The sequence below is a fragment of the Glycine max genome, chromosome 15 (assembly GCF_000004515.6).
Source record: "Glycine max cultivar Williams 82 chromosome 15, Glycine_max_v4.0, whole genome shotgun sequence".
NCBI lineage: Eukaryota > Viridiplantae > Streptophyta > Magnoliopsida > Fabales > Fabaceae > Glycine > Glycine max.
The window spans coordinates 44,286,190-44,358,278 of NC_038251.2; the positions used below are offsets into that span (position 1 = coordinate 44,286,190).

General features: G+C 35.2%; 5 protein-coding genes and 1 pseudogene across 10 annotated transcripts; 4 read left to right on the forward strand and 2 right to left on the reverse strand.

The window, feature by feature from the left end:
* Positions 1-3,181: 3,181 nt before the first annotated feature.
* LOC102664680 (protein argonaute 4B-like) lies at positions 3,182-17,044 on the forward strand (annotated as a pseudogene).
* Positions 5,645-8,057, reverse strand: LOC102659983 (uncharacterized). Its single transcript, XM_006598527.1, has 4 exons — positions 6,512-8,057; positions 6,304-6,343; positions 5,937-6,168; positions 5,645-5,857 (listed from the first exon to the last, which is right to left on the reverse strand). The coding sequence occupies exons 1-4, from the start codon at positions 8,055-8,057 to the stop codon at positions 5,645-5,647; spliced, it is 2,031 nt and encodes a 676-aa protein (XP_006598590.1).
* On the forward strand, positions 17,045-18,533 carry LOC121172682 (protein argonaute 4B). Of its 5 annotated transcripts, XM_041009669.1 has the most exons (5): positions 17,045-17,625; positions 17,695-17,768; positions 17,935-18,029; positions 18,120-18,151; positions 18,255-18,533. In XM_041009669.1, exons 2-5 carry the CDS (start codon positions 17,697-17,699, stop codon positions 18,356-18,358), a joined length of 303 nt encoding a protein of 100 aa, XP_040865603.1. In that variant the 5' UTR covers positions 17,045-17,625; positions 17,695-17,696; the 3' UTR covers positions 18,359-18,533. The 5 variants fall into 5 exon arrangements, with proteins under 5 accessions (XP_040865603.1, XP_040865602.1, XP_040865601.1 ...); XM_041009668.1 differs by having other exon boundaries at positions 17,045-17,768; XM_041009667.1 differs by lacking the exon at positions 17,935-18,029.
* An 11,793-nt stretch (positions 18,534-30,326) lies between these two features.
* LOC121173557 (secreted RxLR effector protein 161-like) lies at positions 30,327-30,995 on the reverse strand. The gene has a single exon (XM_041009620.1). It carries the CDS (start codon positions 30,993-30,995, stop codon positions 30,327-30,329), a length of 669 nt encoding a protein of 222 aa, XP_040865554.1.
* Positions 30,996-51,625: 20,630 nt separating this feature from the next.
* Positions 51,626-60,511, forward strand: CYP57 (peptidyl-prolyl cis-trans isomerase CYP57). Its single transcript, XM_006598528.3, has 8 exons — positions 51,626-51,655; positions 51,979-52,115; positions 52,610-52,633; positions 53,765-53,852; positions 58,538-58,630; positions 59,004-59,036; positions 59,148-59,204; positions 60,401-60,511. Exons 1-8 carry the CDS (start codon positions 51,626-51,628, stop codon positions 60,509-60,511), a joined length of 573 nt encoding a protein of 190 aa, XP_006598591.2.
* A 1,853-nt stretch (positions 60,512-62,364) lies between these two features.
* On the forward strand, positions 62,365-65,550 carry LOC100499925 (uncharacterized). Of its 2 annotated transcripts, none has more exons than XM_041009412.1 (2): positions 62,365-62,773; positions 65,128-65,456. In XM_041009412.1, exons 1-2 carry the CDS (start codon positions 62,377-62,379, stop codon positions 65,289-65,291), a joined length of 561 nt encoding a protein of 186 aa, XP_040865346.1. In that variant the 5' UTR covers positions 62,365-62,376; the 3' UTR covers positions 65,292-65,456. The 2 variants fall into 2 exon arrangements, with proteins under 2 accessions (XP_040865346.1, NP_001238080.1); NM_001251151.2 differs by having other exon boundaries at positions 62,512-62,802; positions 65,128-65,550.
* Positions 65,551-72,089: the final 6,539 nt, after the last annotated feature.

Genomic DNA, 72,089 nt, shown 5'->3' on the forward strand with positions numbered 1-72,089 from the left:
CACTAGGCATAAAAGATTTCTCAAAGAATATCACCCTGTCGTCAATTGAAAGAAGCTTTTAATGGAATATAGGAGTCTAGATTTGCCATGATACCCTTATCTAGAAACAAAGTTTATGAGTGGGTGGAGAACATATGTACTATCTTTGGAAAGACCCAAAAGAAGGATGCAAATGAAAAAAAATAACATATGAAAGAAGAGGTCAATATTCTTTAATCTTCCATATTAGTTCGTCCTAGATTTAGACATTGTATTGATGTGATGCATGTGGAAAAAAATTTCTATGATAGTTTAATCATCATGATTATTAATATTAAAGGCAAGACAAAAAATGGTTTGAATACTCGTCAAGATTTGGTTGACATGTGTATATGTAAGCAGTTGCATCTGATAACAACAAATAGTCAATGTACATATTTGCCTTCAGCATGTCATATATTGTAAAAAAAAAGTTTATATCAGTGTTTGCAGAACGTGAAAATGTCACAAGGATACTCTTCAAATATTAGGAGTCTTGTATCAGTGAAGGATCTTAAATTAGTTGGCTTGAAGTCTGGTGATTGCTACGTCTTAATGCAACAACTGTTGGTCATGGCAATACAAGGTATCCTGCCTAATAAAGTTGGGGTTGCCATAACCCGTCTGTGATTTTTCTTCAATGCTACATGTAGCAAAGTCATTAACCCTTACAAGTTTGATGACTTGAAAAATGAGGTTGCTAATATCCTTTGTCAACTGGAGATGTATTTTCCTCCTTCATTTTTTCACATCATGGTTCATTTAATGAGGGAGATTAGACTGTGTAGGCCTGCTTATTTAAGGTGGATGTACTCAATCAAGGGATTAGCATATTTAAATATTTGTGAGACATTAAATCAAAATTTTAATTTGATCACAGGGTTGATTTGATTCAAATCAATGTTTAACATACTTGATTAAATGAAAATTTTTATTTTTATAAAGAATACTTAAACATTTTAGAATCATTAGATTTGTTTTGATAATTTGCAACCGCCATTGATAAAATGCTTAAAATTTTTAGAATCATTAGATTTTTGTCATTAATTTAACAACAATTGATTTGATTCAATGCAATTTTTATTAAAAAAAAATATGTTTAAAACATTTTAGAACCATTAGATTTATTTTATTAATTTGTCAATAATCATTGGTTAAAATGCTTGAAATTAAATATTTAGTTTAGTATTTGTGATTTGAATAAATTTAAATTTAAAAAATTATTAAATTATATGAAAATTTACATGAACATTGCACGGGTTTTAATATGCTTAAAATTGATTACAATATATATAAGCAAACGATTAGAAAATATATTACTTCATTAGGTATCATAAGGGTTTTCTTTTGGTACAACCAGTTTTGTTTGGTACAGATATTATAAGTAAACATATAATTAAATTTTGAATAAATTTAAAATATATTAATATGCCTTTAATTTGTGTTTACTTTTAAAGGAATAATTTATATATGTAAACCCTATGTAAAAAGTAAAATGGTGGTATATTAAAAACCGTTTAATTATATAACGGATTGAGAAAATGATAAAGTTTTCATAATAACCACAATTGAAAGGCAGAGTTTCATATTAAAAACCACAATTAAAAAACATTTTGTTAAGTTAGAAGGTGAAGAATAACATTTAATGTTTAAATTAATCAATAACATATAATATTGATTTAAATTTTGTAATTCTTTTCTCAAAACATTTTAAATTTTATTGAAAATATGAACTAACCTCATTATTATTATCATAATTAAAAATGAAAAATAAAAAATAAAAAATATGACGCAGATGAATCTTTATCCTCTCTTTTATATATGGTATAGTCTTTCATGAGGTTTAGAGTCAAATGGCCGTAGGTGTATGTCTTCATTCTTTATCTTTTCATTTGTTGACTATTTTTTTTTATGTTGGCTTAAATTTTCTCTTCCTCATTTTGCTATCATGTTTGAGATAACAAAACCTTATTATAGATGATAAAACAGGTTCACTTTAAGTGTGTTTCATAATTATTTTCACCTTACATACAACATTAATTAAATTTAAAATATAAATAATATACAAATAAGACAACAATAACAATAGTAATAATAATCACCTTTATTATTATTTATGATACATAATGAATATTTATTATTCTTTAAGCTTTATATAAATTTATAACAGACACCAATAATGTCTTAAAATTGACTGTTATGAAAAATATATTATTATTATTATTATTATTATTATTATTATTATTATTATTATTATTATTATTATTATTATTATTATTATTATTATTACAACGTTACATTCTATTAGCAGGATAGGATAAAATTTTAGATGCTCTATGGTGGGAGGATTATGCAAATGGCCTTAGAATTTATTGATCAAAATCCAAATACACATGTAGTGCTGATCTTGCAATTAGAAAAAATGAAATTATTCAATAGTAATTCTTTGTAATAGATTTTATTAAAATATACTATTTGCTCATTTATTTATTATACATATATAATGTATAATACATTTTAAAATTATAATAAAATGTTTAATTAATATATTTTGAGGGCGAGCCTTGGTGCAACGATAAAGTTGTGTTTTGGTGACTTGTTGGTGATGGGTTCGAATCCGGAAACAGCCGGATTCCACCAGTACATGAATTGTGGTTTAGGTACTGTATATTCCTTTTTACAACTAACTTATTAATAATATTGTTTCCATACATTAAATAAAATTTAGTATTTATGTTGCTATTTTACTCTTAATTTGACAGTTATTTAAAATCAAATTAAGGTGAAATCTGTCTCAACGCCTTTGAACCAAATTTGATTTGATTAATAAATCAATTTTAAATAATAATATATTAATTATAATACTTAAATTAAAGTTATCAAAATTTTAAAATATATTTTTAGAAAAAAATATATCAAATTTAAAAAAACTTATATTTAATACCCAGTATTAAACTAATTCGTTATAAATCACGTTATTATTGCAAACAAAAAAGGAAAAATAAAATAATTCAATTAATGCTGTAAATTCATCATTCAATAATCATTTCACTCAAATTTCTCTTTATATCTTAACTAATTTTACCTCTCTTTCCTTTCATTTTCAAATCAATCTAAAATTTCTTTTTTCTCCAACTTTCCAATTTTCATTCCTACCATTTTTCTTTTAAAATTTTCCCTATATTAAAGAAAAAGAATACAAAAATGTAAAAATAAAAAATACCTTCTCACGTTGCTTCGGTCCTTTCTTCTCCCACCGTCCCAGGATTGAACTCAACTCAGGAAACTCGGAATCGTGGAATGAACGATGGAGGTTGCGATTACGAGAGGTTAGGGCATTTTGATTTTTGATTGTCTACTCTTCTTTTGATTCTGTTTTGTGAATTTTATGCTCTTTTCTTTTTTCTTTTCGTACATTCTGTGTGTGATTGAACATTTTGATTCTTCCCCTTTGATTCTCGGAAAAGTAATGGATTCCAAATGTTTTTGGAAAAAAGTCCGTTCTGTGTCTTGTCGCGTCCAAAATGCCGTTTCGTTGGGTCCGTAACAAGCGATTTTTGCCACTCCGCAATGCCGGTAACGTCGCGGTCCGATATCGAGATGTTGCAGACGATATTGCCGTTACTGACCGATAACTTTTTCAAAACCTTGAACCATTTTGTTGTTGGTTTTTTTTTTTTTTGGTGGTTTAGGTTTTCACGGATTATTATAATTTATATATTTTTTTCTCTCTTTTGCTGATTCATTGCCTAAAATCTATGAATCCTAGATATTTGATAGGACACGGATACAATACGTCTAAGATATTTTTGTAAAAAACAAAAAAACAAAACAAAAACTTATATATGGATGCAAAATAAAATGCAATTAGTGCTGGTGTTAAAATGCGATTATGCAAATGATCTTGAGTGTTGTTAAAACACTGCAGATATGCAGACTCTGTTTTTAGTCTGCAGATTGGGCCAGGGGTCTTGTGGAAAATCTTGTTTTATAAAAGGTTGGATACCCCTTGCACCCAATTTAATACATACAGTTTTCTTCTTTGCTTATAAAAGTAAAAATATTGGTAAAGAAAGAGTTGTTGAGTGGCAAAATAAATTTATTCAACAAAAGCATGGTTTGAGTAAAGCTGTTTTAAAGCATGGTTGGGGCATTTTTATTTTAAAATATTATCAAATACAAAAAAAATTCAGAAAAATGGGTCAAACAAATTATTTTTATGTAGCTGTATCTAAGCTTTGTCCAGCCATTCTAAGCCATATTTTAGCCATATCTAAGCCATGTCCTACAGTTTTTTTTTTTAAATATAAAAAACATTTGGATACTTTTTGGATATGTATCAGAGCATGTCGGAGGAGTATCGGTTTTCTGACACACGACACCGATGCTTTCTCATTTTGAAGTATCCGGCTTCATAGCCTAAATTGTGAATTTATGTCTTTATGAAAGGATGTAGGTTGGATACAATTCCTTAGGTGTTTTTAGTGCTATTCTCCATTCAGAATTGCAACAGAATTGCAATTTCACATCGGGAACCTCAGCCAACTTTTAATGTAAACATTTATTATGAGGAATATCGAGGTGAAACTCCATTTTTAATTGGAGAAAAAGTACCAAAATGTAACAGTGATACACAAGCAACAAGAAAAGGACAAGAAAAATAAATGGAAACAGGAGTTGTATTCATTAAAATTCCATTCCGAAGTACAATGCCAGTAATTGTAGAAAGGAATCACAGAGAAAGAAAGTAACTGGAACCCCAAAGAAGAATGAAATGATATCACATAATAACTGCCCCCCTCTCTGGCATGTTTTGGCTTCTTAAACTACTTTTGGGACCACACAAAATCAGCCAACCTGGAGTTAGTTATTCTGACCCTCATGCTACGCCTCTCTCCTTTCTCATTTGCCACATGTCTTTTTGCTTTGGTCCCACCTTTTCCTTCTTCATTTCCCTCTAAGGTTGCACTTGTTACATTACCTTCCCCTTTAAAAGAAACCTTGTCCTCAAGGTTGAAGTCAGGAAAAGTAAGTTTAATTGTTGAAGTATCTTCCCATGTAGCTTGATCATCTTCAAGACCTTCCCACTTAATTAGTTGTTGCTGCACTTGTTGGTGGTTCCTGAGAATGACCTTTGATTGTAAGACCATTTCTGGTTGTAAAACAGGTTGCATTTCGGAGTTTGTGATAGGTAATGACAAATAAGGTTGAGCATGATCTCCTTTACATAGTTTCAACTAAGAGCAATGAAAAACTGGATGGATTCTAGCAGATGGAGGTAAGAGAAGTTTGTAGCCTACTCCACCAATTTTCTCAATCACAGGAAATGGTCCAAAGTACCTTAGTGTGAGCAATGTTGTTAATGGCGGATGGCGGTTCATGGCGGAAAGTAAAAAATTCGCCATAAAAATATGGCAGATGGCGTAACGGAAAATAGCGGACAAAAAAAAACATAAATATAAATTCATTGAAATTGAAAAAAACAAAGGATTGCATTCAAATAAACTAAAAAAGTTTCATGAGTTCATACAATAATCAAGTACCAACACCAAATAAACTCATTAAAGAGTTCAAAATAAGAAAATGATAAAAACATAATGCAAAGTGCAAAGTGAAGGTTGAGGCTCTAATCATCTTCTCCAATCCCAACATAATCATCTTCGTTGTTATCATATGGTAATGGAGCATCTCCCTCTCCCTCTTCCCCATTAGACGCCTCAAAATTGACCATGATTTCTTCTTCTTCAGATTCAACATTAATATTCTCCTCAACATCTAGATCCTCATCATTTTCTTGGACTGCATTTTGCTTCCTTGATGAAAATCCAACAACCATTGCCTGTTTTTTTAGAAGTTTGGGCAGCAGCAACACTTGTTTTTTGCTTTTTCCCCCTAGTATACATCCTACACTCTCCAACCCCCGAAGCCTGATACACAGTTGCCCAATTTAGAGCATCATCATCTTCAAATATCAAATCATTTCCAGCATCATTATCATCATCTTGATCCATCTCTCCCACGAGCCATTCATTGCATACATCAATATCATTAAGAGAAATTGGATCAATTTCATCTCTTGCATTATATCTTTGCTTCAATTGTTGGTTGTATTTGACAAACACCAAATCATGCAACCTCTTGTGCTGAAGCCTATTTCTTTTTTTGGAATGAATCTACAACATAACAAATAAATGTTGATTTCAATCTCAAATATACTCCAAATAAAACTTGATCATCTAAATTAAATAAAATTAAAAAGTATAGTTCGAGTTTTGTCACAATTACTTGCTCAAACACACTCCAATTTCTTTCACATCCCGAAGCACTGCAAGTCACTCAAAATTTTAATAGCTAGCTTCTGCAAATTTGGAGTTTGTGACCCAAACATTCACCACCAATATGCTGCAATACCAATTACCAACCAAGAGCATAACTTAGAATTCTGAATTATAACACTAATACATAAAAAAATAGTATGATAAAAGTTTCTTACTAGGAGAATGGGTTTTCCTTTGAGCCATTGCAAAGTCGAAACCAAAGTGGTCAACACCAATCTTGTAAAGATGCAACTCGGTTAGAATTTTCTGTTGCACATCAAATTGTGGAATCAACTTCTTAATGCACTCAAACAAACCATTGGTGACCTCAAAATCAAACTCCAAGTCAGTGTTGTCATAAAAGAACTCTGGATTTAAGAAGTGGACAGCTGCATGCAATGGCCTATGAAGCTGACAATTCCATCTTTTATCAATGATTGCAAACACATCTTTGTACTTGCTTTCATTGTTGTTGAAAGACTTGATAATTGTTTCTTTTGCCTTGTCCATTGCTTCATAAATATAGCCCATGGCTGGTTTCCTTTCACCACCATCCACAAGACGAAGCACTTTCACAAGTGGAGCCATGACTTTAAGAGTGTAAACCACACTATTCCAAAAAGAAGGCATGAGCACTACCTTTGCAGCTTCTTTTCCCTTAGGCTCCTTAGATAGCTTGTTCAAGGTCCATTCATCAGAAGTAAACATCTTTCTAATATTGGTTTTCTCTTTGTGAAGCCTTTCCAAGGTTAGATAAGAAGTGACAAATCTAGTAATAGCATGTCTCACCAATTCCCTCTTGTTTGTAAAATTTCTCAACAAACTTAAGGTACTAGAATGGGCATAGATAAACCCAACTAGATTAATTGCCCTTCTAATTGTCTTCCTTATCAAGGGAAGCTTCCCAATATCTTTAAGCATCAAATCAATACAATGAGCTGCACAAGGAGTCCAATAAATATGTTTCCTTTTCTCCTCCAACAACTTACCCGCTAAAACATAGTTGCTCCCATTATCGGTTGCAACTTGAACAACATTCTCTTCTCCAACTTCCTCCACAATGGCATCAAGCAACTCAAAAAGCTTTTCACCTGTCTTTACAAAATCAGAGCCATTAACAGACTTCAAAAACATGGTACCAGCTTGAGAGTTAATCAAAAAATTAATGATGCATCTTTGTTTTCGATCAGTCCATGCATCGGACATAATAGTACAACCATACTTGACCCATTGCTCCCTATGGCCTTTCATCAAATTTTCAGTATATTCAACTTCCTTCTTCAAGAGTGGAACTCTGATGTCATGATAGCTAGGAATGGGCAAATGTGGCCCATATTGACCAATAGCTGCAACCATGTTCTCAAAGCTTTTCAATTTAATGAGGTTGAATGACAAACCTGCTTGGTACCAAAAGCGAGCAATATGTTGATGCACCTTCAATACTTCATTATTATCCATTGACTCTCTTATGTTCATTTGCCTTAGCATCTCCATTTTTCTCCGATTGATTGCATTTTTTGGATTCTTACAAAATTTGTCCATTGGTCCTTTTTTAGTCCCACACTTTGTCTTTGCACTTGCAGCAGCATTACAAGAGTCCGCAAACTCATCTTCTTCACTTCCATCACATTCAATTGGTTCACCAAATTCAAAATCTCTTATATTTGCCATATTACCACTGTCAGAAGTACTGTAAGTGGTCCCACTTTTTTTGATAGCCATATATTCCTTCAACTCTTCGACTACATTTGGGGGAGTTTTCTTGCAAGCTGCAACGTTGCCCGACTTCCCAATCAGGTGTTGTTTGGCTCGAGTTATTCCTCCCTTTGTGATTTTTTCCACAGAAATTACAAATAATGGTGTTTGTATCTCCTTCCACTAGTGAATGACAATATTTCCAGCCTGGGTCTGCCTTATTTTTCCTCGTTGCACTTGCAGTAGCAGCATCGGATGATGGTTCTGGTTCAGCCATTTAAAAGAGGACTGAACAGAAAAAAAAATGTGGTGTCAAATAGAAAAAAAAAAAATGGGACTGTTAAAAGTAAAAAAAGGGTGTCAAATAGCAAAAGGAAAAAAAAAGTTGTAGACAGAAAATAGGGGTGTCAAACAGCAAAAAGCCAAAAACAAAATTAAAAAAAATCAGGTTGACCCGTTCTCGCGAGACCTTCGTCTTCGTATAAGGGGTGTCACGACTGCGGCAAGGTGCGGGAGGGACGCGGCTGGGTGCAGGGGAGGGTCGCGGTTGGGTTCGCTTTTAGTTGGAAGGCTGTTCTGAATCACAGCTGCGTGGGAGGGTCGCTTTTAGTTGAATGAATAACCGGGTAGGGTTGGGTCGGGTCAGCCCAACTCCTACCGCGGACAAAAAGCAAAATGAATCCGCCATTTCCGCCACCCCGCCATAACCGCCATGACCGCCATGGCGCCGCCATCCCAAACCCGCCACGCCACCGCTATTCGGTGGCGTTTTTTCGAAAATCCGCCACGAAAATCCGCCATGGCGTCGCCATGGTCGCCATTTAACAACACTGAGTGTGAGTTTCTGATTTTTTCTCAAGGACACTGAATGCTGCTTATATTGTTGAAGTTTCACTAATACCATGTCACCAATTGCCAACTGAAAAGGCTTTCTTCTTGCATCAGCATATTTCTTCATGTGTTTTTGTGCTTTCTGTAAATTCACCTTCAATCTACTAATTGCAGCATCTCTTTGCATTAGCTGTTCTTGAACACTAGGAGGGTCTTGATTGTTGAATGTGTACTTGATTAAAGGAGGTGGTTCACAACCATAAACTTCTTTGAAAGGAGTTATGCCAGTGCTGTGATGAAAGGAAGAATTGTACCAAAATTCTGCCCACGGCAACAGTTTATACCACTACTTAGGATTCTCAAAGGTAAAACACCTTAAAGACATCTCAATGCATTTGTTCAAAGCCTCAGACTGCCCATCTGTTTGTGGATGGTATGCAGTGCTTAATTTCAAAGTAGTGCCACTCAACTTAAACAAGTGTTGCCAAAAATGACTAGTAAACACCTTATCTCGATCAGAGACAATTGTCCTTGGAAATCCATGCAGCTTTATTATAGTTTTCATGAACAACTCAACAACTTGTTTGCTATTAAAGTCAGACTTCAAACTAGCCAAATGAGCATACTTGGAAAGTCTATCAATGACTACCATAATGACCGTATGTCCATTGGAAGAAGGAAGGCCAGTGATGAAATCCATAGCTACATCTTCCCAGATTTGGTCTAGAATTGGTAGTGTTTTAAGCAAGCCTGATGGTAACGCTGTATCATGTTTAGCCTGTTGACAAATGAGACAACTCTGGACAAACTCCTTGATGTCTTGCTGCATACCATGCCAATAAAACTGAGAAGCAATTCTCTAGAATGTTCTGGTAAATCTGGAGTGTCCTCCCAACAATGTACTGTGAAACTCATACAAAATTTTCTTTACCACTTCATGACCTCATGGTAACACCAGACGACCTTTCCAATACAACAAGTTATCAAAAATTTAATAACTCGAATTTAGAGGCTTGTTCTGCAAACAAAGGTGCATAATTAGACTCAATTGTTTGTCCTGTGCGAGGGCTTCCCTCAATTCTGGAATCAGCTGTAACTTAGGTTGAGATATAGCCATCATAAAAGATCTAGAAAGAGAATCAGCAACTACATTCTCTTTTCCTGACTTATACTCAATGGTGAAATCATAACCAATCAACTTATGCAACCAGTTTTGCTGCTCAGGTGTGTGAACAACTTGATCAGTGAGTGACTTAAGGCTTTTCTGATCTGTCTTGATGACAAATTTGTGACCAAGCAGATAATGCCTGAATTTTGCTATTGCTTCAGTAATAGCAAAGAATTCCCTTGCATAAGCTGATTGTTTTTGCATTCTAACATTCAGCTTTTTTGAAAAGTAAGCAATGGGGTGTTGCATTTGACTCAGTACAACACCTACACCTATTCCAGATGCATCTGTTTCCAAGGTAAAAGGCTTTGAAAAGTCTGGTAGGGCTAAAACTGGTGCTTGTGTGATAACATTTTTGAACTTGTTGAAAGCTTCATCTGCATCTACTCCCCACAGGAATTTATCTTTCTTAAGCAAATTAGTCAAAGGTGCTGTAATGACTGCATAAGATTTGATAAATTTTATGTAATATCTAGTGAGCCCGAGAAAGCATCTTAATTTTTTAATGTTAACAGGTGTTGGCCAATCCAAAACTGCATGTACTTTGTCTTTATCCGTTGACACACCTTAGCCTGAAACAGTATGTCCCAGGTAATCCACTTTTGGCAACCCGAATGAACATTTGGATAGTTTGGCATATAAGTGGTGCTTCTGCAGCAATTGAAGGACTAGTTCCAAATGTAAAAGATGCTCTTTCCAGGTAGAACTGTATACTAATATATCATCAAAGAAAACTAGGACAAATTTTCTAAGGAAGTCTTTGAAAACATCATTCATGAGGCTTTGGAAGGTAGTAGGGGCGTTGGTAAGTCCAAATGGCATGACTAACCATTCATAGTGCCCTTGATGAGTTCTAAAAGCAGTTTTGTGTCTATCCTCAGCAGCCACGAGAATTTGGTGATAACCTGATCTCAGGTCAAGTTTGGAAAAATAATTAGAGCCATATAACTCATCAATGAGTTCATCAACAGTTGAGATTGGGAAGCTGTCCTTAATTGTTATTGCATTCAAGGCTCTATAATCGGTACAAAACTGCCATGTTCCATCATTTTTCTTTACCAAAATGATGGGTGAAGAAAATGGACTAGTGCTAGGTGTGATGATGCCTGCAGTAAGCATTTTTTGTACCATAGTTTCAATCTGCTGTTTTTGACTGTGGGGATATCTATAAGGTCTCACCTTCACTGGTTTGGCATCCTTTACCAATGGAATGGCATGATTTTGAGTTCTTGAAGGAGGTAATTCAGTAGGCACAACAAAGATACTTCTATAATTATGCAACAACATCACCAAATCTGGTTCCATATCTTTAGGTAATTCGAGCCATTTATCTTGAGGCACATCTTGTTGCTTATACTGCAAGGTAAAAACTGCAGCTATAGCATGTGTATGATTCATTCTCTTCAGTTGGTTAAATTGAGCAGAGCCCGGTAATTTAGGGAGATCACCACGTAATGTGACAAACTGATTATCCTTGTAGAACTTCAAGGTAAGCTGGCTATAATCAGAAACATGAGGATCCAATGTAGCAAGCCATGTGGCTCCAAGTACCAAATCAACACCAGCAATTGGTAGGAGGTAAACAAGTAATTTGAGAGAATGACCTTGAACCATGACTTCTAGTTGCTTCACCAAACCTTCAGCAACTAATGAGTTTCCATTTCCCACAAGGACTTGGAAATTGGAAGTAGGTTCAATTGGAAGCTTTAGACAATTAGCAATCCTAGGTTGCAAAAAGTTGTCTGAACTACCACTATCAAGTAATATCTGAACCACCATGCCACTAATTGTACCACTAAACTTCATAGTTCCTAGGCCCGAGGAACCTTTAAGGGCATTATAAGATAGGTTTCAAATTTCCCATGGCTTCCTCAATTCTAGGAGGTGGGTCCGGTTGCACTTCAACATTTTCATCCTCATCGATTTGCAACAGTAAGTATTGCCGACTAGGACACCTATGAGAAGAAGTGAACTTCTCATCACATGTATAGCATAGCCCTTTCTCCCTTTGAATCTGCATTTCAGCTGGTGACATTCTTCTAACATTTCCTGGTTTTGGAAATTTGGAATTGTAATTCATGTTGGGGCATGGAAGTAAGAGTGGTAGGCTTGTGGATTTGATTGACTGAGAAGAAGGTAGGCTTGTGTTTATGTTTGTGTTTGGGGTTGTGTTTTGGTTACAATTTTGGTAGGGACTTTGAAATGGCTTGTGCTTGGGTAAGTATTTCTCCTCAAATAGCTTGGCCAGAGATACACATCGTAGTAGTGTAGTTGGTGATTGGGCTATTACATCACGTTGAATATCAAATTTAAGTCCTCCCACAAAGCAATCAGTCAAAGCTTCACTAGTAACACCCTGTACGCGGTTTGCAAGGGCAATGAACTGAGTGTAATAATCGTGAACAGATCCTATTTGTGACAATTTGAATAACTGAGATCTAGTAAATTCATATGGAGATGGACCAAATTCCAGTTCTAAAGCACGAGTAAAATCAATCCATGACTGAAATGGAGTAGATTGATTAGTCATTTGGAACCAGGGAACTATCTCTTTTTCCATGTGAATTGCAGCAATGGTAAGACGTTGAGTATCCGGAGTGTTGTAGTCAAAAAATTGCTCAGCCTTGAAAATCCACTGAAGAACTTCAGATCCGTCGAAACGAGGAAAGTCAAGTTTCACATTGCGCACCTGAAACGGTGGAGGAGATGGTGAACCTCCAATGGAGTTGTTTCCCGCTATGTTCATGTGCAGATTCGCACCAGAGTTGTTGTTCGATTTGAGCAATGTGTCCATCGCAGCCTCTAGAGTTTCGAATCGAGCTTTGTTCTCTTGCCTATCGGCTTCTAACATCTCAAGCAGCTTGGACATGTTCACAGAAAGCTCCTTAAGACGTGTATTATCTGCCATGTTCGAAGAATGAAAGCACCAAGTGTAACAGTGATACCACAAGCAACAAGAAAAGGACAAGAAAAAGAAATGGAAACAGGAGTTGTATTCATTAAAATTCCATTCCAAAGTACAATGCCAGTAATTGTAGAAAGGAATCACAGAGAAAGTAACTGGAACCCCAAAGAAGAAGGAAATGATATCACATAATAACTGCCCCCCTCTCTGTCACGTTTTGGCTTCTTAAACTACTTTTGGGACCACACAAAATCAGCCAACCTGGAGTTAGTTATTCTGGCCCTACGCCTCTCTCCTTCCTCATTTGCCACGTGTCTTCTTGCTTTGGTCCCACCTTTTCCTTCTTCATTTCCCTCTAAGGCTGCACTTGTTACACAAAAGTGCCTAAGGAACTGCATCTAAGTTTTTTTTTCCTGAAAGGATTTTAGTGCATAGGTTTGATTAAATTAAAACTATTTGTATATTAGTACTTATAGTTATATGCTCTATACATGCATTATCTTTATCTTTAAATAATATCTCATTTTGTTTTTAATATGGTTATGTTTAGCTAGCTCAAGCCTTTTTTGGTGGAACTTGTGTTTTGGTAATCTTCATCTTCCTTATTTAGTTTAATAATTCAGAATAAACACTTTGTCTTTGTTTCTGTGTGGACTGCTATATCTTGGTATCATGTCAAAATGGTCACGTAATATTCACTGCAAATGCTGTGTATCCCTTTTACACATTTGGTTCATGTTGATATGGATTACGACACGCTTCTTTGGATGTTTTTAATGCAAATTTATAAAGCAAGTACTGTCAGTGGCTACTATTGACTCCATTATTTTTTGTCACATAATTTGGTAGAACAATAACTATTACTTATCAATCAATAATTTAAGATTGAAAATAAAACCACACCGACTGTGTTCATCACATATGAGCGGCCAAAACAAATTTGATTTTTGTTTCTTTTCTTTAATTACAGACCCATGGTGCTTCGTGGAAACATTCTTCTTTTCTGCCCCAGCTTAATGTGATAATGGAAATATGACACTATCCTTTAGAGAAAAACTGCATCTAATTAAGCTACTACTCACAGGACAGATAATGGTGTGAATTTGGCTTGATTTTCACCAATGGGTTGATTTACAGAACTTTCACGTGGTATTTGTTTCATATGGGTCAAACTAGCATTTGACTTGCCTTTAGGTGAAAAGTTGTAAGCATTTTTCTGATAATTGGTACAACTGGAACACTTCACTGTAGAATCATTGGAAATCCTAACTTGTAGCAGAGTATATCTGTACTTTGAATTTAAGTATGGTTTGTTCTTTTTGTGATTCATGTTTTACGGTGTCATTTGTAGCTAAGAGGAATGATGGAGGAAATTCCTGGGAATGAAGAAGCTGCTGAGCCTCCAGCATCATCTCAATCACCTGCTGATGTGCCACATAATATGGAAACAGAACGAATGACTGCTACAAAGTATTCTATTATCAGTAGGAATGGGGTTGGGACCACAGGAAAACACTTACCTTTACTTGTGAATCTCTTCGAAGTTGTTGTAAATGTTCCAGACACAGTATTTTTCCAGTATAGTGTATGTTGACCATTTCTGTCTCTGCAATTTCACTTATATCTTATCTTGGACTTTAGCTTATTGAAGGATTTCCAGGTTTCTATTAACTTTGAAGATAAACGAGCTGTTGAAAGCAAGGGCATTGGGAGAAAAGTGATTGATAAGCTTTATCAAACATACTCTTCTGAACTTGGTTGCAAAAGGTTTGTATACGATGGAGGGAAAACTTTGTACACAGTGGGTCCTCTGCCGCTAAATAAGTATGAGCTCAAAGTGTTGCTGGAGAAATCATTTACAAAACGGTATGTCTTGTGTATGACTGTCTTATTTGCATCATGTTTTATTTTTCCCTTAAATCTCACTGTTCCAACTCTAGCAGCAGTGCCGACTGCGAGAGTCCTGGTGCTAACGGAAGCCTTCATGAGGAAACTAAAAGAACCCCGTTATATTTTTCCCTTACACTATTTATTTTTTCTAGATGTGTCAACAACTGTTATCATAAAACCTGGACCTGTAATAGAATCCCATTATATTGACTGGGAAAAGGTGACAAACTTGTACATATGGTTCATGAATCTGCATTAATAATTGCCCGTGTTTTTTTTCCAATTTTTGGTAATCTGTAGGCCAAAAAAATGCTTAAAAATTTAAGGGTGCAATCTACTCATCATAACCAGGAATTTAAAATTTCTGGGTTGAGTGAGAAACCATGTATTCAGCAACTGTAAGTGCTTGTTTTTTTATAAGTCAAGTGTCTATTATATTTATATTTACTAGAAACAAAAAAAAGGAAACAAAATCTTAGGGGTCTCTTGACACAAAAAACTATTGAGTCTGATTTCTTCCTCAGTTTTAATATGAAGGTTAAAAATGATGACGACAATAGTGAAGGGCAGACAGTGGATATTACTGTTTATGAATATTTTGCCAAACGCTGTGGCATAGAGCTGACCTCATCTGCTTATCTTCCATGTCTTGATGTTGGGAAACCAAAATGGCCCATCTATCTTCCCTTGGAGGTTTGTTGATATTTTGATCTTGGCTAAACCTTGTGGTTCATATTTTGTATCAATTTTATTATTTTGCTTCAACAGTTTAGCCATTTGAACCAATTATGTCTGATTATTATTTTCTTCCCTTTTCTTTACTTTTGGTGGAATAGCTATGTTCACTTGTTTCCCTCCAACGGTATACAAAGGTTTTATCTCCGATGCAAAGAGCGTCTTTAGTTGAAAAATCATGCCAAAAGCCTCAAGATAGAATCAAAATTCTGAAAAGTGTAAGTTTATAATTATTGATATATTGTTCAATTTTATCATTTATATGTTAAACTCATTAAAATATATAGGCTGTAGGAAATTGCTACAACGATGATCCTGTTCTTTCTTCATGTGGCATTTTTATTGAGAAACAATTGAGTCTGATTGAAGGTTGTGTTCTTGAGACACCAAAGGTATGCATTGATCGATTATATATTTCACATTTTTGTGTGCACAGGATATATAGTTGAGGAGAGATAAAAGAGAAAATGGTGTAAAGGAGGTGGTTAGTCAAGTGTCTGTTAGTGAGGGAGGAACCACATTGACTAGATTTTCAACCAAGTCCCAATTCTATTTCACCAAATGACTAGATTTTATTTCTTTTTTATTTTATTTGATTAATCCATTTCAAATGTACTTAAATATCTATGCAGAACATTGAACGGCCATATACTTTGATAGAGGAGGAACCACAGTTGAGAAAATCTAACCCTGTTGCAAGGGTTGAAAGAATGTTTGACCTGCTTGCATCAAAACTGAATAGAGAACCAAAGTTGATTCTGTGTCTTGCCAGAGAGGAAACATTGTGATATATATGGTATATCATTAGGCAAATGTTTCTACGGTGTCTTTAACATTAAATATTATTTGTTCACCTTATGCTCATTCATCAACTTTAGGGCCTTGGAAAAAGAAGTGTTTGAGTGAAATTGGGGTTGTCACACAGTGCATTGCCCCTGTCAAGATCACTGATCAATACCTTACTAATGTACTTCTTAAAATCAATTCTAAGGTAACTGAGTACTTTATAACTGTGATATTTGTACAAATATAACTATTTTTGACTCGATAGCATCATGTATAGTTTAAATAATTTTTTATGCCTGCAATAGCTTGGAGGAATAAATTCTCTGTTGACAATAGAGCATTCTGGGCATCTTCCCCTGATTAAGGATACCCCAACAATGATTTTGGGGATGGATGTCTCTCACAATTTGCCTGGTCGATTAGATAGTCCATCAATAGCATTGATCAATTTTAAGGGCATTTGAGCTGGTATCGGGTTTGAAAATCAATTTTGCTAAGAGTAGTTTTGGAGCATTTGGGGTTTCTGATCAGTGGAAGCATGATGTGGCCAAGTATTAGAATTGCAGCTGTTTGACTCTTTTGTGTATCTCGGCATACCTATAGGGACTAATCCGAGGCGACGACAGATGTGGGATACCATTATCTACAAATGTGAGAGGAAATTGGCAAAATGGAAACAATGACATATATCATGGGGGGGGGGGGGGGGGGAGGGTGGGAGAGTGACACTCATACAGGCTGTGCTAACATCAATTCCAATTTATCTTTTCTCTTTTTTCAGGGTGCCAAAATCAGTGGTGGACAAATTCTTAAGGCTGCAGCGAAGTTTCCTATGGGGAGGTGGACCAGACCACAAAAAGATTGCGTGGATTAAATGGAAATCAGTATGCTTACCAAAAGAAAAGGGAGGCTTGGGCATATAGGATATTGACACATTCAACCTTGCACTACTTGAAAAATGGAAGTGGCAATTAATGCAAGAAAAAGGATAGCAGTGGATCAGAGTTTTGGAATCCAAATACGGTGGATGGAGGAACCTTGATGAACCAGGAAACACAGGAAAGCAATTTGTTTGGTGGAGGGATCTAAAACAAGCTTTTAATCAATCACAACAAGGAATGGTCATTCAAAATAACATGAGATGGAAGGTGGGAGGTGGTGATAAAATTAGATTCTGGAAAGACAAGTGGATTCACCAAGAGGAAACACTAGCAGAAAGGTATCCCTGGCTGTTTCTCATATCATCACAGCAGAAAATGTTCCAGAAAATGTTCCTCCTGGTATACTTATCTTATTCACTTGCATACGGTATCACCCAGGATCGTTGTAATATAAGTTTTCCTCTTCAGGGATGGTTGTGGACACAACAATCACACATCCAAGAAATTATGATTTTTACATGTGTGCTCATGCAGGGATGCTTTTAAGTTTATCTATCTAGTTTCCCCACCCTGTTTTCTTCATTTATATCCATTTTACAAGCATTTTAGTTGCATGTGGTAATGGTGAAGTATTTGTCGACCAATTAAATTGCTGATGTTTCAACTTTCTCACGTGCTTTTTTTTTCTGTTTCCTCACCAAATAATAGGGAACATCCAGGCCTGTACATTATCATGTGCTACTTGATGAGATTGGTTTCTCGGCAGATGGCTTGCAAAATTTTATCCATTCACTGTCCTATGTGTATGCATTCTACCTTTTTGTTTTTACAAAGTTTCACCTACCCCTGAATTGACCTGATTAGTAGCCTATGCCTGTGTATTCTTATTTCAGGAACCAAAGGAGCACAATTGCAACCTCAGTTGGTAATTTAATCTACTCTGATAAATAACTGTCAGAATTGTCTTTTTGTGAGAAAAATAGTTAATTTATGTTTTATAATAATTTCCTCTCATTTTTTTTCTTCAGTGGCACCCATATGTTATGCTCACCATGCTTCAGAGGGAAACATTCCCATCCCTGAGCTTCCAATGTTGCATAGGAATGTCAGGAGTTCCATGTTCTTCTGTTGAGGTGTGTAGATGACAGGTGCTAGTAAATACATTTAGATTGATCAAAAAGTGTAAATGTACATTTAGTATACCTTTAAACATATGAAGCCCAAATTTTGTTTGATGGGGAGGTGGAATCGTGGGCTTGTGTACAGTCTACATACTAGTGATATGATTTGTCATTTTGAGACATCAATCATGGTAATTGAGTCGCATTGGCTTGCATATATTGCTACTAAGAAATAGTTCTCCCCCTCCCCCTCGTTTTTTTAGAAAAATGCTTGGTTAGACATTTGGGGAGCTTATAAGCTCCTTTGAATAACTATAAGTTTGGCGCACCAAGGTTTTGGATAGAGTCATCAAAATGGGTCTAAACCCTACGGGCCAACCTGACTCACCATGAGTTTGGACCAGGACAGAAAAAGCAAGCAAATTTCACAATTGGTTCAAAAATTGAACTTGACTCACCTCAATCTTGGTTCATCCAGATCGAATTAATCCACCAACCTACCTAAATAATTACACAAGTCTAAACTAAAATAAAGTTAATTTAGTAGACATGATAATGTCTTCTTGTAGGTGTGGATTGTGGATAGTGGAAGATTTAATTTAACTAATATTTTTTTAATTCATTCAAATTTATTTTTCTAACAAATGTAATTTTTAAAATTTTAGGTAGGTTAATGGACCAACTTGTTTAATCCACAACTTGTGGTGGGTTGGGTTAGACATTTTTTTTTTTCCAGACTAAACCTTAAGTTAGCGAGTTGTGGGTTGGTCCATTTATAGGATGAGTTAAGGTGGGTCAGATCCAACGGATAGGATTAATCCAGTTCTAGTTTTAAGGAAGCATATAAAGTTATTTTGATCAAAGTTTGTTTGGTACAAAGTCTATTTCCCTTAAGTTACTTCAAGTAGTTTATATTAATATTTTAGTAACTTATGAAAAATAACTTAGCTTATAAGCTATTAACTTTTTTTTTCTTCTCAATTTTATTTGCCATTTTGTTTTATCCTTTTATTCATTTTAAAAAACCTCTTATCTAATTTTATCAATTATTGATTAAAAAAATTAAAAATGATTTGCTTTGTATCTATGTTTTGTAATCATGTGAGACATATAGATATTCAAGTTTTAAGATAAATAGAAAAATAAATGTTTAAGGAATTATAAAAAAAAATTCTTTATTTTTGTTTTAAAATATTATAATTAACTGTTTTTAAATGTTTATAAATAATTTTAAACAATATAATTCTAATAAATTTTATTTTATTTAATTATTTTTTTCCAAAAGAAATGTAAAAAATTTATCAGAAAAAAAATTCAAATGTTAAAAATATTAAGTGTGCTGCTAATTTTATCAAACATTATTAAATTAGTTAACCAATAACCTTTCGACTAGTTTTAAACTTTTACCTTATAAGATATAAGTTTTTAGTTAATTTTACAAAACATAGCCTAAGGTTTTTTTCTTAAACAACTTCAAATAACTTATAAAAATAAGTTTGTTTGTAAATTTTTTTTTCTTTTTTATTTTTATCTTCATTAATTTGCCTTGATATATTTTTACCTTTTTGAATATATTAACTAACTTAATAATTAATCTTATCAAATAATTTTATCACAATAAATTAACTTATAAATTTTCTAATGACTTATAAGTTAGTTTGATCAAACACATCCCGATAGTTACTAAAATGAGACATGAATTGGAGTCTAACGAATGAAACTTATTTTTTTTTCACTTTCTTAATTAAATATTTATTTTTCTCTCGGATATACAATCACATAGTAATCTAGTATACACACTCTGAGTTGGACACTTTCTAATAATATTATCTATTCTATATAAAAAAACTAAGTCCCTCTTGGACTCCCGCCAACTCCCTTATCTTTTCGCTCCCTCACCTTCTTTTTATTTTATTTTATAAAACCTTACACAATTTTTTCTTTTTCTTTCACCCAACTCTTTTTCTCTTTCCTCTCCCACTTTTTTTTTTATAATTATACAGATTTATATACTTAAACTTGATACATATAAATTTATTTCATAATTTATAATAGCTTATACAATCATAAAAATAAAAAATCATTGTGATTTTATCAGCATGACATTTCATTATTTTAAAATATTTTATATAATATGCTCCGGATTATATAAAAATATGTTATTATATATTAAATGAATGATAAATTGTATAATTACTTATTGCTTATTAGTTTCCATGATTTAATTTTATTATTGTATAATTTCTTTCCTTCACTATTTTTTTGTTGATTTAGTGTATGCATCTAACTTTATAAACACAAATATTAATGGCAATTTTTTAAAATAAATATACAATAAATATATTTTATTACAAAATAATTTTAAATTACTTCATCAATAATATTAAAAATTAAATATTTTTTAAAATTTTAATGATAGAGACCACATGCTTGTTTCAAAGATTTTTTACAAAAAGGTGTAATACCCTAAAGTAGGTTTTTTTAACAAGAACATCACTAAAAAGTTTTTCTATGTTTGTGTTAATTACTATAATCTTATGTGTTTATATATTAAAAGTATCATAAGTGACTTAGATAATACTTATTTGTAATCATTTTTTATTAGGGAATCCTTCATGAATTTGAAGGAGAGTTTGACATAGCTTACCAGATTTTGAGCAAATTAGTATAAACATAGTGTTTTCACTCTATCATTTGCTATACTTGTTTTCTCTTTAAGTTTCTATTCACAAGCTTTGTTAAAACTATTTTGATGTTGGACGATCTTCTTCAAAAGGCTTTCTTTGATGGAGACTATGTTTAATTTTTATTTTTGTCTTCATGTAGAAGACACCAACCTGGTAACCATAACCCGTGCCTCCACAATGTCAACCCAATTTGCTTTTCAGGAGTAGGAGGTGCCAACCCAATTTGCTTCTTCTACAACTCCTACATGTAGGATAATAGTGAATTCAAATGAAGAACTACTATTACCTTATGGTCATGAGAAGTGCTTATGACACTTGCATAACTGTTGTGAAGTCTTTTTATAAGGGACCAATCCAATGCTTACTTAATATCTCATATTCATGACTTTTGTGATATGTATGCAGTCTACTCATATAATAGCCTTAATGCATTATTGTCATCCAAGTTAACAATAATACTTGATTATAGATATTTTTTGAAGAACATTTCATTATTCAATGTCTCACAATCAAGTCCTGCTTGATTTGCCATCAAATGAACTGCCTATTCCAAGAAATTATCATGTTATACAATTAATGACATGATAATTGACATGTCTCATGTATATATAAAATATAAATCAAAGTCACAATACAAATATAATTTGAAATGAATTTGTCAGTTGGGTTATCTCCAACACCAACTCCAGTTGAAACTCAAATTTTAAGGTTGGCAACCTTATCAAATGTATTAAAAAGAGTCTATATTAATGTTAGTTAATCAAATGACAAACAATTAGCTTTTTTTTAGTGATATCTTCATTATTTTTCAAATTTAAATTAAAAAACAAAAATAAATGCAAAACAAAAAGTAAATAGTTGGTAAAAGCAATGTTTCTCACTAGTTTAGATTTGTTTATGCATGCTTCTCACTTAGTAAAGCCTCTTTCTCATTAAAAACTCAATCTATTGAAAGTTGGCTTATTGCATCTTACACCAAATTTGGGTTTCAGAATGAACTTTCCAAAATGCAATGAAAGGTACATGATGCAATAGTAGGAGTGTAGGAAGTAAATGCCTAAAAATTGAACCCTTCAAAAAGTGCCAGATTTTATATATAAGTTTTTCTTTTTGCACCCTATTTTTTCTAACTACACTCTCCTGCCTTTTTGTCAAATTTTATTTCAGTGCCCTGTATACACATGTTTAGTTCTACATTCTAGAAATTAGATTTTGAAATTTACAAACTTTTGAAAATTAATTAAAAAAATGCCACAACAGTCCTGAAAATATAAAATTTGACTTTCAAAATTTAGGTTGTGTTTACTTGTATTTTTATTTCCTATTATAATTTTTTGTTTCACTTGTAAATTATTAATCTGTCACCTTGTTTTCAATTTATTTCTTGTTTTCAAATATTTATATAGGAAGCATGTTGGAAACAAGGTGACAATTTTTAAATTAAAAAGTGAAAACATAAAATAAAAACACAAGTAAGCACCCCCTTAGATTTCAAAAGTCATTTTTATACATTTTAAAAAATACATTTTTGGAATGTAGTCAAGAAGATGAACTACAATAATAAATGGATCAGCATTCATTTGAGAATGCTAAGAGCTAGAACACAAACTTGTTGGACCTAAAGATGAATGAAGCGTTGGACCCTTAATAATGTTTTGATGATAACAAAGAGGATTAAATTTTGAAAAGAAACTAATGTTTGTTACTTGTGCGAAATTCGAATGTTTTTGGACTCTTAAGCATCCACACAACATATAATATAACTTTGTGATTACTTAGATATATTTTTGTTTATGTATGAAAGCATCCAATGTTTGTTAACAAAGTCGTTCAATGTTTTTCTAGATAAGCGTCATGAAGTGTCCATTCACTCTTTTTTAAACGCGTCCATCCTTTTTGACCTTTTGAAGAAAAAGGATTATTTGAGAAAACTAAATACGCCAATGGGTTTGTATGAAACTATTTATCAGGTACGAATTATTTTAGCCATGTACGATGCCTTCTATTTGTTCGTTTGCCTACTTGTTGGAGGCACCACATTTAGGGGTGGGTATATGAACCGCTTGTTTTCCAATCTACCAAGTTCATATTTTAGATAGGCCGAATAAGCCCAATCCTTCAACTAAATGGGCTTTATTTTTAGGTTCATATCCAGTCTCTCAAAGTCCGCGAGTAACAAACTGGTCTGCAAGCACGCATTGTAATATGAAAAAAAATTAAAAAACACAAATTCTATCAAATTAGAATAATCTTTTTAGTTTCTTTAAGCTAAATTCTATATCAAACTAAAATATACAAGTTACCAAGTACTAAAATTTGTAACTAAAAATCTAAATATGCCAAGATTTATAACATCAAAATTCAAAACTTCTAAATTAAATATCAAGGTCTTAACATAGCATTACTGGCACATCTTAACAAAAGCATAAAGTCTTAATGTTATATCAGTAGTCCAAAATACAAATACACATGAAATGCAAATATAAAAGTTTCAATGTCTTAACAATTTAAAAGACCAAATACACACAATCAAATATGAAAGTGCTAGTGTCTTAAAAACAAATATAAAACATAGTTAAGTTCAAATATAATCAGGCAAATTGCCCTAATGGGGCTCCTTTTAGAAAGTATTTCCCACAATGAGTTTGTTTCAAAACAATTTACAACATGAGTTTGTTAGTTTACGTAAAATACATGCAAACCGCCAGTGTTACTGGCGAGAAGCCCCTGTGTGCAACACGTGGCGAAAACGTTACTGTCACAGGTGGAATAGCCAGTGGTCTCGCTGCTTGTGCTGACGATATAGCCGTGCACTGGATGTAGCCAGTTTGACTAGCGATTTTCGTGCAGGGTACATGCCTAGCTTGTAGAGCAGCAGCGTTACGCGACAAGTTTTTTTTCAGAGTAAAGGGTTGTCGCCATTATGACTGGCAAGAAGCGCAGTGCAGAGGGTCTCGCCATTACAACTGGCGAGAAGCTTTCCCTATAAAAGCCATTGGAATGCATTTTTGAAAAGCCTGGCAGGAAATGAAAATTTAGAGAAACTTAGCAAAAAAATTGTTGATTATTAACAGCTTATAAGCTGGTACCTATTCAAATAAAGTGAAACGACATATTTATTACTTTTTGTTATAAAAAAAATCAAAACTCCACAATTATCAACTCCAACGTTTGCAATTTCACTGGCAGGAAGTGAGCATGAATTATTCTTTGAAACGAAAAAGCTGCAAAACATTGAGATGGGAATATTCGTTACCTGTTTGTTGCAAATTGGTGGATGAATGAGTGTTGTCTCTCTTGCCATCTTTTTCCATCTCTTCTCTTTCTCTTACGATTTTTCAAAAGAAAGAGAACTGAACCCGTACAGGTAAGTAGTATTTGTTTTTCTACCGAAGATCTTAGGACCTTTAAAGCCCAATACTATTGGGCCTACAAATAATGCTTTTATATATGTATTCGTTAATTGTCCATCAAAATTTGCAGATGTGAGTTTTTAATTGGGTTAGATATTTCACTTTTAATTAATATTTTTATTTTATACTTAATTTTAGTATAATAGTTAGACCAAAAATAAAAAAATTATAATAATTTTTGATTGTTTAAAATTATGAAAACATGCAATGGGGTGATGTCACAGTTGGCTAGTTATCCTGAGTTTGAGCCTCTCTCACCCTAATGTTTTTATAAGAGATATTTTTCCCCGGTAATCAGGAGAGTCTCTTTGATCTCCTGCATCAAATTCATAGTTTCTGGACTTTATTTACTTATTTTGGCTCTTGACAAAAAAACCCATACTGTACAAATTTTGATTCTTTCGAAAACAGCTAGGAATGGAATAAAATTGACTATTCCAAATCTCAATCACCTTTCTCTACTCGCAAATAAGGTTAGCACGCGATTCTGATTCTCTTTTTCTTTCTCTTCTCTCGGATCCTAAATCATGTCGTGTTTTCCCCTGTTTTACTCGGTATCTGCTGAATGCTAGTATCTTGCTTTAGTTGCGTATGTTTTTTCATTTTTTTGCGTCCCTGTAAAAGCCATTAATGGCGAGACCCTCTGCACCGCGTAGGAAATGATTTTCGCATTTTGGGAAAGCTTCTCGCCCGTCGTAATGCTGACAACCCTGTACTCTGAAAAAAGTCTGTCACGTAAAGTTGCTGCTCTGCAAGCTAGGTCTATACCCTGCACGAAAATCGCCAATCAAACTGGCTACATCAAGTGCATGGCTATATCACCAGTACAAGTAGCGAGACCACTAGCTATTCTGCTAGTGGCAGTGACGTTTTCGTCACGTGTTGCCCGCAGGGACCTCTCGCCAGTAACACTGGCAGTTTACATGTATTTTACATAAAATAACAGACCCATGTTGTAAATTATTTTAAAACATACTCATTGTGGGAAATACTTTCTAAAAGGAGCCCCATTAGAGCAATTTGCCACTATAATCAAGATAAAGGCAAGTTTTATGGTAAAACAATACTATATGATGCTAAATGTTGGGCCTTAAAAGGCCAACATGAGAGAAAAGTGGGAGTTGTAGGAATGAGGTTGTTAAGATGGATGTGTGGTCATGTAAGACAAGATATAATACATAATGATGTTATATGAGAGAAGAATGGTGTAGCACCCATTGCAAAAAGATGACAAAAAATTAGTTAAGGTGGTTTGGGCATGTACAAAAAAGGCCAAAAGAGACATCATTTAGAAAAGTGGATGACATGATTTTTAGCTTAGGGAAAATGGAAAGAGGAAAACCGAAAAGGACAATGGAAGAACTCATCAAGGGAGACTTGAGACTTAACAATATTTCTAGAACCTTAATTTTCAACCGTACCGAATGACGTTATATGATCTATGTAGTCAATCTCACCTAGTGAGGTAAGGTTTTGTTGTTGTTGTATAGTGACTTTCCCCGTAATAGCATATGTAATGACATTTTTAAATTAATGAAAAGAATCATTTCCATTATTGACAAGATCATTTGTTAGAGAAAATAAATTACATTAAAACTTATTGCATGTTTTTCTATTTTAAATGAAATATTTTGGATTATGTTATAATAAGTAATAATGATTAGTGGTAAAGAATCAACCGTATAATAAATTTCACTTAACAACATTTTTAATTAATTCCAAATATTCTACTTGTTCTATCTTTTATATTGAATCATAAAGCATAATATTTCGATAACTTTCCAAACATAAAAATAATATGCATGCTTTCTATCATTTTGATTTAATCCATTTAAAAAAACTCAATTTGATTTAATATTCAGATATTATTCTAGTATAATGATTCTTTTTGTTGTTTTAGTTGGCAATAATCGGCCTTGAATTGAAGGAAACATTCATTCAAAAAGGTATAGGTGGGACTCAATAATTAATATAGCATTTGTTTAAATATTTAATTTTTTAAAACAATTAAATTACTTAGAGTAGGCTTTTCTTTTGTTAGAGTTGACTTGACTAACCCTAAATATTCTTATATGGATGAAACGAATCATGGTGACACCTCCCACAAGCAGAGATACAAACAATAAGAGGTGTCACCTTGACTAACACCTCATAAATTCTATGTAACCAAAATCACCCAAAACCAACAAATATTTTTAGAAAAGCTCCATCGGTTGCATTTTTTAATTTTCTAAAAAAACCCATTTTTGTAAAAAAAATCTTTCTATCATAAATTCTCTTACAAAAAGATCATACATATGGTATCTTTCATCTATTGGACAATGCAATGAGTTTTCCTATGAGAAAAACCTTAATACACTCTTTTCAAAATAGATTTAAGTTATTCAGATGATTATATTTACTGTCTTTTTGAATGTTGTGTTGCATTTAATGTGAAATAGGAATAACTCTAATAGTAACTTTGGTTTTGATACAAGCTAAACAAGAAAAGTAAGTTAACTTGTCAAAACTAGTATCAAAGTAGTTAAATAAAAGAAGATAGAATGAGCCTAACTTGCATCAAGAAAGAGAGAAAAAAACATTTTGGTATAAATTGATACTGCCACCATTGGTGTTTGACTCTCTCCCCTCAACTTTTGGTGATTTGATATCCCATACATTTAATGCACATCAAAAGAGTAAGAAGCCTATTTCTCAAGGACATCTTATCAAAGTTCCATTAGAAGAATACTCAAGAGCCACGAAGAACAAAGTTACAAATGCTGAAAATATTCTAGCATGCTCTTTGTTACTGGATGATCTCTAAAATGCCATGAGCTGTCATATCCTTTGTATTCACAAAGTTATTTGTATTCAATGGTTAACTTGTAAACATTCACTTTGTGAGCAATCTTTCGAAGACATAGCTTCATAAAAGCCTATAAAGGCTTAGTGAAATAAATAATATTTGGGTAGTTATCTTGGGTTAAGATAATGTTGTTGTAAAACCTAAAGAGGTTTAGAGAATACTTGGTTGGTGTTATAAGTAGTTTGCTTAATTAGTGAAAATCCTTCAACTAGAAGAGATTAAACGTAGCTCTTGTTATAGAGTGAACCCGGATCTATCCTTGAATATTTTATCTCCCTATCATTTTTATTTCTCACACTTAACATTTGTAGACAATCTGTTTTTGAAAGTGCTTTGAACAAAAGAAAACCTTTTTGTATGCGAAAAAGTTTTAAAATACACAACACATAATTAAAGCCCCCATTCTTGTGCATTCTCTTTTTTATTTTAAGACTACAAATTGGGCCATAATGAAGATCAAAGTTAGTATCTAATGGTTGCTGATCTTCCATAGCAATCTAGCTTGAGTCAAAATTAATTTGAAGAAACTCTTATCATTTTAATGTTGAAGACTTTATTTTAATTCATCAAACTTAGATCAGTAAGAGATGCTACATGGCACCATACATCTTTTTAATGATGAAGAGTTTATTTTAATATATTTCAAAGGTCTTATATTTAATTTGTTTTGGAAAGTACTTGCGAAATTTTAATTTTTTTTGTATTTACTAATATAGCACAATCACATTATATATAACATTGTCTCATCATGCAATAAGAAAAGTAATTAAATAGTATTGTGCATTAAGACAATCTCATTAGCAATCTAACTAATAAATCTCCAAGTGTGCCCCCACAAGGAAATAAATCTAATAGTATATAAAACTTATTTCCTAGCTAGTCATACCTAAAAATAGAAAAAGGAATGACTAGAAATTAGATCTCGATAAGTCCACCACCAATATGTCCCAAACCAAAAGGCCACCTCTCACCATCTTGTATGGTAAGATCTACATTTAGGGCGAAACCAGACATGAATATTAGGTGGGGAGGGGTAACATACTCAAAGCTAGAAATATCTTAGAAGTCTCATAAACAATATAAAAATAAGAGGAGAAAAAATATTTACTAAGAATTGAATAGAAAAAGAAAATATTTGTTTGTTAGTGAGTCTCAAATTTTAATTGTCAAATCCGTTCATAATTGAGCTTATTTCATTTGCAGATGTTAATAAATAGGGTCCCTCTATAATATGTGAAATCGAGAATTAGTCACTCAAAAAGTTTTGTCTTATTTCAATTCTTCTGTTCATCCAATATGTTAATTCTGTTAGTAAATTCCGTATGTTTATCTAGTATTTTAACATGCACCAACACCATTTTTTTAAATTGTTATACAAATGCCTTGATAGAATTTGTGTTCAATCTCATTTACCACGCAAACAGATTTACTAATGAAGTTAACGTACCGGATGAACAATATATGTTAAAATTTCAGAGAGAAAAAAAATACGTTTCCTTAATAAATAGTTTTAGTTCTCAAATTAGTGTAGGGGGGAGACAAATAAAATCTTGTAAATGTAATCATTTATTGGCTTTAAGATATTAACAACAAATAAAAAAATAAAAATAAATACTATTCAAATATATTTTACTAAAAAGAAAAAAGGAATACAATTATCATAAAAAAAAACATGTTAAAAGAGAATAGAATATTTATCCAAAAGGATAAAGTATTATTATCACCAAAATAGAGGCTATAAAAGGAGAATGAAATCTTTTATACAAAAAGAGAATAAAATATTGTATAAGAAAATAAAATATTACTTAAATATCAGATAAAATAAAATAATTATGTTAATATTAGTTTATATATATATATATATATATATATATATATGTTAAGATAAATAAATAAAAAATTATGGGTGGACTCCTACAACATTAGTTTTTCCTTACTTATATTAACCAAGAGCGATGTGATTTACTATAGTCTTATCACTTGTTAAGGTGTCACACGACATGATCATGACAATTAAACAAAAGAAACACAGTAATAAACTTATTATTTATAAAGAAAGATAACTTTACTTAAAACGCAACATAACATGTAAGAAAAATAAATCAAATAGCATAGAAAGAAGTAGGTAAAAAACATCGATAGACAATTTGTATTTCTTAAACAATTCATTTACATTTAGATAGATACCAGCACAACACTTAATACTATGCCATAAGATGTAGACTTAACTTGAAGGAAATTTTCTCCATTTAATTTACCAACATAGATATATCCCTTAACACAATACCATTACATACCCATTGTGAGATTCTATATGATTAATCCTATGGAGGTTTAAGGATTTGTCAAAATAGTTGGTTGTGGGTATTAACATAACACCATAAGGCTTGCAATTGTGTTAACCTATGTTGAATTTGTTGCCTACCTATTCTCAAGTCCATTCAACTTTACCCCCTGCTAGTTCTTTAAACAATCGATTGAGATCCCATAAAACAATAACAACTTAAGTGTCTAGTCAATGTTTTTTTTGCATCATGTATGAATGTGCATGTCATTCCACATTTATTCAAGATTTTTAACACTATACATATACACTTTTCATCAAATCTTTACTATTCAAGTTTCACCTTCCTAAATAATAACTGTTATGGAAGTGATGAAGAACAACCAAGAACAGCAGCAGAAAATGCAGCAGACTAGAAATGTCATACACACAAAATTGTGCAGCAAAGGTGAAAGAGAGAAGAATTAGAAAGAACACACACAGAATTACGTGGTTCACCTTGAGTAAGGCTACATCCACGGGAGGGAAAAACAAAAAGCTTTTTATTATGGTTGCAGTATACAAGTGGAAGCTTTTCCTCTATCGAAAATACAGGGTATCCTTGCCTTATATAGGCAGAGGACAAAAACAGAAAAAAAAAATAACAGAATAAACTTCCATATGGATTTTAGTCACAACCCAACAATTCACCACCTTGAACTAACATCCATATAGGACACAAACTACTCCCTCCAAACACTCATGATCTTATCCCCAGCAGTCAACATTGAGCAAGCTTAAGCAGTGATCAAACTTGCTCTTTGGAACTGGCTTTGTGAACATATCAGCCGGATTGTGCAGAGTGCTGATCTTATGAACTTTGATTCTTCTTTCTGACCGAATGAAGTGATATCTAACATCTATATTCTTGGTTCTATCATGATGAACCTGATCCTTGGCCAAGCATATAGCATTAAGGCTGTCACAGTAGATGTTAGCATATTCTTGATTAATTCTGAGATCATTTATCAGACCTCTCAGCCAAATTCCTTCCTTTGCAGCTTCAGTAAGAGCCATATATTCAGCCTCAGTAGTTGAGAGGGCAACAGAAGGTTGAAGTGTTGCCTTCCAACTCACCAAGCAGCCACCAAGGGTGTAAGCATACCCTATTAGTGACCTTCTCTTGACCAGATCAACAGAAAAATCTGTATCAGAATAGCTAGTGAGGCAGCAATCTGGGTGAGATCCATAGATCAAACCTACATCTGCAATCCCTTTAAGATATCTGAAAATTCTCTTCACAGCCTTCCAATGTTCCTTCTGAGGTTGGTTTAAGAACCTACTAACCATGCTAACAGCATAAGCAAGGTCAGGTCTGGTGCAGACCATGGCATACATGAGATTGCCAACAACACTTGAGTATGGAACCTTTGACATATAGTCACTACTAGAAAATACACTTTCAACATCGGTTATTTAGAACATTCTACATCGGTTCTAAAACCGATGTTGAATGTATGAATGTTAACATCGGTTTTGGAGAATCGATGTTAACATACATATGACAACATCGGTTCTCCAAATACCCGATGTTAAACACAATTAACAACAGCAAAAAAAGTGTAGGCATGATGAACGTTGACATCGGTTTTCCAGTAAAATCGATGTAAATATGTTAGTTTAACATCGATTTTCTAGAAAAACCGATGTTAATATATGCCCTTAACATCAGTTTTGCTAGAAAACCGATGTCAACGTTGATGATGCATACACTTATTTGGTGTAGTTCTTTGTGTATAACATCGGTTAATTATAAATAACCGATGTTAATATTCAAATATTCACATCGGTTATTGATAATTAACCGATGTTAATGTACACTAGTTAACATCGGTTTTCTACAGATAACCGATGTTAAATTACAAACGCTGACATCGGTTATACACAAAAAACCGATGTTAATATACAAACGTTAACATCGGTTTTCTATTATAAACGATGTTGGTTATGATATTAACATCGGTTTTTGTTAATAACCGATGTTGTTTTCAAATATTTTTTTATATATACTTTCTGTTTTTACAGTAAACCCAAAATTGTACCTGTCAAATGCAATTTCAGAAGGTCCAATTCACAGCAAATAAACATTTTATTCTGCTTTCAAGCAGTTTTAATGATAATAAACATCAAATAATTGATTTATATATTATAAAGAAATATCAACAAATGAATTGAATGTTCATGTTACATAGAAAATGTAAAAAATGTCAAAAATGTTAAAAAATGTCCCTAAATCCTAGGCCTGATCTCTAATTCGGAGATAAAATTATGCCCACTGGATCCGCAATGCTTTTAATCTCTCAGGCTCCAATGGTATAGGGTCGTTAAAATACTGCATGATTAAATAAATCATATTAAGTTAATAATGTAATACAAATTATAAATAAATCGATTTTCTTTGAAATAAACTTACCGCTTCCCAATTATTTGTAAAAGTTCCTAAAATGATGGTGGACATTCAGTGCATGACATAGTAGCCGCACTCAGTAGTTCCTTTTTGTCTATTACACTAAATACATAATGAAATTTGGATATTAATTAAACAACTAGGGTACAAACACATAAAGAAATATATATAAGTAGAAGTTTTATGTAAATGACGTACCTTGACGGCAATCCACCTAGCAGGAGCCTTTGATTTAGGCTGTGGAGCATCATCAAGACCCTTGATAGCATTGTTCCATATGAGTAACAATTAAAAACTGGTGTTGTACGTTGAGGTATTACAATGCAAATGTATTGAAAACAACACTAACCTATTAATAATCCCCTTAAGGTAGTTGTCTGGCCTGTTATGCAATGAACAAAACCAGACAACTAAGTGTTCCTTGGACAGGATGACCACCATCTGCCAGTGTCCGCTGCAGTGGAACCTAAAATGGGTTAGTACATTAGTAAACATTAATTAAATTTTGTTATTTTGTGACTTACCCATTTAGGTAGGCTCCAAGATACACATTGCGTTGTGAACTCTGCATCCAACTCTTTATGTAACTTTTAGATTCAAACTGCGATTGCCCAGACCTTGAATGGACTGAGGCTCGAGGAATCCATAGATATCAGAATTCCCCGCTCGCATACATGTTTCAGTGAGATGCCTGTTTATGTTAAGTCAAAGTTAAATATTTATGAATTGAAAGCCATAACTTAGGTAAATAAAAGCCTTTTATATAAAGACTTACAGAATCCACAACTGTAACACTGATATGCTGAGACATTGACCACCGTGTGCGATTTCGGAGAGGTCTTCGTGCTTTATGTACAGGGGGAAATCTGGATTAACGACCCCGAACACGGTGGCATCCCATCTAACCTGATAAGGCCTCAAGAAAAGCTCTGGGATGGTCAATGTCATCAGATAAAGCGGATCATCGACCTCCGGATCGGGCTTCGGAGGTGGTTTTGGCGGAGACACACTACCTGTTCATGAAACAAAGTTAAATAGCCTAATTTGAAAAGAAGAAACATATAGTAAGGACAATAAGTACCTGCTGTGATAAAGACTTGACCAGATGTGTCGGCCAAGCAAGGAAGGTGTGAAGTGCCTGCCCCACTAAGGAAACCTCATCAGTGGGTACAGGAACTGGAGCATCTGCATCTCTAACCTCCTCCACACTCACCTTTACTTGGCCAGCAACAAAGGAGTGTTATGAACAACAGTGGATCCCTCATAAACTCTCCCGATGGCAACCAGGCGGGCAGGATCTGCTTCTATGTACAAGCCGCACCTGTCAGAGTCACCGTCTCAGGATCGTTTCCTGAGGGATCAACACAACTCCCCTTTGTGCTCACTCGAGGACCGGAGGGACAGACCAACCAGAGGCTCAGGAGGCTGCAATCCTGAGATTGCATCTGCGACTGAAGTGGCTGAAGGATGCCATGACCTGCCTCGTCACTTTCTCTGTGATGGACTCCTCTAGCTGGTCCCTGATCTGCTGGGTCAGCTGCTGTAATTCGTCAGGAGGCAGGGAGGAAGCGCTGCGGGACGTCCGTGGAGCCGATCCAAAGTATTGCTTGATGGTGACACCGGCTCCAGCAGCACGGACACGTCCAGGGTGCTCTGGACGTCCAATAGCAGCGGCCAGAACATCCTGACGTCCATGGGGGACGAACGATCCCTGTGTGGCCTGCTCCTCAAACGAATCCTGCACAGAAAACACACAGTGGTACATGGCATTCTCAAAATATTCAAACATAATTGTAATGGTTAGTTGAACATGACTTACAATCTTCTCAGCGATTTCCTTTGCGGCCTCAGTCGTCATCTCCCCTGTCTTCTTCGTGCGGGCCATCTTCCACTTCACGTGGCGTCTGACCGGGGATGGAGGGTCGATGACGCCATCAACGCTTCCTGACTGTGCAGCTTCCTGCATCTTCTTCTTGGTCTTCTCAGCCAGGAGCTTCTGCTCCAAATAATCATAACCCCCACGAGACAAAACGTGGGGGCAGTATTCTGCTTCTGGATGGCCTGTGCCTTCATGCGCACATCCTGAAAAAATTAAACAATAATGTTTGAAATGGGTAGAATGAAGTATAACAACATCATGTTTAATATGAAAAACAACTTAAATGGCAAAGGAACATACCTCCCAAGAAGGGTCTCTGCGAGTCTGGCAAAACTGGGCCCACTTTTCCTTGCTGATGCGTATTTGTCACAGACAGTGTCCTCGACACCGTCCTGATCGGCTGCAAGGGCCCATTTCCTCGTGAGGTCTGATTTAAACTGCCTCCATCTCTCCCCCACGGTCTGTAGTAACTTCCTTTTCGTCCTACTGTCAGAAGCCTCTGGGATATCAAATTCCGCCTGACAACATGAAACAAAGTTTATTTGTTACAATAATGAAATTTTTTGGCTATTAATTACACACAATCAAATAAGAAAAGAGAAATACCTGAATATCCTCCCAAATCAGGTCCTTCTGAGCAGTAGGGACCTCCTTCCAGTTCTCGTAGGTGATGTCCACCTTATCACGTGCCACAATCCCCAAATATGTTCTTAATTTCTTCTTGTGGGGACCGTCGGCCTTCCCTGTAGCAGGATCAACATGCACCACTGGTCTCTCAACACCAGGTGGTCTAGTGGACAACGATCGTAGGCGTGAGGCTTTGCGTGTCCGCTTCACGGCAGACGTCGAAGCCGATGCGTCCGAAGTAGGAGGAGGAGGAGGAGGAGAAGGAGGAGGAGGAGGAGGAGGAGTGGAGGCAGGTGGAGAACCCATGATCTTTTATACAATAACATACAAAATTGGATTAATGAAAAGAGGATTAGTGATAAGTTTTTTTTGGAAGGCAAAAGTATAAGATTATTAAACAAAACCCCACCACATAAGGAGACAAGACAAATTAACCAAAGGACTCTGAAAGATAGGTAGTTGTGCTTTTTAATTGTGATTTCATCCATGTTTTCTTTGATATTGATTTTCTTAGGACTTCATCCATGTTTTGACAGCATTTGATTTTCTTTTTTGCAGAAAAGAAAGAGGGGAACGAGCAACAATTTGAAGGTTGTACATTCAGGAACTAAAGAATTCAAAATAGCTAGTAATAAGAGGGATTTGTTTTTGGGATTTTCTGAGCACCAAGAGCGGCTACGCAAGAAGCTTGCACTTGAGGAGGGAAGGATATTTGCAGCTAATGAACAACTTTCTTAACTATTTGTCCTTCAGATTTTACTGTTTTTTTTTCTTATATGTAAATATAAATAATATAAGGTTATGCCATAGGGACATGGTCATTTTTACCCCTAACAATCTTAGAAGTAAATATAGACCATGTTTTTACGCCATACCCTTATACCATTTATATTTACATATTAGCAAAAAGAAACAGTAAAATCTTAAGGACAAATAGTTAAGAAACTTGTTCATTAGCTGCAAATATCCTTCCCTCCTCAAGTGCAAACTTCTTGCGTAGCCGCTCTTGGTGCTCAGAAAATCCCAAAAACAAATCCCTCTTATTACTAGCTATTTTGAATTCTTTAGTTCCTGAATGTACAACCTTCAAATTGTTGCTCGTTCCCCTCTTTGAGAATGAGGAGGATCTTCATAGGACTTCATCCAGCTGATGTTTGTCGGCAGTTTCATCATCCACCACCCTTTTCTTCTGTGCCTTCTCACGTTCATTGTTGTTAAACCCATATTTATGCCTTCTTCCCTTCATGTCTTGTTTGATCACAACTTTAGCTGAATCTCCCATCTTCAGCATAGTTGAATCTCCTGTCTTATTGTCCAATGCCACATTTTGATGGCCTGTATCTCTTTTGTTCGTATGTTCTACTGCTTCAGCTTCACAATGCATAGAGCAATCAGAATTTTCCAGTCATCACCAAAGGCTTCTGCATCAGCGTTGACACTCTCCACCCTCTTTGGTTTATGCTTCTGTGTTTTCTTCCATGCTTCCTCCTTATAATTCTCAGATTTATTGGAGGTCCCACTAGAAGGATCAGCACCAATCCGTGCCTGTTCCTCCTCTACCAGCTCAATATCTTTCGTTTCACCTTTGCTTTTGAAAACTACACTGTAATTTACAAAACAAAAGTTGAAAGGAAAGATATTGACCTGATAGACGAGGAAGAAGCACAGATTGGTGGTGATCGTTCTAGTGCAACCTCGAATAAAGCTGAGATTTATAACGAGGAGGCACGAAAGAAAACACAGAAGCATAAACCAAAGAGGGTGGAGAGTGTCAATGCTGATGCAGAAGCCTTTGGTGATCACTCGAAAATTCTGATTGCTTTATGCATTCTGAAGCTGAAGCACTAGAACATACGAAGAAAAGAGATACAGGCCATCAAAGTGTGCATTGGACAATGAGACAGGAGTTTCAACTATGCTGAAGATGGGAGATTCAGCTAAAGTTGTGATAAAACAAGACATGAAGGGAAGAGAGCATAAATATGGGTTTAACAACAATGAACGTGAGAAGCCAGAGAAGAAAAGGGTGGTGGATGATGAAACTGGCGACAAACATCAGCTGGATGAAGTCCTAAGGAGGCAAATTGAAACAAAAAACCGATGCCTCAATCAGAGAAAAATGTAGTTGTCACTTACTAGGTTTGGTGACCTCTGTCTCTGCAGAAAATTACATTAGCCGATGTTAATCAATTCTCCTTCATCATGATCATTTCGATTTGCATGAACGTCGTCAGCTTCTTCTTCTCCGACAACGTTACCAGTGATTTGAGCGGTCAAAGGACTAACATAGGTGTCCATGTATGAATCATCATCTTCTACATTAACACCAACTGTTTTGCCCTGCAGAACCACGCACCACCTTTCATCACAAGGGTCTTGCACGTAAAATACTTGTCTAGCTTGTTCTGCCATGATGAAAGGGTCATTGTGGTAACCAAGTTTCTTTAGATCTACCAGGGTAAATCCTATATCATCGGTGCGCACACCGGTGTTGCTGTCAACCCATTTACATTTGAAAACACATACTGTAAATTTCACATAATTAAGCTCCCAAATTTCATCAATGAACCCAAAGTAAGGGATGGAAGCTACACAGGATTGGCGTCATTGACACTTGCAAAGTGTTGAGATTCAGCCCTTAGGGTGACCCCGCTGTTCTGCATTGTACTTTTGTCATCTTGTGCTTTTGTGTAAAATGAATACCTGTTTATGTCGTATCCTTGCCAGGTTATAACATTTCTTTTAGGCCCATCTGCTAGTTTTCTTAATGTTTCTGAAGCATTCTCATCTCAAAGATTGTATCTTTAAACCAATCACAGAAAGTTTGTTATGCTTTTTCAACGCCCAATTCTTTGACATTTTCGGATTATTCTGTTTGACTAAAGCTTCATGCTTAACTATGTATGGCAAAACTTCATTACTGTTGTTCAAGACATACAAGTGAGCTTGTAACAAATCTTCTACACTTGGAGTGATCACCTGCAGTCCTCTTGAACCCTTACCACCCACTCTGTCATCATGCCGACACTCAGGAAGCCCAACAGCTTTAGCCTTCTCTAAGTATTCTGAACAAAATTCAATGGCTTCTTCTGCAATGTACCTCTCAACAATAGATGCTTCCGGACGATATAGATTCTTTGTATACCCTTTTAAGATCTTCATGTATCGCTCAACCGGGTACATCCACCGTAGATAAACAGGACCACAACATTTGATTTCTCTGACCAGATGCACAATCAAGTGAATCATGATGTCAAAGAAAGCAGGGGGAAAATACATCTCCAACTGGCACAGTATAATTGCGGCCTCATTTTCCAACTCATCAAACATTACTGGATCAATCACTTTGCTACATATAGCATGGAAGAAAAAGCACAGGCGAGTTATCGTGAACCTGACTTTGTTTGGCAAGATGTCTCGTATAGCCACGGCTAACAATTGTTGCATGAGCACGTGACAATCGTGAGACTTTAACCCTACAAGCTTAAGCTCCTTCAACTGCACAAGGCTCTTAATATTTGAAGAGTATCCTTGTGGAACCTTCACCCGACGAAGACACTGACAAAAACTTATCTTCTCCTTCTTGGACAAAGTATGGCAGGCTGGGGGCAAGTAAATTTTCTTCCCATCAGACCTTGGATGCAACTGTGATCTTATACCCATATCAGCTAGATCTTGACGGGTATTCAAGCCATCCTTCGTCTTGCCTTGAATGTTAAGGAGCGTCCCAATCACACTGTCACAAACATTTTTCTCCACATGCATAACATCAATACAATGTCTAACGTCAAGATCACACCAGTACGGAAGATCAAAGAAAATGGACCTCTTCTTCCATATGCAACTCTGACTTTTATCCTTCTTTTGGGTCTTCCCAAATACAGTTTCAGGTGTTGAACCCGCTGATATACCTGCCTCACCAGTCAACGGTATCGGCGCAATATCATGCTCTTGACTTCCATTAAAAGCTTTTCTCAGTCGTCTGTAAGGATGATTGGGTGTTAGAAAGCGGCAATGCCTACTGTAGACTGTTTTTCTCCCATGTTTCAGTTGTATGTAACTTGTATTTTCTTCACAGATGGGGCATGCATGATGACCCTTAACACTGTAACCGCTGAGATTTCCATATGCTGGAAAGTCATTAATGGTACAAAAAAGCATTGCACGCATTTCAAACGTCTCCTTGCGAAACGCATCAAACACTACAACCCCCTCGTCCCACAACTTTCTCAGATCTTCTACCAACGGACTTAGATAAACGTCAATGTCATTTCTTGGCTGTCTTGGGCCCGATATCATCATACACAACATCATGTATTTTCGCTTCATGCACAACCAAGGAGGCTAATTGTAAATTACTAGCAGAACTGGCCATGAACTGTGTTGAGTGCTTAAGGTGCCATATGGATTCATTCCATCACTGGCTAGTCCAAGTCTAAGATTTCTTGGCTCATTCCCGAAATCCGGATACAAACCATCAATCTTCTTCCACTGGAAGCAATCAGCTGGATGACGGACCATTCCATCAGAAATCCTTCCATTTGCATGCCATGTAAGGTCTTTTGCATCGTCCTCGTTAGCAAACAGACGCTTAAACCTTGGAATGATTGGAAGATACCACAAAACCTTCGCTGGGGGGCCCATGTTGGAGTTTTCATCAGAATTGCTTTCCTCTTCATCCTTCACTTTGTACCGTGAAGTCCCACAGACAGGGCATTTGGACATTTCTTGGAATTCATGCCTGTAGAGCATGCAATCATTTGGGCAAGCATGAATCTTCTGATACTCCATACCCATCGGACACAATATCTTTTTCGCCTTATAGTAACTTTTAGGCAGCGTGTTGTCCTCTGGAAGCAGATTGTGCACTACCTGAAGCAGTGAGGTGAAACTTTTGTCACTCCACCCATACCTGGCCTTCATATTAACCAGACTTAACACAACAGACAACAGGGTTAAGGAATTCTTGCAGCCTGCATACAAAGGCTTCTTTGAATCACTCTGTAATCCTTCATACACAGGGGTGTGTGCTTGTTGAAAACACTCTTGTCCAAGGTCACGAATCATGTCTTCCAAGAGATCTCCCATTTCTACATCAAACGGTTCAGATTGGGACCCAGTATGCATGTCAGTCACTTCACCATGCCATATCCACGTCGTGTAATTCTTCTTCATCCCATCACACAATAGATGGTCCCGTATGTCGTCAAGTAGTTGTCGTCTTCCATTCAAACAGTTGATGCAAGGACAATAATATTTTCCTTCTTCATTCGGTCGACCTCTTTCTGAAGCAAATTGCAAGAACTGTTCGACGCCATCCTCATATTCTGGGCTCATGCGACTTGCATTCATCCAACTTCGATCCATCTAAGCAATTCCATGCATGAAAATCTCACTTTTTTATTTATAGGTGTGGCCCTATCCCATTTAGGAAAACTGTCTTTTATGTTAGCTTCAATCGTCAAGGTTACCATTATTTACAAAAATTTGACTAAATTTCGGCAGCATTTCGCATTGGTCTCCAAGTACACGACATGACATCGGTCAAATGAATTTCCCGATAATCAAGTATGCACTCGGAGAACAACTTGAAATGCATTGAACCGAAATTTAATCAAATTAATGAAAATAATAATAACCTTCACGAATGAATCTAACATAAAAATACCAGTCTCCCCAAACTGTCCAAACGGACAATTCAAGACTAAATACAATGACTAATGCAAACTGTCCGCAAGAGTCATTGCATTCAGTCTCAAACGGGAATCTAAGGTTCACTCAGCATGAACAACAGTTGTTTATATAGCAAATTACACTGATCACATACAAGAACATACAAAAGGTAAAATTCAATTACAGGCAAATATAGACATCAACAGTTGTTTATGTATCTAATTTAAAATGTTGGGTTTGAAGGGTGCTTATGCTTTATTATTGTTGTTGGGCATATGTCTGTGTGTGTGTGTGTGTGTGTGTGTGTGTGTGTGTGTGTGTGTGTGTGTGTGTGTGTGTGTGTGTGTGTGTGTGTGTGTGTGTGTGTGTGTGTGTGTGTGTGTGTGTGTGTGTGTGTGTGTGTGTGTGTGTGTCTAGTTGGAGACTTCTCTGGGATAGGCTTCCATCTAAGGAAAACCTTATTAGGAGGCAGATTGTCCTTCAAAATGACCTCTGCCCCTTCTGCCAAAGTCAAGTTGAATCTGCATCCCACCTTTTTTTCTCTTGTCATAAAATAATGCCTTTGTGGTGGGAATTTTATTCCTGGGTCAAGGAAGTTAGCGCTCTGCACAGCAATCCTATGGAGAACTTTCTTCAGCACTGCTCCTTGGCTGCCTCGAGGAACTCCAATAGAAGGAGGAAGGTCTGGTGGATAGTAGCTACAAGATCCATTTGGAACCTCAGAAATGACATGATTTTTAATAATCAGCCTTTCGTCATTTCCAAGACTGATTTCAATTGACTGATCAATTGTTGAATTAAAATAGGAGAGTTCCCTGTAAAAATAATATCATCAAAGTAGACCAAAATATTGTGCAGTAACAATGATTGCTATAATTATTAATAGTGTTTCTAATATTGTCACTTGCAGTTTATTCAGCATATTTGTGGTGCTTCTGTAGGGTTGCAGGGAAAAAGATGGCAGTGGTGGTGGTTTGCTCTTACTTACTCGATTTGGAAGCATAGGAACAACATTATTTTCTCCAATACGACATTATTTTCCCTACGCTGTATCAAATCTCTAACCAATAACAGCAACCTATCATCCTCTTGGGAAGTCATAAGGAGGAACGGTGGGAATTGAACTTTAAATTGAGGGGAAACTTATTTGATAATGAAGCTACAATGGCTGCTGAATTCCTAGAGGAAACAGTAGGGCTAGCAGTACAGCAACAAGGAGCAGATTGATGGGTTTGGAAGCAAGACTCAAGTGGAATCTATTCGACCAGAACTGCATATAAGTTTCTGCTGGGGGAAATAAGGGGGGAATCAGAGGATGAGACTTTCTCGCATCTGTGGAGACTTAAAATACCACCTAAGGCAAAGGTATTTACATGGAGGCTCATCAAAGACCGTTTACCAACGAACATGAATTTAAGAGGAAGACAAGTGGAGATAGCTGATCCATTGTGCCCATTCTACAACAATTTGGATGAAGATGCAACGCACCTTTTCTTCAACTGCAGCAAGGTACTTCCCTTGTGGTGGGAGACAGTCTCATGGGTCAAATCAGTGGGTGCTTTCCCAAAAGAACCGAAAGACCACTTCATGCATCATAGCAGATCGAATGCTACACGAACAAGGCTTTTTGTATCACTAAAGGGTAGATTTTTATTGAGGCTTTAGCAGATGTATTAGCCATAATATGGTTCCTAATTAAACTGTATTAGTTTTTTCTAAGGAACCATATGTATGGGATCCTATCTATGTACAAAGTACCTCTGGTACTTCATCACTATTTACATAATGAAATATTTATATATTTTTGCCGATAAAAAAAAACCATGCAGATGATAGCAACACACTAACAGCAGTACCAGATATCACACAGATAACAGCATCAGACAATAATTCCAACCAAGAGGAAATCATGATACATATAAAGATAGTCTACCAAACAATTTATCTACCAAACAAATACAGCAATATATGTGTATATAAATGCTACGACAAATGTCAAAACAGTAGTCTATCATAATACATATAAAGATAGTAGACCGTACAAACATACCTGGAGTTGCTATAATCAAAGAGCTTCCACAGCAACGCCAATTAGCAGTAGTAAATGATAAGCCTAAAAAAAAGCATACAGAAATTATCCACAGTGTATTTAAACCCTTTTAAAGCCTATTATCTACATTTCAATTAAAATACAACATCCATAATCAACTTAAACCAGCAGAAAAAGAAAATTTCACTGCAACAATAAACAAATTCTGGCCAATAAGGCAATTTTGCCTATCATAGTCAAAATTTTGCCCAATAATGCCATTTGGTTTAACCAATGCTCCGACTTCTTTTCAGTGTTTGATGAACCATATTTTCCAACATGCTTTAAGGAAATATGTGTTAGTGTTTTTTTATGATATATTGGTATATAGTTCCACATGGCATGAACACTTATGCCATCTAGAGGTTGTATTCAAAGTATTGAAAGAAAATGTTTTGTTTGCTAAGTTGTCTAAATGCTCTTTTGGTGTATTGGAGATAGAGTACTTGGGACATATAGTTTCAGGTGAAGGAGTTGCTATGGATGCTACTAAGGTGCAGGAAGTTCTAGAATGGCCTACACCACTCAATATCAAGCAGCTAAGAGGTTTCTTAGGCCTCACTGGTTACTATCGAAGGTTTATCAAAAGATATGCAAAGCTTGCTGCACCATTGACAGATTTACTTAAAAAAGAAGCATTCAAGTGGACACCAGAGGCAGAGACAACATTTGTTCAATTGCAGAAAGTCATGACTTCAGCTCCAGTGTTAGCTCTTCCTAATTTCCAGCTGCCCTTCATTCTGGAAACTAATGCTTCCGACACTGGTATTGGAGCAGTATTACATCAGAATGGCCATCCAATAGCATTTTTTTCCAAGAAACTTGCACCTAGAGTGCAAAAGAAATCTGACAAATTTAGAGAGATGTTAGCAATTGTTGAAGCTATAGCTAAGTTCAGACACTACTTGCTGGGACACAAATTTATTATCAAAACTGATCAAAAAAGCTTGAGATCATTGATGGAACAACCCCTACAGACACCTGAACAACAACAGTGGTTACACAAGTTTTTGGATATGATTGTGTGATTGAATACAAGGCCAGAAAGGAGAATCTAGCTGCTGATTCTTTGTCATGAATGATGATGCTGTCTTGGTCTGAACCTCAAGCTAGTATACTGCAGAAGATTGAACAAGCCACTATAAAGAATGTTGCATTGCAGGAACTGATACAGTTGTGTAAACAACAACCAGAATCACAGACAAATTACACAATCAAGGGTAATTTGTTGTATTGGAAGAATCGGGTAGTAATTCCTGAGGAAAAAGAATTGATTCAAATGTTGCTGAAAGAATTTCATAACTCTCCCATAGGGGGCATGCTGGGATAAAAAGAACTACAACTAGAATTGCAAGCCAATTCTACTGGACATCCAGCATTCAGAACTACAGTGGAGTAAGGGAGAGGGGAACATTGATGTTAACAGGATATCCAACATTCAGAAGAAATTAAATAAGGTGGAGGACTTAGCTTCTAATCGTATTTTGACTGATCAAGAGCTCAAAATCAGAAACTCCCTTCAGCAGGAGTTATGGAATGTATCAAATGCAGTGGAATCCCTTTTTAGACAAAAATCTAGGATATCTTGGCTGAAGGAGGGGGACTGCAATTCTGGGTATTTCCACAAAATTATAAATTTTAGGAGAGCTTTCAATGCTATTCCAGGTATCTCTATTGATGGGGTGTGGGTCCAGCAACCCCATACAGTCAAGAATGCAGCTGTTAATTATTTCAAGACCAGATTTTCTGAACAGGATTATTCTAGGCCTTTTTTGGATTGGGTTCCTTTTAAAGCTATTTCTCAGAGGCAAAGAGAGCATATGACTGCCCCCTTCTCTGACCTTGAGCTTAAAGAAGCTGTGTGGAATTGTGGAGGTGACAGATGCCCTGGGCCAGATGGCCTTAACTTCAACTTTATCAAAAAAATTTGGGATATCATGAGACCAGAGTTTAGAAGGTTTGTAGATGAGTTTTATGCCCATGGCAGCTTTCCTAGAGGAAGTAATGCTTCCTTTGTGGCATTGATTCCTAAACTGAACCATCCTCAATCATTCAATGATTATAGGCCTATATCCTTGATAGGCTATATGTATAAAGTTATTGCCAAGTTGTTGTCTAATAGATTGAGGTCTGTTATGGATGGGCTAATTGATGAAAGGCAGTCAGCCTTCATTAAAGGTAGACATATCCTCCATGGTATTGTGATTCTCAATGAGGTGGTTGAGGAAGCAAGGAGAAGCAAGAAACCATTGATGATCTTCAAGGTGGATTTTGAAAAGGCCTACGATTCAGTGTCTTGGTCTTTCCTGGACTATATGCTGTTTAGATTGGGGTTCTGCCCAAAATGGAGGTCTTGGATATCAGCATGCCTCCATTCAGCTTCTATTTGTGTTTTGATTAATGGTATCCCCTCTAAGGAATTTACACCTACAAGGGGTTTGAGACAAGGGGATCCCCTAGCTCCCTTGCTTTTCAATATTGTAGGAGAAGGCATTACTGGTATGATGAGACAAGCAGTCCACAAAAACCTCTTTAGAAGCTTCTTGGTTGGTAAGAATAGGGAGCCTATCAACATCTTACAGTATGCTGATGATACTGTTTTTTTTGGAGAGGCTGTGTGGGACAACATTCATGCTATTAAGGCCATCTTAAGAGGATTTGAATTAGCTTCTGGTTTAAAGATTAATTTTGCCAAAAGCCAATTTGGGGTTATTGGTGATGGTGTTAATTAGGCCAGGGAAGCAGCTAATAACCTGAACTGTCGGTAGCTGGAATGTCCTTTCCTTTACTTAGGCATACCTATTGGGGCTAATCCCTCTAGCCAGCTGGTGTGGGAGCCTATCATCACTAAATTCAAGTCAAAATTAGCCAAATGGGCTCAGAAAAATATATCCATGGCTGGGAAGGTTACTCTAATAAATTATGTCCTCAATGCCCTCCCAATTTACCTCTTCTCATTCTTTAAGATACCTCAAAAGGTTGTCAAAAAGCTGATATCCCTTCAAAGGAATTTTCTGTGGGGTGGAGATATTCATCAAAAAAAAATTCCTTGGGTGAAATGGACTGATCTTTGTTTGCCTAAGGCTGATGGGGGGCTGGGGATAAAAGATATCTCCAAATTCAACTCAGCTTTGATGGGAAGATGGTTATGGGCTTTTGCATCTGATCAGCAACAACTATGGGCTAGGGTTATAACCTCTAAATATGGTGGTTGGTCAGATCTTCAAAATGCTAGAGACAAAAGGGGTTATTCCCATTGGTGGAGAGACATTAGAAACTTGTACCATCAGCTAGACTGCAGTATTTTTAAAGATAACTTGTCTTGGAAGGTTAGGTGTGGGGAAAATATCAAGTTCTAGACTGATAATTGGCTAGGGGAACAATACTCCCTGCAGCAGAAGTACTATCAGTTATTCCTCATAAGTAGACAACAAAGGGATCTCATCTCTCAAGAAGAAGAAAATTTTCTATGTACACTTGTTGACTCCAAGAAAAATCTCATGCCCAACAGGAAGGATCTCATACAAAGTGAACAAAGAGGGACTTAAAAAAAATACAACTTTTTTTGAACTTGGTAGATCTTTTTTGTTGTGTTTCATGAATCATTGTACTCATTCCAGCATATGAGCATAATGACACAGTGCCTCATGATGTAGAAACGAGCCCTTTGCTCTTTGACCAGCCTAGCACACTTTCTAGCAAAAGCACACTTCCTCTGAGTGGAAGAAGAAGAAGAATTCTTCATGATAGAGGAAGAAGAAGTTTGTTGACATACATTCAAAAAGGTCACAAAGCTGGAATCAGATTTAAATAAACTGGAGGAGAACTCAATACATAGACAGTTAACAGAGCAAGAAAAATTGGAGAGGAAGCAGTTACATGATTCTCTTTGGGTTGCTGCCCAAGCCCATCAATCCTTACTTAGGCAGAAATCCAGATGAAGATGGTTAAAAGAAGGCGATTGTAACACAGGTTTTTTCCACCTATTGATGAATGCTAACCGAAATAGAAATTCTATCAGGGGTGTATTCATTGATGGTTCATGGACTGACGACCCACACAAGGTGAAGGAAGAGGTGAAATCCTTTTTCTTCCATAGGTTCCAAGAACCAATTGGTCAGCGACCCAAGATTGATGGAATCAGGTTTCAAACTGTTAATCTACAGTAGAATAACGAACTTTTGGCACCTTTCATGGACGAAGAAATTCAGAAGGCAATTTTTAAAGCTGCAGCGAAGTTTTTTATGAAGGAAGGCAATTCACAAAAGGATTGCATGGATTTAATGGAAATCAGTATGCTTACCAAAAGAAAAGGCTGGCTTGGGCATCAAGGATATTGAAACATTCAACCTCGCACTACTTGGAAAATGGAAGTGGCAATTAATGCAAGAAAATGGTGAACTGTGGACCAGAGTTCTGAAATCGAAATATGGTGGATGGAGAAACCTTGAAGAAACAGGAAACTCAGCAAAGCAATCTGTTTAGTGGAGGGATCTAAAACACGCTTTTAATCAATCACAATAGGGAATGGTTATTCAAAATAACATGAGGTGGAAGGTGGGAGATGGAGAGAAAATTAGATTCTGGAAACACAAGTGGATTAATCAACAGGAATCACTAGCAGAAAGGTACCCCAGGCTATTTATCATATCCTCACAGCAGAATCACAACATTAGGTTTTAGGTTTTAAGATGACATATAGAGTTTTAGGTTTATCAAAGAATTTCCCATAACAAATCCAGCACTATATCCCCACAATGCAAATAGTACAAGAGCAAGCAATCAATATACTTTAGCATCTCACACCCATACTCCATTTCAAGCATTATATTTTTTTCATATTTAGACATAACTTGACAACAGAGACATACCTTCGATGGCTTCCCTGGGAGGCTTAAAGCCAACCACAATGGACTTCCAAAATCGCTTCCCCCCCTTTCCTTTCGTAGTTTTCTTCGACCTGCGAAAGTGAGAAAATGTTAAAACGAGGAACGCCTAATGTTAAAACGTAAGGAGGTACCTCAATCGATATGTGGCAGACACGAACTCCACAAAGACCAACTCCACAATGTGGTTGCAGTCACGGAAGCGCAGCCCAGTTTGTGACAAAGACGAACTTAGGGCAGAAGGAGAAATAAGAAGAACGCCCTGGGAGTCTTAAGGCGAACCACAATGCACTTCCAAAATCGATTCCCACCCTTTCCGGAACTCTTTCCTTTCCTAGATTTCTTTGACCTGTGAAAGCGAGCAAATGTTAAAACGAGGAACGCCTAATGTTAAAACGAAAGGACGTACCTCAATCGATAAGTGGCAGAGACGAACTTCACACACACGAACTCCACAATGTGGTTGCAGTCACAGAAGTGCAGGCCAGTTTGCGACAAAGACGAACTTAGGGCAGAAGGAGAAAGAAGAAGAACGATAGGGTTCGAGCGCGCGGGTTCTGCAGAATCAGATTTTTAATATATAATGACAACAACATCGGTTTTTTAAAAATAACCGATGTTAAAAACAACTAGGTAACATCGGTTTTAAGAAAACCGATGTTAAAATCAACTCCATAACATCGGTTTTTACCAAACCGATGTTAACAACGACACACCAACATCGGTTTTTCCAAAACCGATGTTAACTACTCCATAGTAACATCGGTTATTTAAATAACTGATGTTAATATATAGTACTTAACATCGGTTTTTCTGAAAACCGATGTTAACTATGTCTAATTATTTACAAAAATGCCACCGCGCTTTTGTTAACATCGGTTTTGTGAATAACCGATGTTAACCGTGCGATGTTAAATCTAAAAATTGTAGTAGTGAGTCCTAATCAGATTGAGCTTGAACCTTTATCATAGCAGACAACTTCTCTTTTTCTGAAAGGGGAGTGTTGATAGGTTTAGAATCATCCATTCCAAACCTCACAAGTATCTTTTGAATGTAATCCTTTTGAGACAAAAATAACCTTTTCTGAGTTCTGTCCCTATAGATCTCCATTCCTAAGATTTTCTTTGCAGCCCCTAGATCTTTCATATCAAATTCACCACTCAGGAGGATCTTCAGATTTTGTATATCACACATGCTTTTTGCTGCAATAAGCATGTCATCTACATAGAGTAGAAGATAGATCATTGATCCATCCTCCACCTTGTTGTGATAAACACAACAATCATAGTGACTTCTCTTGAATCCTTGGCTGATGATAAAGCTGTCAAACCTCATGTACCATTGCCTTGGAGATTGTTTCAAACCATACAAGGACCTCTGCAGTTGACAAACATACCTTTCTTTTCCTTGAACTTCAAACCCTTCAGGCTGTTTCATTAGAATATTTTCTTCCAATCTTCCATGGAGAAAAGCAGTCTTGACATCAAGTTGTTCAAGTTCCAGATCTTGGTTTGCCACTATAGCAAGCATAACCCTGATGGATGTATGTCTGACCACAGGAGAAAAGATTTCGTTGAAATCTACTCCTTCTTTTTGGTTGAATCCCTTGGTAACTAACCTAGTCTTGTATCTTATCCCTTCCTTTTTTGAAAGACCATGTTTCCGCTTGAATATCCACTTGCAACCTACCACATGTCTTCCTTTAGGTAGTTCAACAAGTTTCCAGGTCTGATTCTTATACAAAGATTCCATTTCCTCTTTCATAGCTAACAACCAATTTTTAGCTTCAGGGTGATTGATATCTTCTTGGTAAGTGGTTGGTTCATCTGAATCTATTTCTTCAGCTGCATGTAATGCATAGGCAGCCATGTCTTCAAAACCATATCTTTCGGGAGGTTTAGTGACCCTTTTTGGTCTCTGATTGATTTTAGAATTGAGCTGTGGAGGATCAGGTTCAGCAGCCAAATGAGACTCATTTGCACTGAAATCTTCTAATTTCTCACCTTCTTGAAGAACTACAGGAGATGTTCCGGAATGACCCCTTTTTTCTAAGTCTTTGGCTGTAGATTCTATATCCTTTTCTTGAGGAGAGTGGCAGCTCTGTGTTCCAGCAATTGGAACCTCAAGCTTGGGATGAAACAGATGTGATTCATCAAAAATTACATCTCTGCTGAGAAGAACTTTCTTTTCGGATGGTGACCAAATCCTATAGCCTTTCACCCCATCACCATAACCCATGAATAGACCCTTTCTTGATCTAGGTACCAGCTTTCCTTCATTGACATGATAATAGGCATTGCAACCTAATACTCTTAGGTTTGAGTAGTTTGCTGTTTTGCCATTCCAGATTTCAATAGGAGTTTTAAGTCCTATAGCAGTAGATGGTGTTCTATTGATCAGAAAACAAGCTGTATTGATAGCTTATCCCCAAAAACTTCTGTTGAGACCAGCATTAGACAATAGACATCTTGTTCTTTCCAGGAGTATTCTGTTCATTCTTTCAACAACTCCATTTTGCTGAGGAGTGTTCCTAATAGTAAGCTGTCTAGCAATCCCTTCATCTCTGCAGAATTTGTTAAATTCTGTTGAGCAAAACTCCAAGCCATTATCAGTTCTGAGTCTTTTAACTTTCCTTTCAGTTTGTTTTTCAATCAGTGTTTTCCATTCTTTGAAGCATTTGAAAGCTTGACTCTTCTGACTCATGATGTAGATCCATGTCATTCTTGAGTAGTCATCAATTATGGACATAAAATACATCCACCACCTAGAGAAGGTACTCTTGCAGGCCCCCAACAGTCAGCATGAATATAATCAAGAGTTCCTTTGGTGGTGTGAATTGCTTTAGGAAATTTAATCCTATGTTGCTTGCCGAAAACACAGTGCTCACAGAATTTCAGTTCATCCAATTTCTGATTTCCCAATAGCTGTTGTTTTTGAAGTATCATCATACCTTTTTCACTCATAGGACCTAGTCTCATGTGCCACAATTGAGTTAAGTCAGGTATGCTCTTATTAGATCTTGATGCAACAGCTACTAGACCATCATCAATACATGTTGTACCTTGAAGTATATAAAGATTACCCCTTTTTATACCCTTCATCACCATTGTAGAGCCTTTCTGAATTTTCATGACCCCATTTTCAGTGCTGCATTTGAACCCTTTTCCATCCATAATACCTATGGAGATTAGATTCTTCTTCAGCTCTGGAACATGCCTAACTTTAGTGAGTGTTCAGATAATTCCATCATGCATCTTGATTTTTATTGTGCCAATTCCAACTATCTTGCATGAGACATCATTTCCCATGAAGACATTTCCACCCGATTTCTCTTCATAGGTGTCGAACCAGGTTTTGTTAGGACACATATGAAAGGAACAACCAGAGTCTAATATCCACTGATTTTCAGAATGTTGGTGATGATCAGCAACTGAGAGAACAAGCTCATTTTCAGATGTGGAACCTTCCTTGGCAACAGCAGCAGATGGTTTGCCCTTTTTCTTGGGACAATCTTTCTTCCAATGACCTGGCTCCTTACAGTAATTACAGATATCCTTTGGATTGACATGAGTCTTCTTCTTTCCTTTAAACACCTTTTTCTTGATGTCCTTGTTAGAGTTAGAGGCAACAAGACCAGATCCATTTGATTCTTCAGAATTTCCAGGTGCTTTAGATCGAAGTTCCCTTGAGTATAAGCTGGATTTCACCTCCTCCATGGTGACACATTCCTTACCAACACTAAGAGAATTGACAAAGCTTTCATATGATGGTGGTAGAGAGGCTAACAGAATCATGGTAGCATCTTCATCCTCTATCTTAACATCTATATCTCTTAATTCCATCAAAATAGAATTCAATTCATCAAGATGATCTTTAAGAGATGTACCTTCTTTCATGTGTAAACCAAATAAACGCCTCTTCAAGAAGAGCTTGTTGCAGATTGACTTAGTCATATACAACTTTTCCAACTTGAGCCATAAGCCACTTGCAGTTTCTTCATTTGCAACTTCATATAAAACTTCATCAGACAAGGAAAGCAAGATTAGTGAGTGTGCCTTTTCTTCTTGTTCTGCAAGTTCTTCAGTCTTTGAAATAGAGGCCTTTTCTTTTGATTCAGAAGCCACTTCTTTCTTCACAGATGCAGAAGCAACAATAGCCTAAACACCTTGTTCCTTCAACAAAGCACGCATCTTGATCCGCCACAGATTGAAACTGTTCTTTCCATTGAATTTCTCAATCTTGATTGTGTTTGACATGATTTCTTGAATGTTCTTAATCACAAAGAAGCAGCGAAAGAACCATAAACAAGACTCCCACAGCTTGATCTTCGTATTCAGACGAGAATCTTGAATTCCCTTGATCGCAACTAGAGCTCTTGATACTAGTTTGTTATGGAAGTGATGAAGAACAAGCAAGAACAGCAGCAGAAAATGCAGCAGACCAGAAATGTCATACACACAGAATTGTGCAGCAAAGGTGAAAGAGAGAAGAATTAGAAAGAACACATAGAATTATGTGGTTCACCTTGAGTAAGGCTACATCCACGGGAGGGAAAAACATAAAGCTTTTTATTATGGTTGCAGTATACAAGTGGAAGCTTATCCTCTATCGAAAATACAGGGCATCCTTGCCTTATATAGGCAGAGGACAAAAACAGAAAAAAAAAAATAGAATAAACTTCCATATAGATTTTAGTCACAACCCAACAATAACAGTGCTTCAAGTTCAAAATATAATCATTTTATAAGGATTAACAATATATTAAATATTTTTTAAAGCTTTTTTGTATAAATTACAAGCACGGGTGTGGAGTGCGACCTCCAAACCTTAAGAACCCCATCGTCTTCTTCGATGTCACCATCGGTAACATTCCCGCCGGTCGAATCAAGATGGAACTCTTTGCCGATATTGCCCCAAAAACCGCCGAGAATTTCAGGTATCTATGCTTCTAGTGTTAAAGCGTTTCTTCTTTTAGTGCTAGTTAGAGTGCCCCTTGGCTTTAAGCATTGCTATCAACTTGTGATTGAACTTCTACGAAAAATCACTAGTTTTGGTTTTAGTCTACAGAAGTTTACTCATTTTAATTGCAAAAGTGCAGATTTAATTTTTTTTTCTTAGTTGATGTGATGTGATATTATCTGTTTGAATTTAAGAAACTTACGTTTCAGCTTGAATTTCATTCAGCTACATAGATGACAATGAAATAGAAAAAATATGTTTGTAAATGCAATGCATGTTTGGAATCTTGTGTGCTTGTAGAATAGTATTAGTATATATGATTTGAATACTTCTCAAAGACAATTTATTTGTTCAACTGTATTTTGAACTTTCCTTCTTCTTCTTTTTTTGTGTGTGGGTGTTTGTTATTGCATTGAGATTCTCTTTATTGGGAAGTTCAATTGATTAATTTTGGCTTTTTTTATTTGGCAGGCAGTTCTGCACTGGGGAGTACAGGTATTGAAACAATCTTTTCCAGTCTGGCCATCAATATATCGCGGTTTTCTTTCTCTTTTCATTTAGAGTCGTGATGATAGTTATGATGGTTTTGATCTATTGTTGTACTTTTTTATTCTTCTTTTTAAGTTACCAATGACATCATTATCATCGTTGTAGTATACTTTAATAATTATAACTACTGATTTGCAATATAAGATTCATAGCCTTAATCTGAGTTGGAAATGCCTTTGTCATTTCCTGCTTTCAAAGTCTGTTAGTTGAATGAGGATCAGCCAGAGATGGTGTTTAGTCTTGCTTTCTTTGCTATCAACATTTTTTTTTATGACTACTGTCATGATGACAAATTGATATAATGGTACTTCTAAGTCAACGTTGGCATGGTGATAAGGTTGTTATCTTGTGATGGGATTGAATTTTGGAAAGTCTCCACTTGTGCTGGAATAATGCCGCATACATCTACTTCTTGGGAAGGGGGATGGTTGTTAAATTCATGATTCCACTATTCTGTGAATTTGGAAGGCTGAAGTGATCCCAATTTCAAAAGAAGTCTAGGGTGAGCAAGAACCAAACCCGAAAATTTGTAACTGAATCTACCCAGCCAGAAACCCTTGCTGCTGTGATCTTGCTTTGACTGAAATCTGTAATTATAATGTGACATCTCCTTGCTGCAACTAAAATCTACATTTACTTCTGCCTCCTTGCAACTGTAATTTCTGTTTAGCCCTTCCAACTGGCCTGACATCTGCCCTCATTCTCTTTCACCAACGTGGTGGAAATGATAAGAGAAAAATATTATTATTTTATTAACTAAATCTAAGAACCAAATATATGCTAAGATTGTATATCAAATCAACGTACAAGACACATTATTTATCTTGAATTGATAAGTGTTGTGATTTTAAAGGTCTTATGCTTATTTGTTATTTGTACATTTTACATTTCTTCCTTCCCCATTTAATTTGAGACTAGGTAGGATCTTCTAATTTAACAACCTTTTAGTATTTTTTTGAGCCCCACCCCCTCATGATTTATTCTCGTATTGACTGCCAAAAGGATATTGAATGTTTGCCTTTTTAGTAGGTGAGTTTAAATTGACTAATACTTTTTATGATCTGATCTTATTGACAGGAAAGTAGGATTGCCTGTTGGTTACAAGGCTTGTCAATTTCATAGAGTGATTAAGGATTTTATGATTCAGGATGGTGATTTTGTAAAGGTACTATCTGGTTTATATTTGACTTTATCTGTTTGTGTCAACATTCATGAAAATAAATTAAGCTGAGTACACTTTATGGTCCATACGTAGGGCTTGATCTTATTGGACACGTATAACATGACGGTTAATTTAGTTATAAAGTTTTGGGTCTCGTCTTACTCGCAACTTTCCTTTCCTTGTCTCATTTCTATCCTTTCGATACATTGCCCATTTTTTTATGTTATTGCATACATGAAGGCTTTAAAACACTCTTTTGTTTCTTACCTTTTCTTGCACATTTTCATCCTAGTACCAAGATTTCTAATCTCAGTCCATAGTCTATTGATTCACCCAAGACTACTTTTGCAACCTTACTAACCATATTAGACATCTCATACCAAATGAGGTTAACGCCACCTTATGATTCTCAGATACCTTCTTCCAATAATTTATTCCTTAGCATCACCTTTGAGTTTCCACTAGTTGATTTTTGGATTTGTAACTTGTTAAGTCTTTTATTTACGGTTCTTAAAGAAACCAATAAGGACCAAGACCGTAGTAAGGCTCTCTTTTGGAATTACATTGCGATCCTTGCAAACTGTTTTATTTGAAATGCTTACAAAAAGAAAAACAATTTATGACCTTGAAGTTCCTCTTTTATAGGTGATTATGTGTTCTTCCCGCTTCTTAGTCCTAAACAAGTGTTCGTAATCTTGAAATCATTTGCCATTTAGAAATCAAGAATAAATTGTCCTTCCTCATCTAGCTCTTTAAGACCAAAGACATGAACTCCGGTAAATTTCCTTGTCTCACTACCAATGATTTCCATTTAGATCCTTGCTTATAAGAATTTTTATTTTATTTTATTTTTTAGCAGAATGCCTTGAACCAACTCCTCCATAAACTTCTTTCATTCCTTCTTGTGGTGCATAAGATGATATTGATAGTCTCACATGCAACCATGAATTTTAAAGATAAGATCTTGTCTCTTATTACTTTTGCATCCACCACATTATTCTTTCAATTCTTGTCCACAATAGTACCTGTGACACCCTCTACCCCGACATATATATATATATATATATATATATATATATATATATATATATATATATATATATATATATATATTGGTAAACAAATTCACATGGGTAAAAGGTTCATATTCACTTCACTATTACCAAATAAAACTTATTAAAAATATATTCCGTTCTAAACAAGGCCATCAAAATTTACAAAAAATGTTTTGTTAAATCAATTAGGTAAAATGAAATAAACTAACATCATGCAATTAATATAGAACTTATGCTCCAATGTCACATCCTATCAGAGTATCGTGTCCCAATGTCCTTCAATACAAGGATAAAATAGTTCAAGATCATCTGCTCCCCTGAACACAAAGTTCAAGATCATCACAGGATCTAAACACAAATAACACACAGAGAGTGAGTTATCACATTTCTAACTAATGGAGAGAAATAAGATAACTAGACATACATATCATATAAACAAAATAAAACTTACTTAAACATAACTTACATAATTCCATCACTTTGTCATTCAAAAATCACTTTTCAATCATCAATCAAACCTTTCAATCATCAATCACAATACACAAGAATCACACACTCCGATCAATACATAATAACACATCAATTTCACAATAAACAATTAGCAAGCACATGAGACAGTTATGCTAAGACTCAAGCTTATATGCAATATGGTACCATGTTAGTGAAAAACCATCTTGGGGCGCTTAGGAGTATATAACAAGACACACCACACAATGGGTATGTCAGGTCACTCTAACTAAGTAAAATCATAGGGAGACCAGTCAGGGTCACAGTGTTTTGCGAGAATGCTTCAACCATATGGGATCAACATAGGCTTAAAGGATCACTCAAACCGGGTGACCCCCAAGGCCTACACTCCGAAGAGTCCGTCAGGGCCTCTCCCTCCTGATTTAGGTCTAACCCCTAAAATTATTTTAGCACACAGACTCTATCTATGAACTGTACAAAACACACGACTCCTCAATTGTTCTCAAAATAGTTTTAACTCGTCGCTCTTTAAGGGTCTTAACATTAACTCGTCGCCCTTAAAGGGACTTAGCATTAACTCCTCGCCCTAATAGGAACTTAGCATTAACTCGTCATCCTTAAAGGGACTTATAGTCGTGTGATTGTATAATTCATAGTTTATAACTCAATGCACACAATATCTCAATCACGTGCATACTCAGTTTATCACATACACTTGATCTCAATCACAATGGTATAATCTCAATAACAATACTATAATCTCAAAGCAACATGTTATTCCACAATTCATCACATATTCCATTCATAGACACTGCTCATGAATTATACAATACCCACGATCTCACACTCGTGTTTTCAAACACGTTTAACACATTGCGCTACAATTTAACACTGGTTCCTAAATAGGAAACCTACAATTTCTCTTTAACACTACGCATCAACACTTTTCTCAATATCAACACTGGTCGGGTTATTGTATAATTTATAGCTCGCAACATAATTATTGTCACATAAGTGTTAAACACACACTTATTTGCAACCAAATATCATTCCCACAATTTAACATCTCATAACTCATATACACATCACACAATAATCATATTTGCATGACACAAAACATATATATATATATATATATATATATATATTGTAAATCAAGCTACATTATTTTTAATCAAAAGAGTTTTTATAACAATTAATTTAATGTTACATCAAAAGAAATTACCACTAGGCATTAACCTTAAAACTTTATTTAATTTATTATTTTAGTATTACAATAAATATATACACACAACATGTTGATCATCGTCGTGGAAAAATATAGAATAAGATAATAATTCACATAAAATAAGTCATTAAAAATAATACTATTTAGAATATAATTCACGTTAATAAAAAAAGTTCAATTTTTTAAGAGTTCACACTCAACACAAGAACACATTAATTTCACAATAATTTCTCATTGAGACATCAACTGGTTCATCAAACATATATAATTCTTAGTTATAATTATAAGGATAAAATAAAAATTGCATAAACACCCCAAAATCCATTCCAATTGATACTCTAATAATCCCCAATTGTGAATAACTCATCCCTTACCTTTAAGCGGGTTCATGTGTCTTCCGACAGCGATGGCGGCATCTCAAGCGGTTCCCTGAGATTCCTCCAGTTTTTCCTCCGACTGCTTCGATAGTTTCCAAACGTCAGAGAGACGGATAAGGGATTGAAGCTTTCATTTGTACTGTCTTCGTGTGATTCCTTTTTCTCTCTCCATGAATATTATCTTGCAAATCCCAATGATGAAGGTGTGAGGAATTGAATCGCAAACCACATATCAAAATTTCATGAAAGTCTAATGGTTAACGAAATCGGGATCATAGTTTTACTGGGACGATTTTGGATTTCTGCGGGAAAAGAAAATGCTATGATGCGAAGTGTATTTGCTCCGATATCTTTTCGTAATTCCCAACGGTGGGATTACTCGGAATTGAGTTGCGAACCATGTTCTTAAATTTCACAACGATCCAATGGTGAACGAATCTGAAATCGTCATTTTTCTGAGACATGTTTGGTGGTCTGCAGGAAAAAGAGAGAGTTTTGAGAGAAGAAGAGCGGAAAATGAATTTGAGAGGAAGATGAGACATCGTCAGTGTGAAAACTGACCTAACGCTATTTATAACTAGGGTACTCAGAACCTATTATTTATTTTATTATTTTATAAAAACAAACTCTATTTTGTTTATAAATAACAAACTTTTTAAAATTAATTTACGAAAAAATGGGATGTTACAGTACCCACTCCGTTCTTTCCCTAACTTTCCCTATATATCAAAGTTTAAATCCTATAGTATCCAGCTCCTTTGCTTTTTCTTAAACCTTGGTGGTGTCCATCACTTCCAAAAGCTTAACTATCAAACCAATATTCCAATTAGCAAACCTAATCAAGCACTTCTAGACTAGCTTCTATACCCATGTCCGTCTGGAAAAATGAGGGTCCTTGCTCATTTTGCGCTACATTCAGGTGCCACGCAGCAATACTTGCTCATTTAACACTGTACTTTAGACATATGGTGTGTTACTTCTAGGTAATGTGACCTAGCATAAGCACAAAACAGTCATGAGTTCTTTGTCTGGGGTTTCAACAAGTTTTACGCTAACTGTCGGGGCCTAAAACAACCCCCTCTCCTCCTTTACCCCGTGGCTTGGTAATAGACTGAGATCATAGGTGAAGTTTGCTATCATGCTACTATATGTAACTAAACCCAAATGATACCCAAGGATGTAACTTGATTAATGATTTATTTATAAACGCATTTAATTTGAATTTTGGAAATTATAGCCAGTAGCATCATTATATTAAATGTCAAAAACACTGAAATATCAATATCATAATTATTGATAAAATATCAATTAAAACAACTAGACTAAGGGAGAAATGGTATTCTCTCACACAACAAAAAGTTAAATGAGTTTTTAGTTTGGAGCATGATATGCTTGGGGTTCAAATTCAATTATTATAAATTAACTGTCATGTATACTCCCAAATCAGAACTGGTTTTATATAAAATCCCGGTTTGTATAAATGCTGTCAGCAACAACAATAGAATTAAATCCTGCTTTTATGTGAAATCTTTACTAATATATTCTTTTCTTCCTTGGCAGGGTGATGGTAGTGGATGTGTTTCCATCTATGGACTCAAGTTTGATGATGAAAACTTTACTGCGAAACACACTGGTCCTGGCCTTCTGTCCATGGTATGTGTTTGCTGTTTCTACCTTTGTCATTTTGGGTAATATGAAAACAAAGACTGTTAATGGAATGGCCACTCAAGGATAAATATGTACCAGTATGGTATTATTTACTGTGATAATTGCAATGTTTATATATTCCTGAAATAGCTCCTTAACTGGAGCACTTATTGACAGTACATACATACACAAATCTATAAGACATTTCCTAACAGGTTAACTTACAATTGTTACTTCCTGGAAACTTTGGAATCATATTAATTTTTCTTTGCTAAACTTCAAACAATCATGGCATCAATTGATTCAATTTGTATGACTAAGTTATGCTTTCACTTATTTCAACTAAAAATGGCTTAAGTCCTGTTTGTCTAATCTGCAGGCAAATAGCGGACCAAATACCAATGGTTGTCAGGTAACTTTCCAGTGGTCACACTCACTTCCTTTTCCTTTCCCTTTTGTCAGTGGTAACGTTAAATTGGTAATGCCCTTTTCCTATTGATGAATGTTCTCTTCTTGCTTGCAGTTCTTTATAACATGTGCAAAATGCGACTGGCTTGACAAAAAGCATGTTGTCTTTGGGGTATGCTTCACTATCTTCGGAGTGCGGTTGCATATATTAATTATTCTTCAAACAGCCTGAATGTGAATTTAGTTGTTCCTCAATGTTTGTTACACAGTACAACACAGCACAAGGAGAACAGTACTCGACAAATACTTAAGTTGCACAACAACTTTTTGTCCTGTACAATAAAATAATACAAAACTTACCACAATACCCTTTTTATTATTAATTACCTTAATGTAATTCATATTATTATATATTTTAAAATAATAAATATTATTATATATTTTAAGATATATAACAAATATTATATAATATATATTGTTTTTGTTGATGGAATTATATAATATATATTTAAATATTATAATTTATTATATATTATAATATATATTGACATAAAATACTTTTATATTTTATTATATTGAAGGCCATATGGACAGAACCAATAAAAATCATGAAATAGCACGATTAAAAAATGAGAGTAGAGGTTACAATAAAAAAAAATGAGAGTAGAGGTTAAAATAAAAAATAGCGGTTACAAAAAACTTGAGAATGAGTCATCGAATGGGAGGCGAGAGTGGGAGGCAAGAAAAGAAAAGTGGGAATTTAAAATGGTTATTTTTGTCTTTTAATAGTTGTCCCAAGTGGTTTGTTGAGTAACAAAAATTTGTGTTATTTTATGCTGCCCATCACTTTTTATTTGTGCTGTCCAATCTGTTTTTTAAATCAAACATGAAATAACAATGTTTTTTGTGCTGTCGATTACCTCACTTTTTAGCTAATCAAATGGACCTAGTTTTATGTCTTCATGCCTTCAAATTAAGATGCCGGGTATTTGGTAACAGAGTGCAAGGTTTATCTAATCTGTTAACTTAGAATGTAAAACCTGAGAGATGAACAAACCAAAGCCACTATCAAATTTAAGCTACACTGCCACAGAAGTCAAAATGCATTAACAGCATAGATTTCTTATTATGCCATATGTGTGTGTAATGGGAAAAGTGTCGCGTTCCCTTTTGGGGAGGGGGGGGGGGGGGGGGGGGGGGGGGCTGCATGCCATTACTCAGTTTATTGTTTGGAAAGAATTTTGACCTGCCTCAAAAAAATTCACATGCATTTTAATCTATGTGCCTTATTTGAAATGTTACTAGCATCTTTCTTGTCCTAAACTGTTAATATGTTTTGCATTTACCACCTGTCTTCCCGTTATGCAGAGAGTGCTTGGAGATGGTCTTTTGGTTGTCAGGAAGATTGAGAACGTGGCAACGAGACCCAATAACCGGCCAAAATTAGCATGCGTCATTGCTGAATGTGGTGAAATGTAAATTTTAACGCAACATGGCTAACAAACAATAGTTCTCTAAGCAAAGTTGATTGAATCCTCAGCAGCAACTGCACTTCCTATACAGATGTGGGCTTTGTACACAAATATTTCTGTGGCTTGAAACTAACTATTCTTGTCATGGGATTTTTTTTGAGACAGGATAACGAGACAGTTGCATAGCACAACTAATTAATCATGCTTGGGAATGACAGAATGATAATGCTATGATGCATCTTTTTTGCCCAAAATCATCAAATGCACGCTTGTTAATATATTCATGTATTCTCAGTGTAGTTATAGTTTGTGTTAACTGTTAAAGTACTTCTAAAGGCACTTGTAAAAACAGGTGAAATATGGAACATTTGTATATGAAAGGTTTACGCAATACCAGCCTAGCTACCACTTTCAATATCCATAGTGGTGATTTGTTCTGTGAACATAAGAAGCTATACATGTTGAATGTATGAAACTGGTATGTCATATCAAATAAAGTATCCTTGAACTTTATATATTCCCTTTCCGAAGCTGAGACGGATGCATGAATTAATGGCTAACTGGTGGGAAGAGTTGAGAGATTTTTGCACTGTAAAACCATTAAACTAAAAACGGGCCAATATCAATAGGGACAGTTTCATTATGCTGCATGAAAAGTTGGGAGTTAATAATGGTTAACTGGTGGGAAGAATTGAGAGATTTCTGCAATGTAAAACCATTAAACTAAAAATAGGCCAATATCTATAGGGACAATTTCATTATGCTGTATGAAAAGTTGGGAGTTAATATTGATGCTACTTACTCTCGTCCGTTTTAAATATTCTTTTTCAAAAATGTTCATTTAACAGAAACATGATTCCGTTCATAAAATACATATCAGTCTTGCAACTTCTTTCTTAATCCCAAGACGAAATTATTATTCGTGTTTCATTTTTGTCTTCACAGTCAGAATTTCAGTATTCGTGGGGTGAAACCTAGTTGGAAATTTAAGAGAAGCCGCATTAATTAGGAATAGACTAATTAAGCGAAGATCATATAAACTAATTTTTTATAATAAAAAAAATCAGCATAAACTCATGTTGGTTGCCTAAGGTTAACCTTGAACGTTCAAGGTTGTGATATGAAATTCATCATTCTAAAATTAAAATTTGGATAAGCAATTTAATCGCTTCTTTTATTGAATAAGTGTGAACAGTGTTTATGTATAAGTTGTTTTTATAATAAAAAAGACGATAAGATTTTGTATAATTTTAAGCTGTTTTTATATAAGTTATTTTAGGGAACTATAGAAATAAGTTAAAATCAGTTTTATAGACATATTTACACAAGTGTTTATGTTATAAGATAAATTCAAAAAAGTTTTAAAAAGTTTCTTTCAAACACAAGCAACACTTTTTTTTACTAAAGGTCTTACCACCAACAAGAGCTAGCAGCATTGGTATTAAATATATTAAATTTTTTATCAAAAAAGATAAAATTCACTTTAATAACCTCTACATCTCAAGAGTTGGTTTCATAGATTGTGATTATTAAAATATCTTACTTTCAAAAAAAAAAAAAAAGAAACAAAGTTTTTATTTGTCCTTCACGAGAAAACATATTTTTAAGGTGATATTCTAGAGTTAATTTAAAATTTCATTTAATTATTTTTTGTAATTTTATATCAATTTATTATTTAAAATTTAAATATTATTTATTCGATTATGTGTCCATATTGATTAAACTAATAAGTCAAGAACCCCTTTTTTTATTGGTTGAAAAATGACTAACTTTGTTTAAAACTTATAGTCTCACAAGTTTCTTTATGCTGTGTTAAATTAAAATTAAAATTTTCTCTTCATATGTGTTACTTTTTAACGTCAACTTTTATAAATGATGAACCAAGAACTAATCTTAACCCTGGCATATGAACGAAAAACGACGCCGTCGAACAAGCGCGTGTCACACACACTCCATTTCTTTCATCGTAATAAACCAGTTCCCCTGCCGCAATGGAAGAAGAACAATAAGAATCAAAAGCAGAACAGAACCAAGCGAGTTGTTGTGACTGACTCAGTGAGCGAGCGAGCAACCGAGTTACTCATGGCGAACGCGGCGCTTCGGAACGTGAAGGTGCTCCCGAACTCGGCAAATATGGAGGAAGCTCGTCACCGAGTCTTCCAATTCTTCAGAACGGCTTGCAGATCGTTACCCTCCGTCATGGAAATCTACAACCTCTACGACGTCGTTTCCGTCTCCGAACTCCGCTCCTCTGTCTCCTCCCAGATCCGTAAGAACATCCACGTCACCGATCCCAAAGTAATCATTTTTCGTTTTTTTTTTTTTCTAATTTGGTTTGGAATGTTTTCTTATTCATAGGTTTAATTGTTTCCGGCTTAGGACAGTGTTGGGGGATTGTTGTTTTACTTATTCATTCGCCGCCACTATATTGTTAGAAGATAGTGGATTTGATTCTATTCAGTGTAATTACGAAAATTAATTGCAAAATTTGTTGAGGAATTGATGAAAGAAACTAAAATATGTGAAAACTTGTGACTTTGAGTGGAAATGAAAATAAAAATAGAAAACGTTGTTGGCGTGGTACTTGATAAGAGAAGCGTGATTCTGTTTGCAGTATTATGTTTCCCACTTTAGTGTTAGAAGATAGTGGATTGATTTTATTCAGTCCTCTTTTGAAATGCATTTCCGAAAATTAGGGCTGTTTTTGTTCTCTCGCTGTACCTAGAAAAATTAATTGCAAAGTTTGTAGAGGAATTGATGGGAAAAAAAACAAAATATGTGAGAATTTGTGATTGTTATTGGACATGAAAATGAAAATAGAAAACATGTTGTTGGCGTGGTACTTGATAAGAGAAACCTGATTCTGATTCTGTTCTGACTGTTCTCCAATATTGTGTTTCTTCTGATATGATTAAATTTTCTTGTTGTATGTGGAAGCATTGCAATCGTTGATTCATAGCCTCCTAATTGTGCTTTCAAACATCATAGGTTAAAAATTGAATTGATAGTTTGTTGTGCAATAGGGTGTCCATTTAATGATTTGAAATTGAATTTGGCGTCGACTTGCTTGATTGAAGTCAAGAGGAATTCTAAAAGAAAGGATTTTGACTTATTTGAATGGAAATCTCATGGTGAATAATATCCCTATTGATAATTTGCTTTTCAATTGAGCCTAATGGTATTGTTTTGTTGTGTGATCCATGTAGCTGAATTCACCTAGTGGGATAAGGTTAATTGTTGTTGTATGTTAATGGATATCTGGTAAAGATTTTTGTTGCCTATTGTCAATGGAGTACCTTGAACCTATGTTTGTCTTTTCTTCTGGAAGCTGAAACATGCTGTATGAAAATTCTTGTGCAGGTTATTTAGTATTTGTCACTCGTTGAATTTGCCTTGCAAGAGTGAGTTCTACTATGGGTTTGTTTTAAGATGATGCCAGAAGGCATTTAAAGCCTCTAGATTGTGTTTAGTGGAATGGTTTTTACTTCGTAAGTTGTGGGCGCATTGCTTGATTAAAACACTAGGGCAGCGGGGACAGTTTTCTAATGGGTAGTTAAGCTTATCAAATTTTCCCTTCTAATAATTTTTGTATTCCAAGACTTTTGGTTTGGTATGTATGATTTCCTAGTCTTGGAAATTAGTGGTATAATTTTCAAGGGGATACCTGTGACTCGATTGGTGAAATAGGATCTCTCTTCAAAAAAGCATGTTTTTTTTACCATTGCAAAAAGAAAAGATTTTGTTGCGAATGAACAAGATATCGAGAAATTGTCCATACGTAAAATCATAATTATTGATACAGGCCTTTTCCACGTAAAAAGAGAATCTTTTGTTACAATAGAAGCAGAAGTGATATTGATTATTCAAGAATCGAAGTCAATTTTCTTTATACATTTACATAATATATGGCATAATAGAGCCTGCGATTCTTTGATTTGATGTCTAGTCAAATTTCAAGGTGGAAGTTATAGTTTTGAATTTATCCATGTTAGGATGGGAAAATGTGAAAAAAAGTTGGATATGTTTTGCTGATATGTGGGTCCTAAAGCTGGCTACCCTGAATATGTTGATTCAACCATATTGGGTGTTATTAGTTGGCAACCTGTAAATAAGTTGCCGTAGTGCATTGCCAGATGCTTTTGAGTGGCGTGTTTTAGTTGGAAAATAATCATTTCTTGATAATGTTATTATCTTTTATTTGTGTCATGCATAATTTTGCCATGCTTCTACTGTTCTATAAATTGAATTTATTTTCTTTTTGTACAACACCCTATATCTTTTTAAATATTTTATGCCTACTTCGTAACAACTTAGTTACTGTCTGGATTTGTCTGAAGACATGTCTGATTCCTTCTTTGATCCATAGACATGATGAAACTTTCTAGCATGAATTCATGATTTTCTGTACTTGGGCTCAGTGCCTCTTCCCTTCAATGCGAAAACCATAATATAGTTCTACCTGAACATGTAGTTTATCTTTAAATTTGGTTCAGTACGTCACAGATGTAATGCATCAAGACAAATAATATTTTCAAAGACTTTGACAATGATGATTCAGTAAAAATAAAAGAATTATATATAAGAAAGATTTTTTGAATATCACTAATATTTGTCGACATTCAGGTGATCGATATGCTGCTTTTCAAGGGGATGGAAGAGCTGAAGAACGTCGTGGACCATTCAAAGCAGAGGCATCATATCATTGGTCAGTATGTAGTTGGTCAACAAGTACAGGATTCAGCCACAAAAGACCAGGGCACCTCTACTTTTCTGAAGAATTTCTATAACACCAATTACTTTTGAAGTTTGGTCATGAGCTGTGTCTGTTTCCTCATAAAGAATTATCTTAAACGTTTTGTATGTCAACACAAGATGAGATAATACCTTTGGTTTCAGATCAAACTGCTGTATTCATTTTTTCTGGCATAATTTAAGAAAGTGATGTTTGCTGATTGTTGTGCACATGTGCTCACTGCTGAAAATAGAATGGCGTACGTATCACTGTTTAACGTCATTGCAAATGAATATATTGGGGTAGCATGTTAGTGAAGTAGTAATATTGTATTTTGTGTAATGCCATGATATTAGGTCACTGCAATGTGCAAGTATTAGGGCCCGTATGAGTAAATTTATCTAAAAGTACTTTTAGGAGAAGAAAAAAAATAAAATAAGCTAGAGATGTGTTAATATGGGATTGAAAACAGTACATAAATGTATAGTACTAGTATATTACTTTGTGCACACGTTAATATCTAAATTTGTGATTATAATTAATTATCATAAAAAAATATGGCATCATATAATTAAAATGAATAAACAATCAATATATAAATTAGGATTAATAAATCTTGTGGTCCCTAGAGTTGTAATTTTTACTTTTAGTTTCTATTGAAATATCCTTTCTTGAATAGCACAACTGCACAAGACACAAACCACACTATTTACGCTTTTTCTCTCTCGCACTACACCAACAAATCGACACCTGCAAGTTGCAACATCATCCCAGCCAGGGACAGAACTAGGTAGAGAAAAATAAGGGCAATCGCCCCGGTTGAAACAAGATAGCCATAATATTTACAATTGAAAGAAAAGAAAAAAAGAAGCATTTGTCCTTTCTACATAGGCCAATTACCTTTAGTATTTGAATTAGTATTTCAGTGTTGGTGGTCAAACTGCAAGTGTTTTAAGTGTCATTAGGCATATGATTTTATTTTTCATTAAACTGAATTTCATATGCTAAATATTTGTCCCTAACAATTTTTTTCTGATTTCGTCCCTTCCAACCCCTCATGCCATTGAGCCATGCACGAATCCAACCATGAAGGCACAAACCACTAAACCTCTATTATGCATGGAACCAGCAACTCACAACCACACTTTATTTGTAGCAACTGCAACCATGATCCCACTGCAATCATCAACTTAGTTCACTAAACCCTTGCGAGGATGTTAGGAAAGAAAATTTGACTTAATAGAGGCCAAGGACAAAAAAAAAAGACTTAGGAAAGAAGAATTACATTTTTACATCATTAAAAATGCAAGAAGTTTAATACATAGATAAGATTTTCGTATCACTAAAAAAATACATAATTGTATTGAACACAAATAGTATACAAGAAAAGAAATCTATTAGATAAAGAAATAGACCATGGAACAATTCTGAGTTCTGCTTTGGCTCTTTCACCAAGCTAGTGCCCATTGCCAACCAATATTCTCCATATACGTTTCAAAAGAAAACCTGCTAAATAAGATCAGCACAATGTTATTTGCAATACACTAGGCCTGATTTTCTAGAATCAAGAGTATTTCTAACTGGTAATTACTATATTTGAAGGACTAATTTCATTTAAGAAAAACAGTAACAAATAATTAAGGAAAAAAAAGTAGCAAATAAGGAACCTACAACAGTAACAAAAAAAAAAACCGACTGTTAACAAAAACTAAATTAATATTTATATAAAAAAAAGTAACCTACAATTAAGGAGTGAGTGATGTTTCATACCGATGAAGTATGAAGATGTTCCCATTCATTTTCATTCTCATTATCAGAGCCTCCAACTCCAATTGCTTTGGGCCGTGACTCGGTATCAGTATCAGATATTTGAGCAAGGGATTCCAATTCAAAAACTTCCTTGCTACTACTACCAAACAAATTGAGCCCCCATGCTGAGGCACATACCAGGAAGACCCCACACTGTTTGATGCTCTCTTGATGGTGTTTATCACAAACCAAGCCATGGTAATCAAATTCAAATTTAAATGGTTTCTTGCAAAAAAGATCACACGTTTTGACACCCAAAAACAAACACAAAACATAAAGTGCATAAAGTTAAATTTGTGCAAAGTATGAAGTTGCGGTCCCAGCCAACCTGTTTGCCATCTTGATAGATAGAACACAAAACATCACCAAGGTATGATCCCTTAAAAAGAATGATGCAATAAACGAAACAGCACAAGTCAGATGATTGTGAGAGATAAGGAATAGTAATTGATCTCACTGCTCTACGAAACCAACACTCATCAGTGACATGGTCTCCTGGGAAGAGCAAATACCTTCCATCACAGTCCCTATTATCATGTATGTAGGTTATGTGGCTCTCTAACGTGTGTTCTAACACTAGCCGTTAGATGGTGGGAGCTTCGACAGAGACACGAGTTTCCTGCAATCATCTAAGTAAAGCTTTGTTAACAAAGAAAGGTTTTTTATATTTGCAGGAAAGCTCTCAATATTAGTTCCAATTAGCTCAAACTTTTTCAAAGACGATTAGTAGCCACAGTTATGAGGGATTGCTTGTAAGAATGACAGATTTGATGCATTGTGCTGTGTGCACCCAGAATGGTCTAGTATTGTAATGGATCACATTCCTGGATCATCTAATAACTTGTCAAGATTGTTACAACCTCAGAGAAAGAAAAATAAGCTTCCAATTACGCCAAATTGATGATGGCAGTGCGCATGTGGCGGTGTAAGATTAGTCCAAGCGTGTCATTTCCTCTGATGTCACTGAGAATTCCTTGAGAGATGTACAACCACTGAGGTACAGTATTTGGAGAGATTTTGAATGAACATTAAGGCTTTCGATCTCTCTGCAGCCATGTACATCCGAATGTGTTAGCTTGGGGACAAAGAACATTGATGGCGGCAACACACATATAGCTGTGCCAGATAAACCAAATGTGTCATTACCTTAGATATCACTGGGAAGTCCTTGAGAGATGAACAGCCTCTGAGGTCACAGAGAGATTTTTGAATGAACATCAAGTCTTTCAATTTCCCTGCTGCCACTTAAATACAAATATGTGAGCTTGGGAGAGTTAATATGGATGGGTGGAGCCGGCACAACCTTTTACAATAACAAAGAGAAACAGTTTCAAGTTTTTCTTTCTGCCTTTGATAAGTCCGGGATCTCAACTAGGTCTTGGGAGCCCCAAAGGCCAATACTCTTCAAATTTACAAGGTTCTGTAACAAAATAAATGTATCACATTGTTCACAAATGGTTAAATTCATAATTATGAGCCTTAACTTAAAGAGAAACCAATACATACATAAAAGCACATCATCCTAGGTATGGTCCTTGTGAGTGAACTTCACTTGGGACAACACAAGTCCAGTTATCTCTAAGGATTCTCTCTCACCTTTAAAAATTGAAAGAGAAATGTAGTATTATAGCCATATTCATACCTGAACCCGTCCCAAAGTTTTTTAAGTTTGCCATCCCACATGTGAATTTCTACAAGCTGTTCAGCACAAAAGTTAGACGACAAAGACTCAAGACAGAATCCGTCCCACTCAAGGTACCTTAATTTATAAGACAATGACTCGAGACCATTAGGAAGGTACACATTAAATTTTGTTTGGCCAACACGAATCATGGATTTTAAGAAATCTCGTGTTAGTCATTTTTGGGAAGGAATTAGAGCTCAAATATAGATTTAATTTACACAAAACTAAAGTTATGCCTTCAACAACATCAGTTCCCTGAAAAACAAAATTTAGAATAATAAATAGCAGCATTATCATACTAGCTACATTCTAAAATGATACATGTATTATAAAAAAGAAACAAATGATTCCACAACATACTCTGTTAAATTTCAAGACTTCATGCACTTCCTCCGGTTTCCATAATCGACTTCGTCTTCCAGGGTCATTGATGGATTCCTGATGAACAATTTCCTGACCCATTTGCTGTATCAATGTAAAACATTAAGGGGTTTCCTAGACTATCAATTATAGAAAATCATTAGGATTTTGAAACCTATAATTCTCACAAACAATCAATAAACAATAGATAATGATGCGTACCTTTTTCCATAGGAAGACTTGTACATTTCTCCATAGGAACTTTTCTCATGTGCACTTTGATTTCCTTGAAAGATGAGAGAAATAAGATTTCACTTCCTTAGGCCTTTCTTTTCTACCTCTCTCCGTATGAGTGAGAGAGAACACTTTTCTGATCAGGAAGGAGACCTTATTTCACGTTAGTGGGTATTAAGCCCCTTTTATAACCACTACTTCCATCAAGTAGCAGTTAGCTCTAAAAATTTCTCCTATTAAACACAATTACAATTTAGCCCTTAATCGTTAATTATTTACTTATTAGTCCCTACATAAGTCACATGTCTTTCACATGAGACATTAATTCTAACAATCAGATCATGTATTTCTATCTTATTGAAATCTGAAATTGTTATGAAAGCTTTATCCAAAAGAACTTCTATCCCAGATACAACGAAGAATTCACAAGCTTCCAGAATACTTGTTACCCAATCTCTTCCTTCACTATTGAAGAAGCATGCAATGTGTAAAAAGATGTCCTTTTGAGAATTATCTAAGTCATCATACCTTAATTTTAATATGTCATGAATTTTTGTATTTAGAATATTTTGGAGTTTTGTCAATTCACTTTTCCATGCCTCTTTACTTCTTGAACGAAGATTTGAACCCAGAACTTTTAAAGCCAAAGGAATACCTTCGCAATAAGAAATTGCACTTCCTGATAGATCTTCATATCCAATTTTAGGTTGTTTTTCTCCAAAAATTGTCAAACAGAAAAATTGAAGGGAGTAATGAAAACTCGATTCCTTGACCTTGTATACTTCATCAACTTGACTAAAACTTTGCTTATTTCAACTTGTAGCAATGACTCTACTTCCAGGTCCCAGGAAATCATAATCTTTAGTTAAACATTCGAATTGCTCTGAGGTAGCCACATCATCCAACACAATGAAACCCTTTTTACGTCAAAGCCTATTCATGACAAAACGGGGTGCCAAAAAGGGTGCATCAAAACAATTATTTCTATTCTCTAACAACTCTGAAAAAAGTTTATCACGTAAAGCTTCAAGTCCATGCTTGTTTGATTTTTCCCTTACATTTGCTATAAAGCAACCACCTTCAAATTCATGAGACAGTTTGGCAAAGAAAGCAGTAGCAAGGGCAGTCTTGCCTATGCCACCTATGCCCAATATTCCAAGGGTTCTAACTTCATTTGACCCAATTTTTAGTGATGATTCAATCTGTTCATAATTGTCCTCAATTCCAACCAGTCCTTCCAGTTTGTTTGGGTATCTTGGAGTCAGTTTTTGCAAAACATCCCCAACAATGTTCTTAAGGAATTCAGATTCAATCGTACCATATGAAAAGGGGGAAAATGAAATAAATGATGTATTGTAAGTCTAAAAAATTCAAAAGAAAAAGAAAATAGAAGTACACAAATGATTGATTATACATAATCTAGAAACAATATGGTATTGTAGTAGAGAAAAACAAGGGAAAAAAAGGACTAGGAAAGGAAAATCCAATGTCTTAGAGCAGATAATCTATGTCTCTTTTTCTACTCAACGAAATACATTGCAAACTACATGAAAGTTGTTATACTACAAAAAAAAAAATGCTCAAATGCATGTAATAGTAGCAAGTAAACACATAGATATGTTACAAGAAAAATCAGGAGTAATGGAGATATCAACATTGAAAATTTATATTTTTGTTATTTATGACAAAATAAATTTGAAATCATTTTCATAAGTAAACTTCACAGAAGATGAGTAAACTAGAATAAATTATTGTTGCTTATTTGTACATGCTACTTCGATGTGTATAATATACTCAGAGTATTGTTGTTCACATAAACCAAGTGAGACCTAGGACAGAGAAGAAAAGGAACTTTTTTTGTTAATTAGTTATTTCGTATGTATTTCTTATTTGGTCATTTATTCAATTATAAGTGAAAAGAAATATTTTTAACTTACACAATTTTTTAACTCAACGCTCTTAACTTGATAGTTTTCACTTGTTATAACTTTCGATATTTTATTTATGCTTAAATAGATTTTCTAGTACATAACTCAACATTTACCTTGTTTTTAATCCATATAAGTGTTTACATATTGAATGTACATAGTTTAAGTGAAACAAATTCCCCGAGGATACGATACTCGATCTTACCGTTTTATACTATTTGTGCGAATCGGTACACTTGTCGACTTTCGAACACTAACATAAAAATATAACTAGATGTTGATCTTCGTGAATCAACGCAACCAGCAAAATCTGAATCGGAGTAGCCAATCACTTTCAGACAATCAATTTGTCTGTACATGAGCATGTAATCCTTTGTCCCTTGAAGATATCTCATCACTTTCTTTGCAACTTTTCAGTGGTTAATACCTGGATTACTCTGATATCTTCCCAAAACTCCAATGCAATGTTAGGTCTGGTGCAAATATGAGCATAAATAAGCTTCCAACAACTGAAGCATATGGAGTATTCTTCATGTGTTCCCGGTCAAAATCATTTTTCGGGCACTGACTCAAAACGATTTTGTCACCCTTCACAATGGAAGCTATACTTGGTGAACAATCTTTCATGTTAAATCTCTCTAAAACTTTGTTAATATAAGTCTCTTGAGACAAAGACAAAATGCCTCGAGATCTTTCCTTATGGATCTTAATGCCAATTACATAAGGTGCCTCTCCCATATCCTTCATATCAAAGTTCTTCGAGAGAAATTGTTTCACCTCATATAGCAAACCCTTATCATTAGTTGCAAGCAAAATGTCATCCACGTATAACACAAGA

Coding starts and splice junctions, on each gene's coding strand:
- LOC121172682 (XM_041009665.1), top strand. CDS start 17,464: ATGGTCATTCAAAATAACATGAGATGGAAGGTGGGAGGTGGTGATAAA. Junction 17,769..18,119: donor GTGCTCATGCAGGGATGCTT/TTAAGTTTATCT, acceptor TTCTTATTTCAG/GAACCAAAGGAGCACAATTG. Junction 18,152..18,254: donor CACAATTGCAACCTCAGTTG/GTAATTTAATCT, acceptor TTTTTTCTTCAG/TGGCACCCATATGTTATGCT.
- LOC121173557 (XM_041009620.1), bottom strand. CDS start 30,995: ATGTCAAAGGTTCCATACTCAAGTGTTGTTGGCAATCTCATGTATGCC.
- LOC100499925 (XM_041009412.1), top strand. CDS start 62,377: ATGATGAACCAAGAACTAATCTTAACCCTGGCATATGAACGAAAAACG. Junction 62,774..65,127: donor CTCTGTCTCCTCCCAGATCC/GTAAGAACATCC, acceptor GTCGACATTCAG/GTGATCGATATGCTGCTTTT.
- LOC102659983 (XM_006598527.1), bottom strand. CDS start 8,057: ATGGCTATCAAAAAAAGTGGGACCACTTACAGTACTTCTGACAGTGGT. Junction 6,169..6,303: donor ATTGGAGTGTGTTTGAGCAA/GTAATTGTGACA, acceptor AAAAAGAAATAG/GCTTCAGCACAAGAGGTTGC. Junction 5,858..5,936: donor CTGTGTATCAGGCTTCGGGG/GTTGGAGAGTGT, acceptor CTAAAAAAACAG/GCAATGGTTGTTGGATTTTC.
- CYP57 (XM_006598528.3), top strand. CDS start 51,626: ATGTCATACACACAGAATTGTGCAGCAAAG. Junction 52,116..52,609: donor AAAACCGCCGAGAATTTCAG/GTATCTATGCTT, acceptor TTTATTTGGCAG/GCAGTTCTGCACTGGGGAGT. Junction 58,631..59,003: donor GTCCTGGCCTTCTGTCCATG/GTATGTGTTTGC, acceptor TCTAATCTGCAG/GCAAATAGCGGACCAAATAC.